This window comes from Lepus europaeus, chromosome 6, assembly GCF_033115175.1.
Source record: "Lepus europaeus isolate LE1 chromosome 6, mLepTim1.pri, whole genome shotgun sequence".
In the NCBI taxonomy this organism is placed as follows: Eukaryota; Metazoa; Chordata; class Mammalia; order Lagomorpha; family Leporidae; genus Lepus; species Lepus europaeus.
In genome coordinates, this window is record NC_084832.1 from 122,854,662 (window position 1) to 122,926,130 (window position 71,469).

A 71,469-nucleotide genomic window follows, 5' to 3' on the forward strand; every position below is an offset into this window, starting at 1 on the left:
TTGGTGTTCTTGACTTTGTTTTGGGATGAATCTCTTCTGCATCATCTGATACAAAGTTCATGTATTCACCAAAAGCAGTGGTACAGCTCTCCATCCGCATACTCACTTGCTCGCAGAGCCTCGGAACACGAGTGCCAGACCTGTTTGGCAGGTGTCTGAAGATGAGGCTGATGGGCTGCACCATCGCCTGTGCACATTTTGGCCTTGTCCATGGTACAGCATGGTGGAATCTCAGAGAGATCTCTGGGGCACACCAGTTACCTCGGAGATCAGCTTCTGCAATTTGGCTGTTGGCCTTTGTGAAGGAGGGCAAACTAACAATTTAAATTCAACAGAGCAAATATCTTCCCACATTTTGGCTAAGAAAATGTAATATTTCTGTCCTGTGTGACCAATCAAAGGAATTTCTTCAGATGATTTATCTATTTGGAAACATCTCCAGTTTCATCCCTCCTAATATTTACTTTTTTCTTTTTCTTTTTTTTCTCTTTTTTTTATTTTTTATTTCATAAATGTGAATTTACAAAGTGCAACTTTGTATTGTTGTGGCTTCCCCACCCCCAACCTCCCTCCCTCCCGTGGTCCTCCCCTCTCCCTCTCCCATCCCGCCCTTTATCGAGTTTCATTTTTAATTACCTTTATATACACCCTCCTAATATTTACTAATCATTTACTATATGTCATGGACTTTTTGAAAACTGTTATACTCTAATAGTGTGCCCTTAGGAAAATTTATTATTCTGTTTAAACTCAATTTCCTTACCTGAAAAATTGTGTTGTGGTAAAGATCAAGTTAGTTTAAGGCACACTTATGAAAATAAATAATAAATAACCAGCACATAGCAAGCAGTAAATGGTACAAATATAATTTTTTAAAAATATTCTCTAAAACTATATACATTTTTAAAAATGTTTATTTTTATTTGTTTTCATCTGCTTGAAAGGCAGAGAGAGAAAGAGAGGTCTTTGATCTCCTGGTTCACTCTGCAAATGTCTGCAATAGCCAAGCAAAAGACAGGAGGTTGCATTTCCAAACTGGTCTTCCCTATGGGTAGCAGGGGCCCAGGAACTTGAACCATAACTTGCTGCTTGTCAGGGCACACAGTAGCAGGAGACTGGAATTGGAAATGGAGCTGAGACTTGAACCCAGGCACTCTGGTAGGAAATGTGGTGTCCCAAGCAGAAACTTCACCCACTGTGCCATAACACCCACTCCTACAAATGTGGTTACATTCTTTTTTAGATAATTATTTCCTAGATATATGGACTTCTTGCATCATTCAGAGTTTAATCAGAGTAGCAGAAACACCGTAAGTAAAGGAAAAAGGTTAGTTGCAGAAACTTATTATTGGGAGTTGTTTTTTTTTTTGTTTGTTTGTTTTTGTTTTTTTTTTTTTTTTTGACAGGCAGAGTGGATAGTGAGAGAAAGAGAGACAGAGAGAAAAGTCTTCCTTTTTGCCGTTGGTTCACCCTCCAATGGCCGCTGCAGGCAGCTCATCACGCTGATCCCATGGCAGGAGCCAGGTGCTTCTCCTGGTCTCCCATGCGGGTGCAGGGCCCAAGCACTTGGGCCATCCTCCACTGCCTTCCCGGGCCATAGCAGAGAGCTGGCTTGGAAGAGGGGCAACCAGGATAGAATCCGGCGCCCCAACCGGGACTAGAACCCAGTGTGCTGGCGCCGCAAGGTGGAGGATGAGCCTGTTAAGCCACGGTGCTAGCCAGTTTTTGTTGTTTTAATAGGGATTGGAGTTTAGACAACTGTGAAAGCTAGTTAAGAAGTCTGTACAGGCCGGCGCCGCGGCTCACTAGGCTAATCCTCCGCCTTGCGGCGCCGGCATACCGGGTTCTAGTCCCGGTCGGGGCACCGATCCTGTCCCGGTTGCCCCTCTTCCAGGCCAGCTCTCTGCTGTGGCCAGGGAGTGCAGTGGAGGATGGCCCAAGTCCTTGGGCCCTGCACCCCATGGGAGACCAGGAGAAGCACCTGGCTCCTGCCATCGGATCAGCGCGGTGCGCCGGCCGCAGCGCGCTACCGCGGCGGCCATTGGAGGGTGAACCAATGGCAAAAGGAAGACCTTTCTCTCTGTCTCTCTCTCACTATCCACTCTGCCTGTCAAAAAAAAAAAAAAAAAAAAAAAAAAAAGAAGTCTGTACAAGGCTTTTGTCTTTGTGTTATGCAGTGACCTGAAGTCATTAGGGCTAGCAATCAGTAAAGATGGGTGTGAAGCAAGGAAGAGCAAGACTCAGAAGCCATATGAGTATACTGGAAAACACAAGGGTCAGCCATGGTGTCCAGCCTGCAGGGGAAACTGGTGCTCAACAAAGAACTGCCCACGCACCTGGCTCAGATCAGACAAGGTGGGAGCTAGAGGGACTCTGGACTGGTGTGACAGTTCCAATAATTTATGTCTCCCACTGAATTAAGTGGTCCTCAAAGTTTTTGCTTTTAAGATTTTTTTAAAAAAATTTATTGGAAAGAGTTAGAGAGAGGTAAAGGCAGAGAGAGAAAGCTCTTCTATCTGCTGGTTCACGCCCCAAATGGCTGCAACAACCAGGGCTGGGCCAGGCTGAAGCCGGGAACCAGGAGCACCATCCGGGTCTCCCATGTGGGTGCAGGAGCCTAAGCATTTGGGCCATTCTCTACCTCTTTCCCAGGCCATTAGCAGGGAGCTGGATCAGAAGTGGAGCAGCCAGGACACAAACCGGCACCCATATGGGGTGCTGGCACTGCAGGCAGCAGTGGCTGTCTCAGTCTTATTTTCTTGGTTTGCAGATTGACATTTATGATTGATAGATTAAGGTATAGGTTTGGTCTAATTCTAGCAAGTAGGAGGTGGGCCCAGTGGGAGACCTTAAGGTCACTGGAATGTACTTCCTGGAGGGCTCTTTGTGCTCCTCTGCTTCCTGGCTTTCCAAGTAATCCACCCTTCACATGAGTTTTGCCAACTTCAGATGCCAGACCAATGGAGCCTTCGATATAGACAGTGAGTTTGCAAAACTATAAGCTGAAATAAACTTAGTTTATTCCTAAGAAATTCATCTTAGGCATTTTAGTTGTAGTAATGACAGATGACTAATACAAGTGGGCACTTCGCCACCCCAACAGCATGAGCTAGCAAATGTGTGATGACACACCTCGATTTCCATTGCAAAAAAAAAAAAAAAAATTAACAACTGCTTCTCTTAGCTTTCTAAAACTTGCCCATTTTTTCTCCTGTGGCCAACTGTGACTCAGTTGTGTCAGCTACTTAAGATGGTAGACGTGGGAAGCTAGTTGAAGGGCATCCATAGTCTACATTGTCCTGCCGTGTCCTACAAGTCTAAGAAATCCCTCTATTATGCTTTGGTAATTGGTCAGGTAAGGTCATGGGGAGCTTCCATTCTCTGAAGGGGGAGAGATTTTCCATTTGGCACACTGATGTCATGACCAAGATAATGCAATTTGGTCTATCAAAATAGGAGTTTATCCTTTGAGAAGTTATTTCCCTTGTTGGCTATTGCTGCCAGCAAATACATGGAGTCAGTTCTTCAAGACTTTCTACCTGGAGAGCACAGCAGAGGACCCGCTCATTGTGTAGGAGTTCCGTCTCCTCTGGGCCCCACAGGGACATGAACCTTTGATGGAGATCAGGGACCATGCTATGAATTTCTAAGACAATCTTCAATTCTTCAATGAACTTTCCTCTTCAGAATAATTCACAAAGTACTTGGCTACATTACGTGAACCTGATCTTGACCAGAGATTAAAGCTGTAAGGTTATCTAGATTGGTCGTTGTCTTCACTTAGGTAGTAAGACATGAAGGGATATTGCCCACTGCCAGGGTCATGTTTACCAAGCAACAATGGAGTCAAGGGAAGAGGATGAGGAGAACACTGGAGAGGAAGAAGGCAATTGAAGATTGAAATGGGAGGAATAGAAATTTTAAGGTTGAATTTTAGATCTTCTGCATTTATTAGTCCCTCCTAAGAAGGCTGAATGGAGGCAGTTTGAATTTTTCCCTGAGCTCTTCATGGTCATTGAAAAATATTGACCACTGGGGTGGGTCTGATGGCACAGCAGGTGAAGCCAGCACTTGGGACCCCCACATACAATACTGGAGTGGCTGGGAAGGAGCCCCACCTCTTCTGATCCAGCTGCCTTCTATCCATAGTTCAGTAGACCTATAGCAGAAGATGCCCCAAATGTTTGAGCCCCTTCCACCCATATGGGACACCTGGATGGAGTTCCTGGCTCCTGGCTTTGGCCTGGCTCAGCCCTGGCTGTTGTGGGCATTTGGGAAGTGAACTAGCTGATGGGAAACACTTCTGTCTCTTCACTCTGCCTTTTTTTTTTTTTTCTTTTTCTTTTTTTTTTTTTAATTTTTGACAGACAGAGTGGACAGTGAGAGAGAGACAGAGAGAAAGGTCTTCCTTTTGCCATTGGTTCACCCTCCAATGGCCGCCGCGGTAGGCGCGCTGCAGCCGGCGCACCGCGCTGTTCCGATGGCAGGAGCCAGGTGCTTCTCCTGGTCTCCCATGGGGTGCAGGGCCCAAGCACTTGGGCCATCCTCCACTGCACTCCCTGGCCACAGCAGAGAGCTGGCCTGGAAGAGGGGCAACCGGGACAGGATCGGTGTCCCGACCGGGACTAGAACCCGGTGTGCTGGCGCCACAAGGTGGAGGATTAGCCTAGTGAGCCGCGGCGCCGGCCCCACTCTGCCTTTTAAATAAATTAAAAAATGTTTACATTCTGACCATTGACCATTTGGAATCCATTCCTATCTAAAAGTTCTCAGAATGGCCCCTGAAGTTCTAAAATGTCTGTGGTCAAATCTTACCCGAGTACCCAGAATTTGGTGCTCTTTGTCCCACAGGGGTGAAAAGTGGTAGCTTTGTTGTGTGCCATAAGAGGCCGAGCTGACGTCCCTTTTACAATGACAAGTTAGTAGGAGAACAACAAAACAGATAATTTAACTGGTTTTATGTGGCACAAGAGCCTTCAGAGTGAATACCAAAGGCCCAGGGGAGCTGATTTTATGCTTAGGGTCAGCTCTGTTTTATCAGGTATGATTGGACATACGAGATGCATCCTAATGGTAACAGACTGGTGGGAAGACCATCTCAGCCCCTCGGTTCAGATCTTTTTAGCGTCTCAGTGTCACTCTCCTTCTTCCATGGTCTGGAGCAGAACCCTTTTGGAATGAGGGTTTTATGATCCACTGTCAGGCAGTGTAGGTTAGAGAACTTCTTTATGGCCACTTCTTAGCTGTGACTGGGGAATGTCTGGCCCACGGGCCGTGTAAGGCAACAAAATCATTTGGTCTGGCACTGCCAAGGCAACTACAGGAGGACTCAAAGTCTGATAAATCTATAGCAGGCTAAGTTTTAAGTTTACATTTAAGGTGCATTTTATCTCAAAGGCAGGGGGAGAGAGAGAGAGAGAGAGAGAGGTTTTCCATCCACTGGTTCACTGCCCAAATGGACATAATGGCCAGGGCTGGGCCAGGAAGAAGCCAAGAGTCTGTGACTCCATCCTGGTCTCCCATGTGGGTGCAGGGACCAAGCGGTTGAGCCATCTTCTGCTGGTTTCCCTGGACATTAGCAGGAAGCTGGATTGGAAGTGGAGCTGTTGGGACTCAAACCTGTGCCCATATGGGATACTGGCATTGCAGGTGGAAGCTTAACCTGCTACATACACCACAATGCCTGCTCCAAGCTGATAAATGTTGGATGGCCTGCGAATGATGCTTTAAATACCCAAATGGCCCTTAGCAAAAAAAAAAAAAAAAAGAAAGAAAAAAGATAAGATTCCTACCCCTGTAACCTCCTCAGAAGGGCAGGAAAGGAATAGAATAATATTTGTAGTTTTCTATCACCTGCCTTGAGGCAAAGGAATTCTACTTTCTGTGTCCTGCCTTGGGGAAGAAAGAAAAGCAAGTGGATGAAGGGCAGGAGAAGGTCAGAAAGGACTTTGCTTCCCCGGCCTTCCCAGCGCCCTTCAGTTTCAAGGACTCGGCATGCGAAAGTGCCATGCTTCCAGGGGTCATTTTCAGAGCCCAGCACCCCACAACTTTGCACTCACGCAGAAATACCAAGAACAAAGAAGAAACAAGGACATAGACCACACTGAAGTTCTCTTGGGTCTCTGAGCCCAGGTTATCTGTGAGAACGCTGAACAGTGAAAACTAAACAAGTCACAAGTCTTGTACCAAGCAGGACAAAGATTAGGAAGTACCTCCCGTGCACAGTGCATTGGAAGCGGGGCTCGCTCAGCTGGCCAGTCCCTGTGGCTTGAGGCTGTTGAGCTGAAAACTCTGGGATCGTGTCGTGTTGACGATGAAATATGAGACCAGTGATTCTAGCAAAGTTATATTGACAGGAAAGCAAAGCAGGCACTCCTGTTGGGCAGGAGGGGAGAGAGATCCCATACACTTCAGTACCAGAGGTTTATGTGTGTAAAACAAGAAGGTTTTCACAGATCAAAGAAAGCACTTCATCTTAGGACCTGTCGGGATTTGTTTATCTTTATCATATTCTCGCAGCTGGTCACCATTGTGTGGTCACCATAAACTGGCCACCCGTCTACTTGTGTCACCCTCAGTGCCGGAGCCTGTTTTCCCAGCGAGATGGATGAAGCCCTTTGCATCAGTGGTGAAGCCGCTCACCTCCCCTGCCTGCCTGGCATTTCCACTCCGACTCTTCTCAAGGCAGCTCAGACAAGCTTTGTTTTTCTTTTTTTTTTTTTTTTAAAGATTCATTTATTTATTTATTTGAAAGGCAGACAACAGAGGCAAAGAGAGAGGTCTTCTATCTGCTGGTTCACTCCCCCAGATGGCCACAACAGCCAGCTGAGCCGGTCCAAAGTCCAGGAGTTTCTTCCGGGTCTCCCACATGGAAGACCCTGGAAGCAGCCCTGCCCTCGTGGTTGTTTTTGTTTGTTTGTTTGTTTGTTTGTTTAGATTTATTTATTTATTTGAAAGAGTTACACAGAGAAGGAGAGGCAGAGAGAGAGAGAGAGGTCTTCCATCTGCTGGTTCACTCCCTAGCTGGCTGCAACAGCCAGAGCTTCGCTGATCCGAAGCCAAGAGCCAGGAAATTCATTTGGGTCTCCCACACGGGTGCAGGGACCCAAGGACTTGGACCATCTTCTACTGCTTTCCCAGGCCATAGCAGAGAGCTGGATCAGAAGTGGAGCAGCCAGGTCTCAAACTGGCGCCCCTATGGGATGCCAGCCCTGCAGACGATGGCTTTACCCGCTACGCCACAGCGCTGGCAGCCCCACTGCTGTTTTTCACCACTCATTTCCCCTGAAACAAGTCGTGGAAACAAGAATTCCTCTTCCCTGAGGTTGGTCAAAAAAACTAGAATCCCTTTTACCCAAAGCAAGCCTTAACCCTAAAATATTACCTAACCTTCCCCTGCCTTTCTGTGTGTGAGCAGGCCATGATGAAGTTCTCTGACCTAGCTTGTCTGAAAGTAAGACCCTCGTTCCAGAAGGGTCTTAGAGGAGGAAGGAGAATCACACAGACCGAGCAGAGTCTAAGAAACAGGTCCTGCTGGGTTTCCCCTCCCAGGCTGTTACCAGTAGATCACGCTCTACCCAATCACATTTCTACACAGCTTTCTGTGTTTAATTGAACCCAAGCAGAAAGAAGTTTCCCCTGGTCTTTATTCTGAAGCCTCCCATGTCACATGACATTTTTGTTAGGTTTTTCTCCTGCTAACCTGTCTTCTTCTGTGGAAGTGTTAGCTGTGACCCTTGTGAGGGGTAGGGAAGGGAACCCCAGCACGTTCCACCCCTACAATTTTAGCAAACATTGGAGAATGCTGGGGAACAGATGGCTCTCACGGGCAGTCTGGGTTGTGAACAATGGCTCCTTAGCAGGGGCGCTCAGCTGAAGTTCGTTCAGTTTTAGGACTAGTTGGTCGGATGTGTTCCTAGGGAGTGGACATTTTGGCCGAGAGAGGTGGGAGCTGGTAAGAAGGGGTTAAGATCACGTGCAGGAAGGGGAGGAAGGAGCAGCTGGGACGGACAAGGGGCGAGAGGGCCCCTGGGGAGGCTCCGTCCTTCAGTACCCGCCACAATGGTCAGTTTCACTTGGGAGATCACGGCTGAGAGTGGACGGATCTGACACAATGGGGCTGAAACAACCTCATTTAAAAGCAGTTCTCTGTAGTGGTAGAATATGTGCCCCAGAGCAGGCTGAACAGAACTGGGACTGCAACAATCGCTGGGTTGTGTGTGAGTAGCCCCCTACAGCCAGCCTCCCAAACTCAAGCTCTTAGCGCTTGAGTTGGTATTGGGTGTCTCCTGTGCTTTCTGTTTTTTGTTTTCCAGGTTGGCCTTGAGTTTTGTTTTCCAGTTGGTAATCCAGCACACAAGACCTATTTTTCCTCTGAGATTACTTTGTTTTTCTCTTTGTTCTTCTTTTTCTTCTTTTTTAAGATTGATTTATCCACTTGAGAGGCAGAGTTACAGAGAGAGGGAGAGATAGGTCTTCCATCCGCTGGTTCACGCCCCAAGCAGCCACAACGGCTGGAACTGGGCCAATCCAATGTTAGGAGCCAGGAGCTTCTGCCAGGTCTCCCACGTGGGTACAGGAGCCCAAGCACCTGGGCCATTTTCCGCTGCTTTCCCAGGGAGCTGGATTGGAAGAGGAGCAGTCAGGACTTGAACTGGTGCCTATAGGAGATGCTGGTGCCACAATTGGAGGCTTTACCCAATAAGCCACAGTGCTGGCCCCCTTTCCCTTTGTTCTGTGACAACAGTTAAAAGCCAGCGATAATGATGGGGAAAGGATAGCTTTTTGTACGTTACTGAAAATTGCTGTGGCCTTAAAAGTAATTATCTGGGGTGGGCATTTGGCATTGCGGTAAAGATAGCTGTTGGGGTGACCACATCCTGTATCACAGTTTGCGGGTCCAGTTGAGACTCATTCCCATCCAGCTTCCTGCTCGTGCACGTTGTCAGAGGTAGTCAATGACATCTCAAGTCCTTTCGTCCCTGTCACCTTGTAGGAGTCTGAGGCAGGCTGAATTCCTGGCTCAGGGCTTCAACTTGGCCTAGGTGGAAAACACCTTTCTTTCTCTCTCTCTCTGTCTCTCTGTTTCTGTCTTTCTCACTGTTTTTCTGCCCTTCAGATAACATAAGTAAAAAATTTTAAAAATGTTAAAGGTAATCTGGACACAGCTCTTTTATTAACATTAAAATTTTTAAATTTCCACAGTCTCTACTGAAATTCTTCCAGTACTTAGGGATTGTTTACAGTGGCAAAAGTTGGAACCAAATTGAGTTACAATAGGGTAATGATGAGTGTTAAGTAATTATTAAAAATGACGTGGGCAGAGGTCTTTGGCCAACCTTTAGTGTGGCCTCTGAACCTTCTCCTGGGCCTGAAGCAGGAGGCAGGTAGGGCAGGGAAGCAGAAACAAAGAGGAAAATCCCAAGAGTTACAAAACTTCAAAATTGCCTGTTTTTTTTTTTTTTTTTTCCTGCTTGCTTGGGAAACTATGTGCCTAAAAGAGAGCTGACGCAAGATATAACTGGGGCGGGCCTTCTGGCACAGTAGGTTAAGCTGCCGCCCGCTACACCAGCAGCTGGTTCAGGTCCTGGCTGCTCTATTTGCAATCCAGCTCCCTGCTAACGTGCCTGGGAGGGCAGCAGAGGATTGTCCTAGACCTTGGGCCCATTCTACTCATGTAGGAAACCTGGATGGAGTTCCAGGCTCCTGGCTTTGGCCTGGCCCAGCCCTGGCTATTGGGGCCATTTGAGGAGTGAACCAGTGGATAAAAGACCTCTATCTCTCCCTTTGTCTGTGTAACTCTGCCCTTAAAATAAATAAATAAATCTTTTTAAAAATCATAAATACAATTTTAAAAAGGTAAAACTACTTAAAGAATTGCTTCCATAGGTTTAACCCCGGGGAACATGTGTTTGCACAGAGACAGTTCCCAACGATCAGAATTTGGCACAGAGATTGCTCACATAAGATAAAATTTCTTAAGAAATCGGTAATTTCGGTTAAATCTTGGGAAACATCTTTTGAAACAAAAAAATTTCACAAAAATCATTCTCAACAAAGATCAAAACAGGAAAGTCTACTAACTGGAAAACAAGGAAACTGTTGGCACAATTCCTCAAGTTGTCAGCTGAAGGGGACTGGGCTGAGCTCACGGATAATCTCAGGACTGCCCTGAAGACCCCTTGCCCAATAGCCATCCCTTTGAAAAAGCAGCCCCTATCGCCTTAGGGGCCTCCCGTCTGTCTCCCTGAGCTTTGATTGTCCTGCCAGCTTCCTCCTGCCTTAAAAGAGTGTCCTTTTGCTTTAATCTTGTTGCTGTTGCTGTTGTCTGTAAGCCTCTTTCAGTTCTTTGTCCGAGATCCAGTAGAACCTTCTCTACGACGGTCTCTCAGCTCCAACATCAGGCCCATGTGCACTTCCATGTGAAATCTGGTGTCGGCACATCAGTGCAGCAGGAGCCCCACCCCTAGCACACCTCCAGAACCTGCCCAGGTTGCTCAGCCTCCGTCCTCCCCCAGGTGACTGCTGGCCTGTCTACAGCGAGAATCCTGTTGTATCAGTTCAGCCAGTATCCGCCAGTCCCCTGATGTGTCCTCTGAGTGATTTTCTGTCCCCTGACTCCCACCCTGCTCCTCCTGGGCTGTAAATCCTGCCTGCCCTTGGTGTATTTGGAGAAGAGCCCAATCGCTGTCCTCTGCAAGACCCATTGCCGTGGTCTGTGTACTGAATGCAGTCTTCCCTACTGTGCTTTAACAAGTGTCGGCAAACCTTTTGTTCCCTTGGCACTTTAGAGACATCACGATGACTTGGGGAGACTGCTCTGACTTGTTGAATAAAGCAAGACTCACAAGTGGGCACCATATGCTTTTCTATAAAATGACGACTGAAATCTATGTATTTTTATCAATACATGGCTACATGAGCATAGAGAGAAGCGCTGAGGTCCGTTTGGATTCGGAGGAGCAGTGGTTTACTGTGTAGTAAGTCTTGGAGTCAAGGCCGCTTTCATCATTCTCACATCTCTGTATTTCCAGGCCCACGTCTCCAGTCGTCTCCTTCTTGTCAATAGCAGAGCTGAACAGTCTTGACCTCTGTGAACAGTTCTCTTTCCTTGCCCTTTGTGACACCACTGTCCAAGGTTGGCTCCCCTCTCCCTGGTTGTCCCTTGGTCTCCCTGAGGCTCACCTGCTTCTCCTGCCATCAAATAGAGGGAGGGTTGTTTTTCAAGACATGGTTCTGGATCTCTTCTCCCGTTTTACATTTCACCTAAGTGACCGCTTGCATACCCCGAGACATCATCAACTTTGAAAAGTGAAATTTAGAGGTGGCTGTTTGACGCCACAGTGAAGACGCCTCTTGGGCTGTCCACATCTGATATCAGAGTACCTGGACTTGACTCCTGTCTCCACTGCCAGTTACTGCCTCCTGCTAGTGCACACCTGAGGGGCTTACATGGTTCTGATGTGAGAGACCCAGATGGAGTTCCTGGCTCCTGGCTGTGGTGGGCATTTGAGGAGTGAACGGAACCAGGGGATGGAAGATCTCTCTCTGGGCCTTTCAAGTAAAGGGAGAAAAAAAAATTTTTTTTTTTTTTTTAACTTCAAAAAGATGGAGCCAGCACGGTGACACAGCCAGTTAAAGCCCAGGCCTGCAGCACCAGCATCCCATGTGGGTGCCAGACCGAGTCCCTGGCTGCTCCACTTCCTATCCAGCTCCCTGCTACCGTGCCTGGGAAAGCAGCAGAAGATGGCCCAAGTCCTTGGACCCCCGTATCCATATGGGAGACCAGGAAGAAGCTCCTGGACCCTGGCTTCGGATCAGCTCAGCCAGCTGTTGTGGCCACTGGGGGAATGAACCAGCAGATAGAAAACCTCTCTCTGTCTTTACCTCTCTCTGTAACTCTTTCAGATAAATAAAAAATAAATCTTTTTTTAAAAAAAGTTTTAAAAAGAAAGTTTACGTCTCTTGGCAGTTGCGTAGCTGCTGCAGGCTGGGCTGGACGTCTTCTCCACAGATCTCTGAGGATCTGATTTCATTTAATTTTTTCTTTGAGTATTCTTTTGAACAGGATTATAAACCATGGTCCATCATGTTAGCATTCTAAAGCTGCCCGAACAAATCAGCACGAAGGTAGCTGCTGAAACTGAGCTGCTTGCCATCCCACACGTGTGGAGGAGCCACGGCTGGGGCAGGCGGCTCTGCCAGTGTTTCTGCTGGGGGCCTCACCAGGCAGGAGTTCGCTTCCAGGCTCATCCAGACTGCCAGCAGATTTCATTTCCTCCTCAAGCTTCCCCTGGGGCCCCTTCCTGTCCAACCCAGCAACCTTGGGGCAAACCCACCTCATGCTTCCAGTTTTCCAAGAGTCTCCCTCTGCCAGATCTCTCTGACAGCCTCCCTGATTTTAAAGGCTCCTGTGGTTACACTGGGCCCACACACACAGCCCAGGGTAATGTCCCTGTTTCACATAATTTTTATGCTAATTTTAATGAATTTTTAACAGATTGAATATGAGTTGTAGATACAAGTCTTATATTGATATTCCTTAACTCCCCTCTCCCTTCTTCCCTCCTTCCACCTTTTTATTTTTAGTTTTTTTTTTATTTTAAATTTACATTGCAGTAAAACAGCTTAATACTTCACCAAATAAGAAGTTTAACAAGTAAAAAGCAAAATGACTGTAGTTTAGTGGGAATATAGATGATGGCTATAAACAACAATTGAATGGAAAAATGACCTCCAAAAGATAAGTACCATGTGTTTTCCCTGATCTGCAGTAAGTATAATAGAGTACAAAAAAGTGTAATGTATAATTATTTGTATTCTAATCTGCATAAAAATTATTCTTGTGCATAAACTGTTGAGAGGAAATGGCTTAAAGTGTAAATGAACTTATTATTATAACCACACAAGAAATATTTACATGTTACATTGTCATTGGTTCTATTTCACTGAAAGAAACTATGAATGACTAATTGACCAAAAAAAAAAACCCCTGTGTGTGGGTGTGATGTCCATATTTCAATTTCAGGTCATTGATAAACCTAGTTTTGTCTGCATGGTCACTTTTGTAAATAAGTACCACGACCATGGAGTAACACTGAGAACTGAAGGTCACAGGGACCAAAATTCTACCTCCTGCATCCATGGGTGGAATTCAGCAGTGCCATGAATTTGGATGATAAAACAGGAACCTCTGTATTTTCATAGAAATTTACTGCTCCATGGGGCTGGCACCGTGGCACAGTAGGTTAATCTTCCGCCTGCGGCGCCAGCATCCCATATGGGCACCGGTTCTAGTCCCAGCTACTCCACTTCCAATCCAGCTCTCTGCTACAGCCTGGGAAAACAGTAGAAGACGGCCCAAGTTCTTGGGCCCCTGCACCCACATGGGAGACCCAGAAGAAGTTCCTAGCTCCTAGCTTCAGATTGGCCTAGCTCTGAACGTTGCGGCCAACTGGGGAGTGAACCAACGGAAGGCAGATCTGTCTCTGTGTTTCCGTCTCACTGTCTGTAACTCTACTTCTCAAATAAAATGTTTAAAATTAAAAAAAGAAAAAGAAATTTACTGCTACGTGCCATTTCCTCCATACACGAAGGTTGACAAGTCCACAATAATAATTGCGACAGTAACTTTGTCACCATAACGTTAAGTCGCAAGTATTTTTATATTAAACTAGAGCTAATATAGATAATTTTAAGATACTATTTTTATTCATCAATTTGAAATCAGTTCTTAAGTCTGCTCCTAGATCTTACTTGCTGTGTCAATAAAGAAAAGCACATGATATCACATTTGTTATTTTGGTGACTTGTATGTTGAGTTAATTTCAGTTATAATCTTACATGCTTTATGCATTCAAAAACATTATTTTGAGGAGGAATCCATGCACTCTACCAACAGCCAGAGAAGTTTCTGGTACAGAAGCAAAGAATTCCTGTCATGTCCTGGTTGACATTAGGTTACTACCATTTCTACATCCCAGTCCATATAGATGGAAAAAGATAGAGGAGTTTCAGAATAAACCATGCCCTTAGTCAGATTTGCATACAACATCTACTGCCATGTCATGTTTCAGAAACAAACTTGACAATATCTAGCTGTAAGGGAGGCTTGATTATAATTAGTTACAGTAAGGCAACTTCATTCAGAGTAACTTGATATCAAAATAAGAATTACCAACATGAAGGGGAAACAGATTTTAGGGACTAATCAAACAAAGAAAAAACAGACTAATGATGTCATTTATAACATTAATTAATAGGCATCTTTTGTAAACCAATAGTTTTTGACTATAGGAATGCTAATGTTGCCATGTACTTTTCATTTTTCTTTTTTTTAAATATTTATTTATTTATTTGAAAGGCGGAGCTACACAGAGAGAAGGAGAGAGACAGAGAGCTCACTCATCCACTGGTTCACTCCCCAAATGGTTGCAGCAGCCAAAGCTGGGCCAGAGGCAGGAGCCAGGAGCTTATTCTTGTCTCCAACGTGTATGGCAGGGCCCAAGCACTTGGACCATATTCCGCTGCTTTCCCAGGGGTATTAGCAGGGGGCTGGATTGGAAGTGGAGCAGTGGGGACTCCAACCAACATCCATATGGGATGCCAAAACTGCACGCAGAGGCTTAACCTCCTACGCCACAGCGCCGGCCCCATGCACTTTTCTCAAACGTGTTTTATAAGGTTAGTATTGTGCTACAGGCTTGATGCAAAGACCAAACACCTGTGGAAACCAGGACCACCTCAGCCTATGCAAAGGAGGCAGGAGCACATCAGTACCAGTGTAGGTGTGGGTACGTGGGAGAGAGGTCAGCAACTCCATTCCACATGGGAGACACAGGAGAAGCTCCGGACTCCTGGTTTCAGATTGACCTAGATCCAGCGGTTGCAGCCATTTGGGTAGTGAACCAAAAGCTGGAAGACCTCTTTCTCTATAACTGCCTCTCAAGTCAATAAATAAATTTTAAAAAGAAAAAGAAATGCTTCTGTCCGTAAGTCCCTAACAGACTGATTATACTATGTAATCTTGGCTTTGGATGCTTGCTTTTGTCTCATGTCCCCGTCTGCCTTTGGTGTCCAGTTCTCCCATGTCAAGATATTCTGAAACAATAGGCATTAAACTGTTTTGCATAAAAACCTCTTTCAGCTGTATAGGAGTGGGGTGCATATCAGACTTTCTGGTCGCAGATCTCTCTTGGGCTTGGGTTTGTTTTTGTTTGACCTGGGTGGTTATTAGGCAGGCACTGGAAAACACCTTGTCCTAGCAAGTTTAAACCCTTTACTCCACAGGTTGTTCCTAGTGAAGTGTGTGTATTAATTCATGTAACTATTGCAGAAAACCCCGTGAGTTAAGTATTACTGTTACCTCCATTTAACAGATGAAGAAACTGTGCAGAGAGATTAAGAGGTTTCCCCTAAGGTTGTGTAGCTAGTAAACCCCAGAGCCAAGATCCAAACTTCAAGGTCAAAGGAAAACCTAGGTGTTACAAATCGCAAGAATCCCCTCTGCTCCTTAATCACACAGACAGCTTTCCCTTGTTTATTTCCTCCTATAAAAACCCTAGGTCAAAGGTGTTTGATGTAGTGCTTAAGACAACAGTTGTGAGACCTGAGCCTGGATCAAGGTGTAACTTTTAAATTAGGCCTCCATCTTGTAACCTGGGCCTGACCAGGCCCTGAACCCTAAGCCAGAAGCTCCTAAAAGTAAATAAATGAACTCCCCTTGTGATAAACTCTCATAGCAACAGCCAATTAACAGATAGCAGAGAAATACCTAGAGTCCCTGGTGTCTTCTCAGGGCAGATAAGGTGATTGATAACTACCTGAGACCCTGCAGTTTGGCAAGTACACCCCAGCAACTCGGATCCTATACTTGGGCCATCAATTCAAAAGGCATCAACCCCAAAGCCATCCAACCACCTTTAGTAGGTCCGTTCCCGCCACTGGATGCACTAATCAATTCTAGGAGATGTCCTTTGAATTTCCCACGGGCTGAGATGATTTGCTAAATGGTACCATGATGTATAGAATGTCTCTGAAAACTCTATAAAAACCCTGTTAACTGAAGGGTCGGGGCTCTCAATTCAGACCCGCTGCGTCGGTGTTGATTGAGAGTCCAGGCCCGGACCTGTAATAAAACTCTCCTGTGCTTTACAGTGGTATCGGCTCCTTGGTGGTCTTTGGGGACAACTGAGCTGGGCATAACATTGTAAGAGCACCTGTCCCACATCTGACTGCCTGGGTGGGAGCTTCTTACCAGTGCAAGTGTGGGAGGTCAGTGATGGTTCAAGTAGTTGTGTTCCTGACACCCATGTGGAAAACCTGGATTGAGTTCCTGGCTCCAGGCTCCAGGCCAGGCTCAGCCCCACCCAGTGCAGGCTTTTGAGGAGTAAACCAGCAGATGGGAGCTCTCTTCTGTCTCTCATATAAATAAATATATATATATAAATATCCAAAATAGAAATACAAACTGTTGATCTGTTTCCTTTTCTTCAATAATAATCTTCTGCATTAATGTATGTGTTCCATACTACAGTGATCTGAAAAAAAAAAAAATGATCCCCTATGCATGTCTTGGGTGCACTTTCTTTCACACACTTTAGTGAAAACATGCTCTGACTCCTACCCTATATTGTTGCTTCTAAGATCAGCAGTCAGTAGCTCCACGCTCCAGGCTCCTCTTAATAGAACTGCAACTTACTAGAAATGCAAATTTCCGGCCCCATCCCAGACCTACTGAATCAGCAGTTTTGCAGGTGTTGTTTTTCAGTCTCTTTTTTTAAAATTCTGAAAATTTATTTGAAAGAGAGGAAGAGAGGCAGAGAGAAAAAGACAGACAGACAGAGGTTGATTCCATCTGCTAGTTTACTACCCAGGTACCTGTATCTGTCCCACTGGGCCAGGCTGAAGCCTGGAACCTGGACCTCAACCTGAGTCTCCCACTTGGGAGCCAGGGACCCAAGCACCTGAGCCACTTAAGGTGAAGAATTCCATGCAGGCAGGACAATGAGCAAAGCAAGATTTATTGAAGTCAGAGACTCCTGCCGCAGCATCAGGGGTGGTCCGAGAGAAGACTACCCTAGAGCTTGCCCACCTAGGGTCTTTTAAGCACAATTCAGGGGAAGAACAGAATAGCAGTTAACAATGAATCAGAGGGCGGAGGAGGAAACCTAACAGCAGGCCAGAATTGTAATCCTGTCTAGCCTGCTGGTGATAAAACAAAAAAGGCCACCAGAGGGTTGGGATAAGTAACTTAGTTTTTCCATCTCCTTTTAAAAAAAGAATTCATTTTAGTTATTTGAAAGAGTTATACAGAGAGAGAAGGAGAGACAGAACCATCCATGATGGTTCATTCCCCAAGTAGCTGCAACAGCCAGAGCTGAGCTGATCTGAAGCCAGGAGCCAGGAGCTTATTCTGGGTCTCCCATGCCGGTGTAGGAGCCCAAGGACTTGGGCCACCTTGTACGCTTTCCCAGGCAATAGCAGACAGCTGGATTGAAAGTGGAGCAGCCGGGACTGGAACTAGCACCCATAAGGGATGCCGGCACTGCAGGTGGTGGCTTTACCTGCTATGCCATGGCACCGGCCCTCCATTGTCCTTCTAAAACTGGAAACTCGGGTCTGGCACTATGGTATAGTGGGTTAAGCCACCGCCTGCAGCGCTGGCATCCCTTATAGGTCCCAGCTGCTCCACTTCTCATGCAGCTCCCTCGTAATGGCTTGGGAAAGCAGCTGAGGATGGCCCAACTGCTTGAGCCCTTGCTACCCATGGGGAGACACGGAAGAAACTCCCGGCTCCTGGCTTCAGCCTGGCCCAGCTCCTACCTATGGCAGCCATCTGGGGAGTGAACCAGCAGATGGAACATCTCTCTCTGTCTTCTCTGCTTTCCTAATTCTGCCTTTAAATAAATGAATACATCCAAAAAAAAAAAAAAAAAAAAACCAGAACAGAGGAGTGAGATCAGATTTGTCTTATTAAAGGCAGCTTCTGGTGAGAAGCATGCATGTTTTTCGCTCTTACCGGAACTTCCCGTTTTCTCATACCAGTGGGGACCTGAACCAACTACCTGTCAGCCTTCTAACTCGTTATAGCATCACCTGCTGCATACCCAGGTATTACGGACCAGAGACTGAAGGCAGCACTGGAGGCTTATTACGAGTGTGGACTGGACAGGATTCACATCCCAAGTGGCAAGCCCCGATTTTAGCTATTCTTTGTTTTTATACCCACATGAGGAAGTTACAGTGGTAGGGTTGTTCCTTGAGGCATCTAAGCATACAGAGAACCATCTCAAGCATACAGTAGGGCTTTATGTAAAAGCAAAGTATTCCAGGAACTGCTGACAGGTGTGTGGCTGAACAGTGCAACAAAATGTCCCTAAAAAGTCCCTGAGCCGATAGTCCTTGAAGTTGGCTGCAGTAATGGGCATCGTACCCTGTTAATGCTATCATGTAGGAGTCGGTCAGAGATTTAAAAAAACAAAGCAAACAACAAAAAGCCACTATCGCGATTAGTATTAGCAGGAGACAGCCTATAGCAAGCCTCCAACAAGGGTATGTGCATAGAGCATAATAAAAACCAACATAAGTAACTCCATTTTATTTTTGTATTTTGTTTTTAAGTAATTTGTCTTGAACAGCATAATGATTGAATAAAAAAGGGGGAAAACATGTTGAGAGTAGAATTGAATGCCCACATCTGCAAAAACAGCTACAACCTCAGTGACAGGAGCTGATGTCTGCGAATGCTAAGAACAGAAAAATAACTTAAGACTTGAGAAAAATGAATTAAGAAGAGCATATTGGGCCGGCGCTGTGGCCTAGCAGATAAAGCTGCCACCTGCAGTGCTAGCATCCCATATGGGCACCGATTGAAGTCCTGGCTGCTCCACTTCCAATCCAGCTCTCTGCTATGGCCTGGGAAAGCAGTAGAGGATGGCCCAAGTGCTTGGGCCTCTGCACCCATGTGGGAGACCCAGAGGAAGCTCCTGGCTTTGGAGCAGCCCAGCTCTGGCCATTGCAGCCATTTGGGGAGTGAACCAGTGGATGGCAGACTTTCTCTGTCTCCGCCTCTCTGTAACTCTGCCTTTCAAATAAATAAAATAAATCTTTAAAAAAATTAAAAATGTGAATAGGACTGGTCTCAGAGCTGATGCCTTCACCGTTTGCCTCCTATAAGCTGTGACGCCCCTGGTTGGTCTGAATGCAGTCTGAGGCCAGACCAGTGCAGCCCCTGCCCGGTAGGAAGGAAGGTCTCTTTGAGGCCACCCTCCGCCCTCTCTGCACTCAACTTCTGCTCCCATGCTTGCAGCTCTTCTACAACCCAGTAGCCACCTACTGTGGGAAACAGCCGCCGAAATTGTGGGAAACACTCCCACCTGCCTAAACTCAAAGAACGGACTTGGACACAAAGTACAGGAAAACCAGGCTTTTAACAGTGGCCTTGAAAGATTGGGTGTTTGGGAGGCAGGCACAGTGGGTGTAGTCCCAGCAGGCAACTTATTTTCCTAGCATGCAGACCCCTCCCCCATTTCCGCACTGGCTGAGTACTATGGGTTACAGTCTTCCCAGAGGTTACCTAAGATTTATTATTTATAAGACAGTCGCTTCTCCCCCTCCTGTTCGTTTCCACCTCTGAGAAATGGCTCACTGGCTCTATGTAGTTGACCCTTCCCTATTTTTTGATTATACTGTTTTTTCTTGGGGGGGGGGTGGAGTTCAAGTGCATGAGCTTTGTGGCTGCTACATCAGCAAGCTGCTATTCAAGCTGGCTACAATAATTTCCAACTCAGAGCTAAGCTTTTTGAAAATAAACCATGTTTTTACTTCTCCCACTACTGTTCATGCAAACTGAATTCAGTGTGTTGCTTGACTGGATTATATGATTGATCCATTGGTTTACCATTGGATTAAGAACTTGCCACTTGCCTCAGTTACTCACGGACACCCCCAGTTTCCTTGGGTTTCTTAGGCCCTGTGACTTCCTGGAGTTGTTGATTTGACTGGGATGATCAATAAGGCATGAGATTGTGGAGAGAGACAAACTGTGACTTGGGTGACCAAGTAAAGTTTCTCTATCAGGACGGGGCACGTGAGCAGGAAGCTGGAATCGGGAGTGGAGCCGGGACTCGAACCCAGGTTCCCGGTGTAAGCACAGAAAAGCGAGGAGACAGAACAAGGACTCACAGCCAGAATAGTTTTATTCAGAGACAGACCAGAGAGGGGCTCCCTCCTAGTGAGCATGCAACAGAAAGCCAGCTGGGAACACACAGCAGGGAGGGAGTGGGCTCGCACAGACTGGTGGCTTATATAGCTTAGTGGATGGGACGGCTTGGGAGGGGCTGGGCTGGGCTGGGCTTCTGAGATAGTGAGTAGAGCCTGGGATGGAGAGAGTGGTGTGGCTGGTGAGGGTCTTAGAGTGGGGGGAGCCGGGGCTAATGGCTGGACCCTTCAGATGGGGTTTGGCCGACGGTCCTAGCACGCAGAGCTGAATCAGCTGAAGGGGACCGCAGGGAACTGGGGGACTGCTGCTGTAAGACCCCGAAAGGTGTCTCACAATTCTACCGACCCCAGAAGCACAAATTCCACTCCAATCGATGCAAAAAACATGAGGAAGTTTATTACATTTGCGCAGATGGGCCGTCTCTAAGCACAACAGCACCCTCTGGTGCAGTGCGAGAAGAGAGGCCCCGATTATTAACCGCACAGAGTATTTAAGGCTTAAAACCACAACATTAGCATATCTCCACAGCATTACAAAAGATCACAAGATAAACCACAGTATGACAAAACAAATCACAAGGTAAAGGGTTTTTCCAGGGTAAGGGAACAAAGACCTTGAGCAAGCACAAATACGGGGTCATCGGGTCATCGTGACCAAAAACTTAACATAGCTCCTAAAATAATTATCACATGCTCCATTATCTCATAAAAGCATTAACACATTCATCACATGCTACAAGTTCAGTTATCTTATAAAAGCATTTTGCAAGCCCAGCTAATTTGCACAGAAGCAGAACAGTATGCAGTTAGCTCACAAGCAACTTTATTTTTAACCTGCCCAATTTCTTTTACCCTTGTTAACATTGTTTTAGGGTCTCACACTGCCAGTCGCGCAGGTGACAGGCCGAAATAGCTCTAAGGCTTTTGTTTCTGACCGCTGTGCCAACATTCTGATGCAAATAGGAAGCGAGAGGCTCTTCTCGCGGGCGGCGCGGCAGCTTTCTCCGGAGCCCGGGGAAAGTGCTCCGCTCGGCCGGCGGCGCGGGCCCCGGGGCCTGAGCGCAGCATCTGGGCGGCACTAGGACCGGGAGCGGGGCCGCCCGGCGCCGCACGCCCGGGGCGGGGCTCAGCGGTGAGGGAAGCCGGCCCGGCTGCCCGGCCCGCCCCCGGAGGCGGACCCCACTTGACTTAAACTCCGGGGCCGGGAGGCGGCCGCCGTCCCCCCGCCCGCCGGCCGGGGCTGCCCTGCGCGTCCGCGGTAAGTGGGAGGCCGGGTGCCGCGCGGAGCCTCGCGCCTCCGGGGCCGGCCAGGCGGGGCGCCGCGGGCCGGGGCCCGGCGCGCTGGCAGCCGCGGGCTTTTGTTCTGCGGCGCGGGGCGAGCGGCGGCCGCGGGCAGCTCCAGGCCCGGCGCCCAGCCCTCCGCGCCCTCGGGCCGCCGCCCGCCGCGGTCGCTGCCTGGCGGGGACGCAGGGGCGGCGGGGCCCGAGAGGACCCCGAGCCCCGGGCGGGCGCACGCGGTGTCGCGTCGCGGCGGACCGCTCCCTGTCGCTGGAGTGGCAGAGTGGGGAAAAGAGAAAAGGACCAAGAAACCCCCCCACACCTTTGTTTTCCTGTCTGTGCGTCCCCGCCCCTGTGCAGCCGACCCCGGGGCGCGGGCGCTCGGCTCGCGGGTGCAGGCGGCCGTGGGCGCGCCCGTGCGGAGGAGCCGGGGTCCCCGTGCGCGAGTTCGCGGCTCGGGCGGCGTCCCGCGGGATGCGCGCTCCCCGGGCGAGCGGGCTTTCGGGGACTCGCTCGGTGGGCCTCGAGCGCCCGCCTGCAGGAGGGAAAGCAGGTGATGTGTGTCTGCTCGGCCGCGCGAGCCGCTCGGCAGCTGCGGTTTTCTGCAGAGCGTGTTGGCTCTCAATCAGGATGGAGTTGCACGGAGTGACGTTCCTCCCTGCCCCCTCCAGCCCCTGTCGCCGCGTTCCCTTTCATGAATGCAAAAGGAACATCGTTGAGATGAGATGTGATGGCACCTGGAGAAGTAACCTAAGGGAATGGCGTTTTGAGCCCAGATCTGGCTTCTGTCCCGTTCTTAGCACCCGTAAGAATGCAGTGTGTTTACTGTGCTTTTAGGGCAACCTTAGGGGACACGGCTGCACAGTCATGTCAGGCAAACGCGTTAGCTAGCGGGTCCTGCCGCCGATCATACAGTGTTGTTTTTTTTTTTTTTTCTTACTAGGAAGTGTAGACACTGTGTGGACTTAGACTGGCACGTTTGCAGGGCAATGGAAACACGCTTACTAGAGAAGAGTTCTAGTTGAAGGTAAGTGTGATTTAATTCCCTGACCATTCCCTCTCAGCGAGTAATTTATCTGTTGTGGAATAAAATGATTAACCCCACAGATCAACACCGGTTGAAAATTAACCACAGGACACAATGGAGGTGGTGTTACTGCTGCAGGAGGAACGGGGTAGTTGGTGTGGTGCGGAGGGTCCAGCCCTTCAGCGCAGCACCCTGAGGAAGGGGTTGTTGAGGGGGGGGCAGTGGCTGTCGTGGAGTGAGTGGTGGGGGAACCAGGCCCGTGCAGGCCGAGTGATGGTCTCTGGGCATCCACCCTGCAACCCCTTGCTGTGCCACCTTGGGAAGATGGGCCCCTCACTCTGTGTTCTCATCTGTAAGAGAACGGCAGCACCCACCTAGCTCATGGGATTGCTGAGACAAGGCACGTGGGTTTCATACACAGAACACGCTTAGAACAGGTCCCGGTATGTAGTAAATGCTCTGTCCATCTTAGCTTTCCTCATCAATGGGCAGTGTCCCCCTCCACCTGACAAGCTTACACTATCTTGCAGGAAATTCAGTGCACTCATCTTAACCAGATTCTTGAGCTGTGTGTTGGTTAAGCCATCACTGTAGATGCTGCAGGGTCTTTTTATTGGAGGGGGAGGTGGTCCTTTTGTTAGGAAACACCAATTACTTCTTGGCCACACACGGTTTTGCCTGCAGCCCTGTTGGAAGCACAAAGTGCCCGAGTTGTGGCGTTGTGTTCTGAGGAGGTTTGCTTTTCCTGGTTACCTTCTGGATTATCAGCGTTTTACTTGGGCAGCTCTTGTTTAGGGAATTGATCTAGTCCTGTCTGCAATGTTTCTTTAAAGGTAAATTTCAAGAATCTTTGTTTTGTCTAACCAGGCCAGCCTCCCACTCGTCCCCACCCCCAACTATTCCAGAAGACACAGAAAGCATTCAGTTTGAGATAAAGGAAGAGCCGCTGACCAGCCCTGGCCATAGAAATGCAAGTTAAAGTTTCAGTGGTAGAATCCTTGAAAGAAGGAGGAAGTAGTCTAAGGAACCTTGAGAAATTCCAAGAGCATTGTTGTGGGCGGCCCTGCCCTAAGTACTTGCAAATGCAGGGCGCTCAGGGAGGCTGGCCTGCAGAGGCTAGTGTGTCCATGAGACCAGAACCATGCGTCTGCTGCTCTTGTTTGAAACCTCCCAGCATCTAATGACAACTTAGATTCTCCTGGGATGGATCGGATTACAAGGCTTCATTTATAAATAAACTCTTGTGGTTAAAAATTGCAAAGTGTGTTTAAAAGAAATTGTATTGCCCAATTAAGTGTTAAGAAACAAAGTATAGTCAGATGGTGTGTGCATTTTTTGGGGGGAGGGGGTAAGCCCCAAGGGAGAAGTTATTCGGTTACGTAATTTTGAAGTTGTGAATGGAACCAGAATGTGAATCTGAAGGAAAGTCTTAAAGACTTGGAACAGTATCTGTGACCTCCGCAGAGATGATAGTAGATCCCTCAGCCCTCCCCCCACTGGGCGGTACCGCCCTCTCCAGATGTGTATCTAATTGGCTGCAGGAGGCTTGGAGCAGGGCTGGCCTGGAGCAGGGCACACAGCCGCAGGCTCCTCTCTCCACTCTTCCGCTTGGGGGTATCTGTGCTCTAACAGGGATGTGCTGGATTTTTTTTTCTCTCTTTTAAATAAGACTGAGACAGGTTTCATACAACATGAGTTCATCTAGTTTACACTCAGGGTATGGTTTGGTGATTTTTAGTATGTTAGGGTTTTGCGGCCATTAACCCTGTGACCTGAAGAATGTTTTCTTAACCCCCAGAACTAGAATCTCCTGGCTCAGCGGTGGTAGTGCCCCATCCTCCCCCACCCCAGCCATGTCTGGGCAGACCCTGATGTAGTTTCCTGTGTCAGTCAGTCTGAAATCATAGAATATTTCGTCTGCTGTGGTTGTCTCTCCCCAGCACAATGCTTTCAAGGAATATACGTCATTCCTTTTAATTGCCAAATATTGCTCCATGGGCTGTATCCCAGCACGTTTTGTTCATCTCTCCGTCAGTTGGCAGACATCTGAATGGTTCTCCTTCGGGCTGCTGTTAAGAAGGATCGAAAGGGATTTAGGTACCTGTGCATTCAGCTCTGTTGGGTCAACACCAGGAGTGGAATTCCTTGGCCATGGAGCTGTGGGAGCCTTTGAGGAGCTGCCAGACTTACCCAGAGTATGCGTGTGAGAGTTCCAGCTTGTGCACATCCACACCAGCACTTCCTTCTTTTAATGTTTGTTTTCTTCTACGTGAACAGCAGAACAACAGAGTGCCTGCAACAGTGAGGGCTGGACCAGGCCAAAGCCGGGAGCCCAGAACGCCTCCTTGGTCTCAGATGTGTGGGTGGCTGTTACTCAGTACCCGTGCCGTCACCTGCTGCCGTCACCTGTGCGTGAGTGTGACAGCATAGGAGGCAGCACTCCCCGCGTGAGGCGCTTCCAGCACAAGCTGGATCTCTTCCCAGTGCACCCCCAGCCACTTGGCTTCCACGTGTAGAAGTCCTGGTGATCCTGAGGTGGCATCCCACTAGGGTTGTGACTTACATGTTCTTGGTAGTGAAGTTCTGCCTCTTTTCATGTGGTATCTACCTGTTGTCAAATTGTGAGAGTTTCTTTTAGGAGTTCTTTTTAAAAATAGTTCCTCTCTCTCTTTTTTTTTTTTTTTAAGATTAATTTATTGACTCGAAACTAGTTACAGAGAGGGAAGGAGGGAAGGACGGAGGGGGAGAATGAGAGAGAGCTAAAGGCCACTGGGTTATTTCCCAGATGCTCCCAATGGCCCCCCAGGCTAGCCTGGCTGAAGCTGGGAGTCTGGAATTCCATCCTGGGTCTCCCACAGGGGTGTAGAATCCCAAGCACTGGGCCACCTTCTCCTTTCTCAGATACTTTAGCAGGGAGCTGGATCTGAAGCATAGTAGCTGGCACGTGGACCAGTGCCCGTGTGTGATGCTGGGGTCATAGGTGGTAGCTTAAACCGCTGTGCTACAAGGCTGGCCGCAGCCTCTTTCCTTATTAATGACCATAAATGTGAGCTTATTTCTGACTTCTGTTCCATTAATCAGTGTATGCCTTTTTTAAAGATTCATTTGAAAGGCACAGTGACAGAGAAGGAGAAAGAACGTCCATCTGTTGGTTCACACTCCAAGTAGCCCCAACCACCTGCTGTGGGCCAGGAGCTATGAACTCCATCTGGGTGTCCCACTTGGATGCCAGTGACTGAAGTAATTGGCATTGTTCAATGCCTCCCCAGGCCCAGTTAGTTGGATCAGAAGTGGCGCAGCCAGGACTTGAACCAGCTCTGCCATAGGGAATGCAGTGTCCCAGTCAGTGCCACAACACCGGCCCTAGTCAGTGTATGTGTTACGAAAGTACTACAAGACCTTGTCAACGGTACTCAGTTTTGACTTGGGAGGTGTGGGTCTTTCCATGTGCATTTTAGGACCACATTCTCAATCTGCAAAGGTATTACGAACTTCTGAGTAGGACTGCACCAGATCTGTAGTCCTGTTTGGGCAGTGTTGCCTTTTAGGTTTTAGGATGTTGTTATGTCCCAGTAAGGCGAGGAGGCGGCTGGTTAAGGAAGAACAGGCTTTTCTTGTAGACAGGACAGCAAGACTGACACTGAGACAGCGAGTGGGCCAGGGGCCAGTGGAGTCTGCAGAGCGGTCCAGCGTGCCTGGACAGAGGGTGGGGCCTTTGAAGTCAGGCTCCCTTCTGCCTGGGTGGTGGGCAGTTGTATTTCTGAACTCCCATCTGGGGAGGGTGGGTCTGATAGGACAGAAGACCCCCTTGATGTTTGTGAAGCTGGTTGTTTATGCTGCCTGTTGCTATCAGTGGCATCCGAGGCAGTAAAATCCCACCGTGTCCTTTCAGGGTTCAGATGTGAAGTTAACTATCTCTGTGTCGCAATGGCCTCGTAGTCCTAATTGCCGTCTTAACAGAATTGAGTTTTTCTACCTAAGAATACAACTGGCTCCCACTTATTTGGATCTTTAGTGTCTTTCAGCAATGTTCTGTGATATTCAGAGTTTGAATTCCACTTTTGTCAAATTTATTCCTAAGTGTTTTATTCCTCTTGATGTTACTGTTAGTGGAGTTGCTAATTTTCCAGATTAAATATTGAATAGAAATCCAGTTGGATTTTGTATATTGGTTTTATACTGTACAACAGGGTTTTTTTTTAAGATTTTATTTATTTATTTATTTATTTGAGAGGTAGAGGATACAGACAGTGAGAGAGAAACAGAGTGAAAAGCCCTCTTTCCACTGGTTCACTCCCCAAATGACAGCAACGGCCGGAGCTGCGCTGATCCAAACCCAAGACCCAGGACCCAGGCCCCTGGGTCTCCCACATGGATGCAGAGGCCCAAGGACTTGGGCCATCTTCCACTGCTTTCCCAGGCTCCAGCAGAGAGCTGCTGCTTAACGTGCTGTGCCTCAGCGCCAGCCCCAACTTTTCATCTCTTAAGGCCTCTTTGAGTTGTCTCCTTATCGTTAAGCCCGTGAGTCTGTTCCCTTTGCTATCTCCCTTGGGTCATCCTTGGATCATTCTTGGAAGTCTGGTTCTGTGTGATAAGTCCTTCGCTGATGTCATTGAGCTTAACCAGACCTCTCCATTTCATATTTCACAATGCAGTCACTCTGGGCAACGTTCTTCTCCGTACACTTGGGATGGGTAAAGGCTGATGAGAAGGTAGGGCTCCCTAAGGAAGCAGTTTGCCAGGGCTTCTGTAGCCAGCCTAGTGGAGTTGTACAGGGTGTAGAAAAGAGGAAGCTGGCGTGGGCATGGTGGCACATGGGCTTAGACCAGTGTTGGGACACCACCTGCGACCTATGTCACAGTGTCTGGGCTCCAGTCCCAGTCCAGTCCTGCCTCCAGTTCTGATCCAGCTACCTGCTAAAGTCCATCAGAAAGACATCAGATGATGGCTGAAGTACTTGGGTCCCTGCCATCTACATGGGCAACGCGAATGGGGTTTCTGACTCCTGGCTTAGGCCTGGTTCAGCTTTGACTGGGAGTGAACTAGTGGATGGAAGATCTGTCTCTCTGATCTATTTTCCAGAAAAGAAAACTTTAACAACAATTTAAAAAAGATGGAGGAGGAAAAGGAAATGGCCTATAAGATGGCCCTTGTTCAGGCAACGTGCATTTTCATTTTCATTGTGTGTTTTAAATTCTGACTCTGACTGGTTTCCCTTTTTTGTCTTTTTTCTTGTAAATACTTATTTATTTGAAACATGAAAGCTGGTTCACTCTCAGATGTCCGCAGTAGCTGAGATGGGTCCAGGCTGAAGCCACAAGCATTGAATGACATCCAGGTCTCTCATGGGGATAGGGGCCCAAACACTTGGGCTGTTTTCTCTGCTGCGTTCCCGGGTGCTTTAGCACGAATCTGGATTGGAAGTGAAGCAGCTGGGATTCAGGCCAGTGCTGCCGTATGGAATGCAGCAGATCGGCCTCCTAGGCCATGTTGCCAGGCCTTCACTGTGTTTTTGTTTTTGTTTTTGTTTTTTTTTTTTCGGACAGGCAGAGTGGATAGTGAGAGAGAGAGAGAGACAGAGAGAAAGGTCTTCCTTTTTGCCGTTGGTCCACCTTCCAATGGCCGCTGAGGCCGGTGCATCTCGCTGATCCGAAGCCAGGAGCCAGGTGCTTCTCCTGGTCTCCCATGCGGGTGCAGGGCCCAAGGACTTGGGCCATCCTCCACTGCACTCCCGGGCCATAGCAGAGAGCTGGCTTGGAAGAGGGGCAACCGGGACAGAATCCGGCGCCCCAACCGGGACTAGAACCTGGTGTGCCGGCGCCGCAAGGCAGAGGATTAGCCTGTTAAGCCACGGCGCCGGCCATCACACTGGTTTCTTACAGTTAATTTTCTTTGGCTGAATGGAGGTCTGACCCTTTCTCATTACATTGTTGAAAGATAAATTTGCCTGGAACATTCTCTGAGAAACAGGTTTAAGCAAGTAAACTGCCTCAGATTTTTCTGATTTTTCTTTGTCGTTATTACTGTGTCTCATTCCTTGCTAATTCATATACACATCTTTTTTTTTTTTTTTTTCCTTTTAAGATTTATTTATTTATTTGAAAGGCAGGGTTACAGAGAAGGAGAAGCTGAGGCAGAGAGAGAAAGGTGTCTTCCATCTGCTGGTTCACTCCCCAAGTAGCCGCAGCAGCCAGATCTGTGCCAATCTGATCGAAAGCCAGGAGTTTCTTCCAGGTCTCCTACATGGGTGCTGGGGCCCAAGCACTTGGGCCATCTTCTACTGCTTTCCCAGATGCATTAGCAGGGAGCTGGGTCTCTTAGCTGCACCCATATGGGATGCTGCCATCCGTGGCAGAAGCTAAATCTGTTTTGCCACAACTCTGGCCCCATGTATCTGTATTCTTAAAGAGTTTTGTTTAAAATATCCCGGTAGTTTCGTTGTGCTTTCTTTCCTAAGCTTGATATCATTGTAACACTGACTTCCAAAAATTCAGTTGGGTGAAGTTTGTTCATCTTCTGTTTTGGAAAAGCATGTATCGTTGGTCCGAAATTTTAAAATTTTTCGTGTGATCCCCCAATGAATCTGAGCCTGTGTGTGTTTTTTGGTGAGTAACGGTAGTGGTGTGGGATTCTCCACGAGGCAGGACACGGAGGCTCTCAGCGGGAAGCAGTGTGTATTTGTGCAGGCACTGGTCAGTGCACGTGCATCCGCAGGCTGAGCCAGCAACAAAGGAGGGCACTGCCTCCTGTGCCCCTTCACAAACAACTTACGTTCCCCCTTTCGTGTTCAGTCCCTCTGTCTGCTTGTATGGTTACGTGTGTTCTGACTGGATGCTCTGAGGGCTGCAGGACGGAGCCGGGCAGGTGTACACTCCCACTGCTTTGGCTCTGTGTTCTTCCTCTACTCTCTGAAAGCCCCCCTCAGCCCACGTTCCTAAAAGCCCCTACCACATCGCCCCTTCCGCCTGTTCCCACTTAGAGTTGACTTCCTCTTGCTTGTGTTCTGAGAGTTGACTTTCTCTTGCTTGTGTTCTGAGAGGGGCCTCTGCCACGTGAGGACAACCTGATTGACTTGTGGTAAATAAAGGAGACAGTGAGAAGCTGTGGTTCCCTCACGAAGCTGCCTGTCCAGTGGTTTGGGAGGGCTTTTGTTGCGAGTGTTAGGGGCATATCCAGGATGCAGGATGTGCAGGGGAGGGGAAGTGGAAGACCGCTTCCTGCTTCCTGCTCACGGACACAGCTTGTTTACTCACAGCAGTCTCGGTCCAGCTGCCTTCCTGTAGCTTGGGCTTTCCCTAGTCTCCGGAAGTCCGTGCCGCCCTGCCCCCCATGCAGTGCAGGAAGAGCTCTCCCGGAACACCCCTCAGGAAGACACTCCGGGGAGTGCGTGCTCAGAACTGGTTTCAGATCCTCGCCCTGATCTACTGCCCCCCTCCTGCAGGAGATGGATCTCTGGCTGCTTTCTCAGGCACGCTAGCAGGGAGCTAGATCGGAAGTGGAGCAGCCGGGACTCAAAGTGGTGCCCATTTGGGATAGCTGCAATGCAGGCAGCAGCTTTGCCCGCTACTCTATGGCTCTGGCCCCTATTGACAAATAATTCACCAATCAAGAGATTGGAGTGATTAGGCTTTTGAACTTGGAGTTTGTTCAGCTGCTGTCTCAGCTGGTAAAACAGCCTCCGAGTAAAGGTTTCTGGAATTTTTCTGGGCTTTCTAATTGGCCCTTATCTGTCTCTTGCCTCAAGATCGTCGATAAAGGGGTGGGGTTGGGGGACAAACCAAACTACAAGAGGATTTTCCCATGTGCTTTTCTCAGCTTCTGCAGTTAACCCTTAGCTATCTCTTGCCTTAGTTGTATTCCTTTGTAATTTTATGTTACAGCTAAAGATTGCTAACACCCCTATTTCATCCCTGATTTTATTGAGTGTTCGCTTTCCTTGGTTGGTCTAGCTAAGTAGGTATCAATTGTGACCTTTTCAAAGACCCAGCTTGTGATTTGGTTGTTTTTCTCTGTTATTCTCCCTGCTGAAGTTTGACAGCAAAGAAATGCAGTGTGGGACCACAGGAAAAGAAGAGCCCGAGGGAAGTCCGGGGAGAGTCCCGGATGGGCTGCGAGACCCTAGGCACGCGCGGTCTCAGGAAGCGGAAGCGTGTGTATGCCTCAACAATTGGAAAGCAGCACTAGTTTGCGTAGGTTATGTCAATAAATACTTTCATTAAAAAGTGATGGCTTTTTAAATGTTAACAAACAATTATTGGAAAACTACAGGAGCCTGATTATTGAGCTTAGTGAGCAAGATGCTGCGTGAGAGGCTGCATCCTGTGTCACAGTGTCTAGGTTGGAGTCCCAGCTGCCCTCTGGACTCGAGCTGTCTGTGTCCACCCTCGGAAGCAGCAGGTGATGGTTCAAGCCCTGGGGTCCCTGCTACCCATGCAGGAGATGCAGGTAGAGGTCTGGACTCCTGGCTTCGATCTGACCCAGCCATGGCTGTTGTGGGCATTTGGGGGCTGAACCAGTGGCTGGAAACTCTTGCCCCTCTGACTTTCAGATAAAATATAAATTAAATGAATTTTTAGCAATTCAGAGTTTAAACTTGGTGTTCAGGTATTTCAGAGAATGTGCCTCATTGAGCGAACGTGGAATTCTGCTAGAAATCTAGGTTTGTGGATTCGGTTATCCGGAGACAAGCATTGAGCCCTTAGTAGCGCTTTCAATGCAGTAAAGTAGGTGTCTCTCTTCAGTTGATAGTCACCCTCATCTGGGAGGTGTTTCTCACTCTGTTTCTTGCTGTTTCATCCTAACTGTAGAATGACTGGCTTCCGCATATGACAGCATGTTAGGTCCCCTTTCATTCAGTTTTGTATTCAAGTCTCTGTGTGCTTTTGTTGTGTGTGATACTAATACTGCTTATTCCTTACAGGCGTTATTTAATAATGCTGTCTGCTTCGGGATTATCTATGATAGTTCAAGACTGACAGTATTAAGGGAGCTGATTGGTTGACAGTTTCTTAATTAAACTATGTGCTTTGCATTGGGTGGATACAAAATCATTTAAAGTAATTTTTTAAATAAATAGTTCTTTAGTTTTCATGAGATCCTTAAGAAATTGGACTGAGTAGTTAAATTTATCGCTCCTTGCAGCCATTCCCTTTAATCTTTCCCCCACTTTTTTTTTTTTGTTGTTGTTTTAAAGATTTTATTTATTTAGAGGTAGTTACAGACAGTGAGAGGGGGAGACAGAGAAAGGTCTTCCATCTGCTGGTTCACTCCCCAAATGGCTGCAACAGCAGGAGCTGCGCCGATCCAAAGCCAGGAGCCAGGAGCTTCTACTGTGTATCCCACATGGGTGCAGGGGCCCAAGGGCTTGGGCCATCTTGTACTGCTTTTCCAGGGTGTAGCAGAGACTTGGATCAGAAGAGGAGTAGCCAGGACTCAAACCATTGCCCATATAGGAGGCCAACCTACTGTACCACAATGTTGGCCTCATTATATAAAGTTTAAATCTCAAACCTTTGAAACCTAAAGATGACTTGGTAAGGTTTTTTTTTTTTTCAAATATAGAAAGTTCTCCAGGGGCCCGGTTGGTGGCTGAGTGGGTTATGTTGCTATGTGAGACATCTGCATCCTTATGGGAGTGCCAGTTCAAGCTCTGGCTGCTCTGCTTCCCATCTGGCTCCCTGCTGGAGAATATGGAGAGTCAGAGAAAGATGGCCCAAGTTCTTGGGCCCCTGCATCCCTGCTAGGAGACTCATCTGGAGTTTCTGGCTCAGCTTGCAGTAAGTGGAAGATCTCTCTCTGTCTCTCTCTCTGTCACTCGGCCTATCAAATAAATTTTTAAAAACCTAAAAAATAAGTTCTTTAGATGATAAAACATCGCCTTTTATTTGTCTCCCTTTCTTTTGTGTCTGCCAGAACAGTTGGTCAGCACAATACTTACATCAAAAGAGTTCTCGATAATATATTTTTAAAACTTGTTAATTCAAAAGGCAAAGTGACAGGGAGGGACAGAGACAGTAAGGGATCTTCCATGTGCTGGTTCACTCTCCAAATAGCTGCAACAGTCCAGGCTTGGCTCAGAAAAAGCCAGGAGACAGGAGCTTCATCCGGGTCTAAGTGGATGACAAGAATCTAGTTGCTTGATTGTCACCTGTCGCATCCCTTGATTTGCATCAACAGAAAGCTGAGATCTGGACCCTGATTGAAGAACTGAACTCAGGCAGTCTCGTATGGGACACAAGGGCATTTGTGGTTGTCATTTTTGTCTTAGGAGAACTTAGATGTTCTTAGGGTTTATGTAACCATCCTTAACTATTTTGACAATATGATCTGTTGACTTAAGTTTCTCAGAAAACATGCATAAACATTAAAAAGTTAAATGGAAGGAAACGCTACAGAATTTATTCATCAAGCAAGTATTTACTGACGGACGAGCGGTGAGAATATCCTGGACAAAACCCAGTCCTGGTGCTCCTGGAGCTGCCGATCGGTAGAAGTGTAGTACACACCACTCTGTACATGTACATACGGGTGATTTACGATGGTGCTTCGAAAAGTGTGGGGAAAAGGGGCATTAAAAGGTAAGCTAGTTTGATGCAGAGACCATTCGAAGTTCATGCATTTTTTATAGTGTTTTCCATGAAATTTGTGAAGACTCCTCCACTCTGTCATAGTAGTTATTGTTGGGTTTAGTACTGCAACTTTATTGCAAGACTACATATTGTGGTTGGCATCATGGCGTAGTAGCTGAGCTGCGGCCTGCTGTGATGGCATCCCACATGGGTGCCAGTTTGTGTCCTGGCTGCTCTACTTCTGATCCAGTTCCCTGTTAATGTGCCTGGGAAAGCAGTTGAAGATGGGGCAGCTTCTTGGGCCCCAGTGCTCATGTGGGAGACCGGGCAGAAGCTCCTGGCTCCTAGCTTCAGCCTGGCTCAGCCCTGGGTGTTAGGGCCATTTGGGGAGTCAGTAAGTGGATCGATCTCTTTCTCTCCCTCTTTCCCCCTTTAACTCTACCTTTCAAATAAATAATAAAAAAATAAATCTTAAAAAAATAAAAAGACTACATGTTGAAATTGTTAATTGTCAGGGAAGTAAGAACAAATGAGGGTGGATATTAGAGTAAGCTTATTTTTATGTTTCTTTGGTACAGTAAAACAGGGTAAATTGGCAGTGTAGTAGCTGTCCATCCTGGCTGGTGATGATGCGAGAATCTGTGGTTCTGTTTGGTGTTGTGTTGGGACCATGCGAATGCAGAAGGGCAGGCAGAGATTCAGTTTACTGAGGCTAGAGCACCCTCCCACCTGAGGGAGGCGTTCCAGAGGAGGGTTGTCGTTAGGGAGACGTTGGATCCTTTGGGCCGTGTGGAAGCTTACACAGGGCTCTGCAAACATGTTGGTGTTACTGGCAAGTCGACACGTGGAGTTGGACAGGTGCAGCTGTAACAGCATCCTCTTTTGCTGTCGGCTTCTCCATCTCGTTTTTGAGCAGTGAGGCATTTTGTTCCAAGTGTGTCCCCCTGCACTACAGGCCTGCGTCTCTGTGTCTTCGTCCCTTTGTGTCCCTGACTATGAACCTCAGGCCTCCGCCGTCTCCCCTCTCTGTCACTAGGTGCTTAACTGCCCTGCCCCGTGCACAGACCATGGAGTAGGGTAAGGAGCGCTTTGGGCAGCAGTGCAGAGCCCCTCCGGAAAGGTTTCTGTGAAGATGGAGAGCTGAGAAAACGTGGGCGCTGGGGAGGTAGTTAACTGTGCTCTTGTGAGAGCTCTAATGTAGACACAGGGTGAAGCCAGGGATGAAGGAGAGGGGAATGGGACTTTGTTAAATCTTTAAAAATATTTATTTATTTATTTGAAAGAGAGGGAGATCCTCCATCGGCTGGGCCAGGCCAAAGCCAGGAGCCAGGAGCTTCATCTGTGTCTCCCATGTGGGTCCAGGGGCCCAAGCACTTGGGCCATCACCTGTTGCTTTTCCCAGCCCTTTAGCAGGAAGCTAGATTGGAAGAGGATCATGCGGGACACGAACCTGTGCCGATATGGGATGTTGGCGTCTAAGGTGGCGGCAGCCTTCCCCACTATGCCATTATGCCAGCCCCTGTTTGTTTATTTGGAAAACAAAAGAAGGCAGCCACAGAGAGAGTGCCCATCCCTGGTTTACTCTACAGTTGTTATCAACAGCCAGGACTGGGCCAGATGAAAACTGGGAGCTGGGAACTCAATCCATGTCTCCCATGTGCTGGCAGCAACTCCGTCATTGGAGCCTTTGCTCGCTGCCTTCCAGGGTCGGCATGAGCAGGAAGCTGGAAGCTGGGACTTGAACCCAGGTACTGCAGTGTGGGATGTGAGTATCTTAACTGGTGGGCTAATCCCTGCCACAGGTATGGGTTTATTATTATTTTTTAAAGATTTATTTCAAAGAGTTGCACAGAGAGAGAGGTCTTCCATCCACTGGTTCACTCCCCAAATGGCTGCAACAGCTGGAGGTGAGCGAATCCAAAGCCAGGAACTGGGAGCTTCTTCCTGGTCTCCCACGTAGGTGCAGGGGCCCAAGCACTTGGTCCATCTTCTGTTGCTTTGCCAGTTCATGGTAGAGAGCTGGGTTGGAAGTGGAGAAGCTGGGGCTCAAACCAGTGCCCATGTGCCCACTACGCCACAGGACCGGCCCCAGGAATGGAGTTTTTAATGTTGAAATTTGATAGGAGATGGGCCACTTTTGTCATTGTAAGTGCAGTTTTGATTTATGAGTCTGTTTCATGCTTTCTTGGGGCAGGTAGATGACAGAGGATGCTGTTTGTTGAAGGAAGTGTGCCGGAGATGGCGTGCTGGGAACCAGGAGTACAGAAAAGGAATTAAACAGTGGGAAAAATAAATCAATTTTAGTGTAAGTCAGAGTTCAGTAAAACATGGTAGACTTGTAGGCAGTGTTTTTAAAGTTAGGCTGATGAAGTAACATTAGCTTGTGGCTTTTGATTTTTTCCCTCAGAAAACTTGAGCTGTTACCTGCACATTTTTATAAAAGTTATTTGAAAGGCAAAGTGAAAGAGGGAGTGACAGAGAGGAAGAGATCTTCCATCTGCTGGTTTGCTCCCCCAGTGGCCAAAACAGCCAGGGTTGGTTCAGGCCAAAGCCCGAAGCCCAGAACTCTGTCCAGGTCTCTCCCATATAAGTGGCAAGGCCCCTGGTGCTTGAGCCATCTTAAGCTTCTTTCCCAGGTTGGAATCTGAGTAGCCAGGACCCGAACTGACACTCAAATGGGATGCCGGCATTGCTAGGGGCGGGTTAACCTGCTGTGCCATGACAGTGGCCCCCAGAGCAGACTCTTCTGTTCAGCTGCAGTTGATCTTGTCCGGTGAGCACCATCTGTGCCACAGGTGTGGGTGACAGGTGAGTGCCAGCCTTGCCACTGGTGCGGGTGATGGGAGGTGTGCGGCAGAGGCTTCAACCAGAATTGATAACCGGACCATAAAAACCGTGCTGCTTGTGATCTTTATTACGATAGTTTCAAAAGTTCCAGCAGCGCCTTCCATCCCAAAGTAGGGACTGCCGACTTGGAGACAGGTTATCCAGCCCTTGGATTTGTAGTGCATCATGCATTTGTCTCTGCTCTACTCTGGGCAGTTGGACTTGAGGTCTCGTTACCCTTGAGTAATGTCAGATTCTTTCCAGGGTGGCTGCAGCATCTTCACAAACCTCTGTTCCCCATTCATCCCCTCGCTCTGTGGAGTTCCAGGTGCTTTTATTTTATGATCAGTTTTTTTTTTTTTTTTCTTCTGTGTCAGCAGAGAAGGAGAGAGAACAGAACTCCCAAGTTACACATATGGGACGATGGCATCCCAGGTGGCAGCTTAGCCTATTGGGTCACCATGCCTGCCCGTTTTGGGAGTATTTCTGTTGTGTCAATTTAGGTTTGCAGTTTTTGTTTCTTGTACATCATGCATTTGTCTCTGGTCTGCTCCTAGGAGTTGGACTTGAGGTCTCATTACCCTTGAGTAATGTCAGATTCTTTCCAGGGTGGCTACTTTATATCACAGACCACTTGCTGCTCCTATCACCGTCAAATTAGAGTTGGGTTTTACTCTGCTTTCTTGGTATTGTCAGTTGTAAAGCCTTCTGGTGTTAATGAGCACTTTTCAAAAAAGTGTCTGGTTAAGTCTTACTCTGTCTTACTCTGTTTTATTTATTTGAAAGAGTGAAGGGGACAGAGAGCATGCGAGCGCACCTGCCTTTTCCTGGTTCACTCAGAGCGAGCGAGAGCCTGCCTTCCCTGGCTTCACACCTTAAATGGCTGCAACAGATGGGGTGGGGCTGGGCTTGCTGGAGGAAGCAGCTCATCCTGATCTTTGGTGGCTGGAACCCAAGTACTTGAGCCATCGTCTGCTCTTTGCCCCGTGCATTAGCTGGAAGCGGGATTAGAAGTGGAGTAGCCAGGATTCCACCTGGCACTCGGATAGGAGATGTGGGCATCCCTCCGGGCAGCAGCCTAATCCACTGCACCCCAGTGCTTGCTCCAAGTCTTAGCCTAAGTTTGTTTGGTCTACATTTTCCCAAGACATTGTCTAGTCCAGATATGTAAGCTTTTGTTACACCATAAAGTTTGTGGAAGTAGTTTATTTTGATACAGATGTTTTTCATGGTACAGAAGTTTAAATCGTTGCATCCTCGTGTGTTGTGTGTTTTCTCATTCAGTGACTTGTTTTTTCACTCCCTTAGTGATGTTTTGGAGTAAACAGAAGTTGTTAATTTTGATGTATTCCATGTTGTGATTTTTTTCCCCCTTACAGCCAATGTTTTTTGTGCCATTTCACCACATCTTTCTTGGATGTCCACTTGACCCAGGACCATTCATTGAAGATACCTGTTAACTACCTTTATAATAAGTCAAATGTCCAGAAAAGAGATTCTTTGTCCTTCTCGTCCCCTGTTTTTTGCATTTTCTTTTATTTTTAGAACCAGCTGAAACATTTCTACAAATCCTTTTGGAATTTTTATTGGGATGGCATTGAATCAGTATGTGAGTTTTAAGATAATTGGCATCTTTAATATTCAAATTTGTGAACATGGTATGCGTTTAACACTTAGGTCTTTGCTAATTTCGCTCCTGGACTCATAATGGGGTTGTCTCTTGGTTATCCCATCATAATTAAAAAAAAAAAAAAAATGCATGTAATACACCTAAGCTACCAAACATCATACCTTAGCTTAGCCTGCTTAAAATATGCTCAGAGCACTTGGTTCATCTTACAGCTGAGCAGTAGGTGGCACGAAGCCTGTTTTATAATAAAGCATTGATTGTCATTGTCCTGAAAATGCCGGCCGCTCAGTACCCCGTGGAGTATCCGGAGTTTACCTGCTGAGCACATGCGTGGCTGGCTGGGAGCTGCAGCTGCTCGCTGAGTGCTCTGCTGAATATTGCTGGCCTGGGGGGACATCGTGGTTCCCACTTACAGGACCCTGTGTTGATTTTGCACCATTGTAAAGTCACAAATTTTAAGTCGGAGCCATCTGTGTTTAATTTTATATGTGTTTAATTTTATTACTGCTGGTATGTTTCTATACTGACCTTGTTTCCAGAGATTTTAATAAATTGTGACAGTATAGCCAAAAGATCTGTGGATTGTTTTGGATATTCTATATAGCATTTGACGTTGGTTTGATGTTTTCCTGTCTGATTCTTACTTCATGGATTTTTTTTCCCTATTATTTGTTCTTGCTGTAAAATTTTTAGCTGCCATTTATCACTATTAGGGGAGTTTCTTTTTATCCTTAGTTTGATACTATTCTTTTGTTTAAGAAAATTGTGACTTATTTTTACTTACTTGAAAGGCAGAGTGACGGAGAGAGGGAGGGACAGACACAGAGGCAAAGGTCTTCCTTCTGTTTTTTCAGTTCCCAAATGGCTGCAGTAGCTGGGGCTCACCCAGGCTAAAGCCAGGATCCAGTATCTCCAACCAGTGCTGATGAGTTGCCAGCATCGCAGCAATTGGCTTAACCCACTGCGCCACAAAGCCAGCGCCAGAACAGTTGTTCTTGTAATGAATGGGTGTTAGGTTTATCAGAACTTACCTTGCACATGTTTGTGTCTCTTACCACTGGGCTACTGGGAATTAGTTTTAGAATGTAAAACGTGTTCCCAAAATGAACGCTTCGTCCTTAGGTGGGGTTAGAATGCTCCCCTAAGGTGCGCAGACCTGGAGATGCCTGTAATGAAGTTTCTGAGGATGCTCTTCGTTTGGGTCAGTACTGGTTTGGTGTAATGTTCAAGGAGTTTGTCCATTTCACTTAAATTTTATATATATTGATGTAAAGTTACCACAATACATACTTTACATTTTAATGACCAAAGCATGTAGTGGTAGCCTCTCTTCTCAACTGTTGTATTTTTCCATGATTTTTTTTTTTAAAGATTTATTTATTTATTTGAAAGTCAAGAGTTAAACAGAGAGACGATAGGCAGATATATATAGAGAGGGGTCTTCCATCCACTGATTGACTCCCCACGATGCCCGCAACGGCCTGAGCTGCACTGATCCAGAGCCAGGAGCCGGGAGCTTCTTCCGGGTCTCCCATGTGGGTACAGGGGCCCAAGCACTTGGGCTATCTTCTACTGCTTTCCCAGGCCATAGCAGAGAGCTGGATCGAAAATGGAGCAGCCAGGTCTCGAACCAGTACCTAAATGGGTTGCTGGCGTTTCAGGCCAGGGCATTAACCTGCTGTGCCACAGCGCCGGTCCCCTTTCTCCATAATTAATGTTGTCAGGGGTGTGTTGATTTTTTTTGTTATTCTTTGTGAAGAGCCAACTTGTAACATACCTAATCACTATTTTTTTCTATCTTAGTTCACTCTACCTTACTTCCTTTCCTTGAATTAACTTGTTCTTTTTTCCAATAAATGTGGAAAGTATTTCAACTCTTTTTTTTCAAGTTTACTTTGACAATTATCCTGTTACAAGTTCATTACTTGTTTTTTTAGCTATTTGGCAATTTTCAAGACTATAATTTAGATTAATTCCACTGTAGATTAATGGATTAGTCTGAATGATTTTTTTTAACTAATTACTTTTTGGAAGGGGAGAGAGTGAATGAAGTCTGACTCACTGGTTCCTTCCTCAAATGTCAGGCACATCCCAGCTGTTCCAAGAGCTGGGAACTCATTCTACTTCTCCCAAATTAGTGGCAAGAATCCCAATACTTGAACCTTGACCACTGCCTCCCAGGGTCTGTGTTGTTAGAAAGGTGAAGTTAGGAGCTGAGACTGAGTATCAAGCCAGGCACTGGGATGCAGGATGCAAGCATCCTGAACAGCATCTTAGCCACCAGGCTAGATGTCCACCGCCTAAATTATTTTAAATCTGAGATTATTGGTAAAAATTCTGTTGTACTTGGAAAGAATCTGTATTTTGTAGTTGTTGGGTGTAGTGTTAATGCTTAATTTTTATATTCTATTCCCCCCATCATTTAGTTAGAATCCATTTTTACATATGTCAGTGTACTGTTAATGAAAGTGGAATAAACTTCATCTTTTTTGGAAGACAATTTGTTACACTTTATCAAAGTACTTTTGATGACTTCTGACACAAGATTTCAGCCCTAGGAATTCCCCAAAGGTTTAGCCCAAATAATGTAAAAGTAAGGATGTTCAATGTCAGGTAGAGATTCTTTGGTTGGGTTGGGTTTTGTTTTGTTTAATTTAATTGTTTTAGATTTATTTGAAAGGCAGGATGAAAGAGGGAGAGAAAGTCTTCCATCTGCTGGTTCACTCCTCAGATGGCCACAACAGCATGGTTTGGGCCAGGCAGAACCCAGGAACTAGAAATTTCGTCTGGGTCTGTCAGGAGAGTGGCAGCATCCCAAGTACCAAGGCCATCACCTGCTACCTTGGCAGACAAGTTATCCTGGAGCTAGACTGGAAGCCCAGCAGCCTGGACTCCATGCAGCATTCCCATGTGGGATGAGGGCCGCCTAGGTGGTGACTTAGCCTCTGTGCCACAACGTTGGCCCCAGTGTCAGATAGTTGATAAGAGCAAAACTTAAACCAGGTGTCCATCACTTGAAGACTGGTTAAATGGTAGTGTGAACAAGCCGGCGCCGCGGCTCACTAGGCTAATCCTCCGCCTTGCGGCGCCGGCACACCGGGTTCTAGTCCCGGTCGGGGCACCGATCCTGTCCCGGTTGCCCCTCTTCCAGGCCAGCTTTCTGCTGTGGCCAGGGAGTACAGTGGAGGATGGCCCAAGTGCTTGGGCCCTGCACCCCATGGGAGACCAGGAGAAGCACCTGGCTCCTGCCATCGGATCAGCGCGGTGCGCTGGCTGCAGTGCGCCTACCGTGGCGGCCATTGGAGGGTGAACCAATGGCAAAAGGAAGACCTTTCTCTCTGTCTCTCTCTCTCACTGTCCACTCTGCCTGTCAAAAAAAAAAAAAATAGTAGTGTGAACAAACAGTATTCCTCTACATTCACACTGTATTCCTCATTGATTTGAGAGTTACAGGCAGAGGGAGGGAGAGACAGAGAGAAAGGTCTCTGCGCTGGTGCTGGTTCACTCCCCAAGCGGCCACAATGGCTGAAGCTGGGCCATTCTGAAACCAGGAGCCAGGAGCTAGGATCCAGGTCTCCCACGTGGGTGCAGGGGCCCAAGCACTTGGGTCATCTTCCAGTTTTTCCCAAGGCCATAGCAGAGAGCTGGATAGGAAGAAGAGCAGCCAGGACTCAAACTGGTGCCTGAATGGGATGCTGGCGCCACAGGCAGCTTAGCTTACTGTCTCACAGTGTCAGCGCACATGTTGTACTTGTAATACCACCAACCAGGTGGCCTGCAGTTCAATTCTAACTGAACTATCTTCCTGGAGTCGATGTCAAATCAGACTGGGACTGAGTTCTGCAGCCTGTCCTTACATGTGACTCCCTGACGATACGTTGGGGATTCTCCTGATACCCCTCCGAGGGCTTGGGAGTGTGCAACGTTGGTTCTCAAACCTCAAGGAGATGCCATGCTGGCATTTATTCTACAGGATGTAGCCCTGGAAGAGCTGGATGGAAGGTATGCTTAGGGCAGGGCACTGCAAGGTAGGGGTACTTCCTGTGTTCTCTGCGCACGCCCCCTCCTGCCACCAGTTTGTTCACCGGCCTTGAGTGAGGCTCACTGAGCGCATCTCATGTAAGAGCTTACTTAGCCTTTAGCTTTCCCCTCCCTTTATGGAGTGGAGCTGGAAGCTCCAGCCCTGAGCTCACAAGTGTTGCAGCCCCACCCTGGGGCTGTCCAGCCCCATGTAACTCCTCAACAACATAAATTCAAGTGTGAGGTGGAGGCGCCGCTCTAGAGTAACAGAACCACCGTGGTCACTTGGGAAAGGCAGGCGTTGTAGGAGCTTCGTGCTTGGGGCCAGAGACAAAGACAAAGTCGTTTTCTTGGTATGCTTGTCACAAGTGCCTACTGTCAGGTGGCTCGACAGGGCTTAAGGGTGACGTGTCGGAGCACGGGGAAGAAGGAACACACGGACACACGACTGTCTTTCCAGTGAAAGGTTGTTACTGCCCACACCAGTTCACACTAGGGCTTCACTACTCTGCATACCAGTCTATATAGTTATATTCATTAATCCAGACCATAACACACACCTAGCATCAAAGCAGTCTCAAGCCAATCCAACTATAGTAATATAAGTGCAGCAAAGCATATGGCATTATTCTTAATCATAGGGTTGAGGCACATGCCTTCATATTACACGTGGCTAATATCTATAAATGCTGCGTTCTCAATGTTCAATTCCTGGTCATGACAAGTCCAGAGTACGAAGTCTCTGTTATCACTCAGAGAGACGGATCTCGGAACAGTCGCTTCCAGGCAAAAGTTGTAGGTTCACTGTCACTCTGGGCAGTAGGCTCCGAGTTCCCAGGTGGACAGCAAGGTGAGGAGTTGGAGAGGTGCCCTGCGGTCGGGTCTGGCAGCAGGCTGAGAGGTGTCAAGGTGTGGGCTCTGATGGAGTTTGGTCCTGTAGCCACCTTGTGCTGCTACAGAGTAGCGAGCTGGCTTTTCAGCTCCAGGTACCCCAAGATCTAGCGGTTCACACATACTGGGCCACAATCCCCAAGGGGATGGAGAGCGGTGGAAAGAGCTCTCCTTTTATCCTTGCCACTCCAGGGGAAAAGGCCCCTGGTGGGGGTCCAGGGGTCAATCAGTGCCATTATGGAATTTCCGGGCACCATCAGCTGTGTCCGGTGCTGTCAATCACTGTGCTATTATTGAGGGGACTTGGAGTTATTGTCCTTAGCAGTTACCATACAGTCCAGAGGTGTCTGTTCAGTCTGATGGGGAGATGTTTTTCTTTGCAGACACTAAACAGCATAAATGATGTCATCAGCTCCTAGCTTAGCATAAGTAACTCCATTCTTTCTTTAGCTTGTTTGTGGTTAGCGGTGCTCTGTAACCCATTTGGGACTACCATGAATTTCTCCATGGTCCACCTCTTATTAGTTGTTGGATAAGCGGTGATCCATGACCTGTGTTTGGGATTCCTGTGGGATTCCCCACAATGCTGCAGGTGGTAGACCCGTAATGTGCAGTGTTGTGCAGGCAGTCAATTAGATGGTTGGTTTATGTGTAATGAAATGCAGTATCCTGGGTATAATCAGTAAATACAGGCAAATTGCAGACAGTGTATTTGATAGGATTCTATTCATTTTAAAAGATTTTGCTTATGGATTAGTTTTTTTTTTAAGGATTTAATTATTAGAAAGGCTGGGTTAAAGAGAGGCAGCGGGAGCAAGAGAGAGAGGTCTTCCATCCTCTGGTTCACTCTCCAAATGGCCGCAGCAGCCTGAGCTGGATCCAGTCAAAGCCAGAAGCCTGGGGCTTCCTCTGGTTCTCCCACGTGGGTGCTGGGTCCCATGAACTTGGGCGATTTTCTGCTGCTTTCCCAGGCACATTAGCAGGGAGCTGGATGGTGAGTGGAGCAGTCAGGACTTGAACCTGCACCCATAGGAAATGTCAGCACTGCAGGCAGCTGCTTTACCCACTGTGCCACAGTGCGGACCCCATGTTTACTGTTTGCTTATGCCTAGACATTTGTGAGAAAGATGGGTAACATCATATGTATACTCCTGCCATTTCTTAGCTATGTTTTGGAGTCCTTTTTTTTTTTTTTTTCTTCTAATAGTGAACATGGCTTATTTAGATTATAGAGCTTGTTGAAACAAGTGAAAGCAGGGACTGGCATTGTGGTTTTCAGTGAGTTGGACTGTTGACTGTAGCACTGGCATCACGTAGCGGAGTACCAGTTTCCATCCTGGCTGTTCCACTTCCAGTTCAGCTCCATGCTGATGTACCTAGGAGGGCAGTGGAAGATGGTAGTGTTTGGGCCTCTGCCCCCCATGTGGGAGACGTCACTGGAGTCCTGGTCTGTGGGCTTAGACCTGGCCTGCCCTAGCCGTGGCCACTGCAACCATGTTGGGTGACAGCCAGCACATGGAGAGGTCTCTCCCTGTCTCCCTCCCTCCCTCCCTCCCCATCACTCTGCCTTTCAAATGAATGCTTGTTTTTAAGTGAAAGCAGAAAGTGATTGCTACTTAAAGAGCTGATGACAGTTGTGTTGTGGAATGAATTCCTGTTGCACGATCCAGAAATTTGATTGACAGTTGCCTCATTTGTGGTTGTGTCCTCATCCTTACTGTTGCCGTTCCTCTCGCCAAAGTAAAGGTGAGACTTGTCTAATGTGCATTTTCAGTAATTAGGACAAAGCTACTAATTTTCTTACACATTCTCTCTAGGAAAAAGCAGCGTTTCAATAAACAATCTTTATGTCTTGCAGATTCTGATGCTGAAAACAACTGGCTTTCAGATAGCTGCTGCTGTGACAGAGCAACCATGAATTGGAATGCAAAACCAGAGAGTGCGCCGTTACCACCACCGTATTCTAAAAGCCAGCCTTTTCTGCAGCAGCCCCTGATGAGCCAGCTTCTGAACAGCTCCCAGGGTTCTGTCGGCTACCCTGGAAATCAGGAAGCATGCATGTATCCTGGTAACTCCAGCTCTGTGTCACAACCGCTGCTGAGTATCCAGAATTACAAGGCACCTCGTCAGGTTCCTATTCCTGATGTGTATAACAGGACAGTGGTGACCTCACAGACTTTGGTAGAAAGAATGACATTTGCAAATGTCAAAGGACTCAACCAGCCAAGTCATAATTTGCCAGTGTCTTCAGGAGTTACGCAGAATGTGTGGGTGACCTCACCCGTGAGGGTTTCTGTGCCCTCCCATTCCGGGGCCAGTGCATCTCATCACTCTGGCCTTGGAGCTGGTGCGTCCAGCGTGCACGGACTGCAGAGCCAGCATGTGACAACGGACACCTATTCCATGCACCTGCAAGGGGTCCCTTCAAATTCTGGAAGAGGTCCTGCTGGCTTTCAAGGAAATCAGGGACTTAGCCAGTGTTTGTCAGAGCAGCAGGTTGATTGGTCACAGCAGTATGGATCTAATAACTCAACTTACCCAAGTTATAGGCCACTTCCCAGGCACCACAGTTACTCACCGCACAACTTCTTGCAAGATCCTCCTGTTCAGAAACAAAACCTCGAGCCACTAGTCTCGTTACAGATTGTGCCATCTCCGACGTTGCAAGTTAAAAATCTCCCAAATCCTTCTCTGACTTCACAGCCAAAGCAGACGGCAGCTACACCATCCTATCACTGTGCTGCTCAGACCGAAAGAAGACTCCCCCCTCTTCTTCCCCGGCCCCCTCCCCCTCCCCCTCCCCCTCCCCCTCCCGCTCAGCCTCCCCTTCCTCCTGCTTACCTCTGCAGGTACACGAGTCAGCCTTCGCCAAGCACTCAGCCTGTGAACAGACTCTTGTCTGTGGAAGTGCCCCAGAGTCAGGAGACGTACCCACCCGGCATGCAGAAAGATGCTTGTAGAGGCTTCCAACCGCAGTGGCAAAACACCAGTGAGAACGTCACCCCAGGTGGCAAATTCTGTGGCTTGAAACTGAATACCAACGTTAAACAACCTTTCAATGAGCCAGTTAGACCTTCTGTGCCTAGTGTTCAGGCCGTTGCTGAGAACAATGAAGAGAAAAGAACTGATTCTTGCAGTTCAACGTCAGATCCAGTACTGGACACATATATCACAAAAGAAAAGCTAGTGAGAGACATTAAAACTTTGGTAGAAATCAAAAGGAAATTTTCAGAACTTGCAAGGAAAATTAAAATTAATAAAGATCTTTTGATGGCAGCAGGTTGTAGTAAGATAACTAACACTAGTTACAGTGAACCAGGTAAAAAATCCGAATTGCATCTGAAAGAAACGGCCAAGATCCAGCCCAGTCCGCAGCCTACCCTGGTAGCTCCGGAGGGCTCAGGGGGTCACCTGGCAGCCGTGGGACCTGCCGAGGACACAAGGAGAACACACTGCAGGGTGAATCCCGCCATTCAGGAGATCAACTGCAAGGAGTTGGATCAAGTCAGCTCTGTCTGTGTACGGGAGTTGGCAGTGCCAGACCAGGTTCACGATCTGAAAGTTCTGAAGACACAAGGTGCAGCACCGAGTAGCACCCAGCCTCCATCAGAAAACTTTGCTGCTGTCGAACAGGATACCCCAGCCGTTTCTGAAACCATTTCTGTCCCCCAGACTGTGCCTAACAGGGCATATGTACATCAAAATAAGCTACTTCTCGATTTACTCACACAGAATGAGGAAACTCAGAGTAAATTATTAAAAATTGCCCCACACATGATTCAGGATTCTAAAGCAAACAGTTCTGAAGTGAACCCAAATACCCAAGTCACAGATAACCAATTGACTTTAAAAACAGGAGCAGTGCCAGGTATTTCTAACGTAAATGCTGAGGCTTTGGGAAATTCTCTCTGCCCTGAACGACAGTCTTCCTCAGAAGGAATACTTGGGCCGAGTCAGTGTTCTGTGGAATTGTTGGCAACTTGTCTCTCTCTCTGGAAAAAGCAACCGCCAGAAGCTGTGGAGGATGAACAGTCAGGAACAAGCAGAAAAGCGGTTGGAATTTCAAAGCCTGTGGAAGTCTGTGTCAGGGGTTCCGTTGCAGGAAATTCTCAGAACAGAGTAAACGCACAAGAATCCGTTGTGTCAGCACTACTGCAGAACCATGAGTCTACCAGCAGTAATGTGACAAAGGGAACAGAACTGCAAGTTGCTGTAGTGACACCCTTAATTCTTTCGGATGTGAAGACCTTGTCTCAAGTCAAAGAAGTGACCCCTGACACCTCACCTGACGTGGTGTATCCAGTCATCAAAGAAGGCAGCGTTTGCAGCTTGCAAAGTCGCATGGCCGAAAACCCCAGACTGCCGGCTGCTTTGAAGGTTGATGCTGTTGGACCAGTGGCAAGTACTGCAACATCAACCAAGATCTTCCCACTGATGGAGAAGGAAAAGCACAACGAGGCAGCCCCTGGCAGTGTAGAAGGCACACCAGCTACCGATAAAGGAGGGGCCAAACCAGAACTAGGCATCCGCTGTCCTCCCACTGCCCAGGAGACCTCGTTTGAATGGAGCGAAAGTAGTGCTGTGAGTGACATGTTGCAGATTGACAGCATCTGTTCCCTTGTGGAAGGTGATACCTCTTACAATTCCCAAATAGCAAAGATATTCAACTGCTCCCCGTTGAGGAAAGTTGAGCCACAGGAACTTTGTGTACCCAGTCAGGAAGTGACCAGTAGTAACCAACAGAAAGAACAGCTAGATCATACTGCTGAAGATGATGGCTTTGATTTTCAAAAAGATAAGCTTGTACAGGGTGCAGATGTGTCCCCCAAAGAAGTCCGTCCACCAGAGCCCCTGCGACGTCCAGAACTGTCGTCTTCTGAGCTCCTGGAACCATGTGGAGGAGTTGCAAAGACCAGCAGTTTGGAGCATGCCAGTCAGACAGAAAGCACAGCGAGCGAAAGGTGGTGTCCAGCTGCTGCCACACCGCAAGATGCTTGTCCTCGGGAAACTGATGCAGTTGGCAGATTTTCTGCCCAAGATCCCCCAAGCCATGAGCTGGATGATGATAAAACACCCGTCTGGTACCTACAGGACCAGCTGTCAGAACTTTTAAGACAGTTTCCCTACGGCATTGAGGCTCTGGGCACACGTGAATGCTGTGTGCACAAACAGATGACGCCTGGGATCTCAGACTGCACTTGTGAGAAGACCACTGAGGATGGGGACTCCAAGGACTCAGCAGACCGAATACAAATCACAGTGTTGAGCTCAGAGCAGATGAAAGAATTATTTCCCGAACAGGATGAGGAGCCACCTGATGATGTTGGCAGAGTGACAGAAACTGAGCAAGAGGAGCCTGTCACAGAAACAGGGAACCCAAGTGACCTGGAAACACCTGCCAAAGGACAAAGGAGCGATTCTGTGACCCTGGACTCAGAAAAAGACAGCGTCTACTGCTGTGCCTGGGGCTGGCTCTCCATGGTCTATGAGGGAGTGCCCCAGTGTCGTTGTGATTCCATTAAGAACTCAGTTCCGGTGGAAGAGAAAGGCAGGGATGGGGGTCCTCCTCTAGAGACCACCAGCTGTAAACAGAGTGAAGGAGCCTCTGCTACGGATGCCCCTGTTACTATATTGGACGATCTTCCCAGTGATCCAAACGTGACACTGACTCCTGGAGAAGAGAAAGGCAATCTTCCTGAAACACAAGGAAACAATACAAAAGATCCGGACAGAATGAAGCAGGGTACCCCAGTGTGGACAGCAAAGGAAGACATTGATGAGTTTTCTCCTAAATGTGATAGGGACGATACAAAAGATAGGTCTCAGTCAAACCAGAATGACTCCACCAAAGGTAGATCTCAGTCAAAACAGAAAAACTCACCAAGGACGGAGCAAGAACCCAGTGGTCAGTTTTCACCTGGATGTGAGAACAGCAGTACAAAGGGCGTATCCCAGTCAAAACAGGGTAGCTCACTGAGAGCAGAGGGAGAATCATCTGGTCAGGGTTCCTCCAAGTGTGGCAGCAACAACCTGAAAGACAGATCCCAAACGAAAGAGAAGGGTTCGCTAAAGACAGAGCTTTCAGCTAGATGCGATAGCAACAACACAAAAGGTGCACCCCATTCCAAACAGAGCAGTACCTCGCTAAGGACAGAGCAGGACCTCGCTGGGCACGGTTCATTCAAATGTGACAAAAAGCCAGATCCTTTGCAAAGTCACAAAAAGAAAAGGAAACTGAAGTTCCACGAGGTAACATTTCACTCCACTAACAAGATGACGGCATTCTGCGAAAAAGCTTTTCAAGGGAACCTGCGCAAGAAAACACAGACCCCTGGGTCAATCAAAGCAGCGACAGGTTTTGTGACACACAAAGATCAGTGTAGCAGGGGTGGTTCTTGGATGCAGTCTGTGTCACCAGAGAAGACAAAATTGAAATTCAAAGCAGGGGGCTCCAGACTCAAATATTTGGAGAAAAGGAAGTTGGACGTAGGGCACGTACTGGATAATGAGGTAAAGAAGAAGAAATGTGACGGGCAGGAGCAGAACAGACATGTGGGAAGTGCACCCTCATCGTGTGACACTACATCCAACACACATGAGAGAACCAGTGTGAAAGACAAGACGGCAGCGCCCACTGCTACGTCCTCAGACTTGAAGCATGGTTCGTCCAAATTTAAGAGAGTGATAACGGCCAAGGAGTATTTACAAAGGCAGAAGCTTAAAGAAGCAGTGGGTAGTAAGGCGCCTAAGGAAATAGGTGAGAAAGGTGTGCCAAGTGAGTCTGGACACACGACACCCAACAGGCCTCAGCCGCTCGCGGGGAGCTGCGGGAAGTCAAGCGAGAGACACAGTAGTGGGGGGTTGGCCTTCAAAGAATCGTCAAATACTTCCGCAAGCCGTAGCAAAAACCTCAAAAACCCACATCCTGAGGAGTCTAAGACACACAGCATCTCAAAGAGCAGTAAAGGAAAAGCTGATGGGAAGCAGCCGGACAAAACGTGCGTGGACAAAACCAAACCGGACAAAGAACTGACCCATGTAAACAGTGATGCGAAATTCGGCCCTGTGCCTCCCCAGGCAAAGGATCAAAGGAAATCGTATCTGAACAGAGTCGCCTTTAAATGCACTGAACGGGAAAGCATTTGTCTTTCCAAGTTGGAGAACTCACCCAGGAGGCTGAGTGATAAGGAGCAAAGACAGGATGATAAACCTGCAGTGAAGGAGGCCACAGAAAAGCTGAGCATGCTGGAGTTCAAGTTATGTCCAGATGTGCTGCTGAAGAACACGAAGCCCGGGGAAGAGCGCAAGGATCGGAAGCCTCGCGTGAAGGAGCAAGCCCCTGTGCAAGGTCCAGTATGATTTTCTGGGTGTGAACGGCACTGCTGAGTGGCAGGTTGCTGCGCGGGCTGGCACCACTGCCCTCCGTGTGGCTGGGAAAGACGCAGGTGCTTCACGCCATAGCTTGGTGTTCTGGGTTCACGTCTCACGGGGCATCTTGGGCGTTGTGCTGTTCATTGGCCTTTTACTATACATTGGAGTGAATTAGTAATAATGACTAGACCTTTATAAAGTTGTAAGGCTTGTCGGATACAGATTACTCAGGACCAAGAAGGCTATAGTGTGAAAAATACCTCAAATCGTTTTAAGAGCCTTGGTTTTGTCATTTTTCTTTTGCATTTATAATGCTAAAGTAACTTGGTCAGTTTGAACCTTGGTCCTAAATATTGGGAGATTTGTAATGATACTTAGTATGGAAATCTTTCTGTTCCTGTACATGGTAATGGGTCAGTTTATTATTATTATTTATTATTCAGTGACTGTTACCACTAAAGTTACAGTGGTAACGTCACACCTGCTCACTGTGGATACTGTCCTGGGTTAAATGATATCTCTCGGGTCCATGAGTGCCAGCAGGGTAAATGGTCAGCTCAGTGCAGTGCAGGAAGGGAGCGATGTGCTGAGGGACACGATCAGAAAACTAAAGGGCTTGAGTCGAAATGCTGTGCTTTTCTGAATATGTCTGTAGAAGTGTGTGAATTTGTAGGACAAATGTACATTTTTGTGGAAAGTCATAGTGATGTGTGCTTTGTAGAAAACTGGTGATTTAAACAGGCCCTTTCATTTGGATCCTCAGGATCTGAGGCTCATGTGTATCTGGAGCATCAGAAATGGGTATGGCACTGCAAGTTGCTTCCCATCCCCTGTGCTCTTAGATAAAGTGCGATGCCTTGGTGTATTAACCTCGCAGGTGGGAGGTTGGTATGCTTTGAAGGCAGTTTGTTGTCTGTTCGATTTTGAGATGCTTAGTGCACTTGTAACTGGAGAAGTCATTTTTTCAGGTTCCAGAAGGGTTATGTGATATGTGGGTACACTGTGTCTACTACCTTCAAAGATCTGTTTTCAGCTTATGTGATTTTGTTTGGTAATAGTACTGGAGAAAATGAATACCAGTATATAGATATCTGAAAATAAATATTTAAATAGTTTCAGGAATAAAAAGCACAAAAGAAGACTGGTTAAAATGTGTAACTACGAAGAAAAGAATGCAGGAAGCCAGCCAAGAAATAGGTAAAATCACCATCTATTTAAACCTTTAATTTGCTTCTCTACCGATCTCATATACATTGTATTTTGATGATACAGTTGTGAAGTGTAATTCTTATCCATGTTCTTTATCCAGTCATTAAGTGTTAGTGTGTCTGAGTGTTAAGACCTTCTCTTGTTCTGTGCTGTGGGCTTGAAAGCTGAGATTTATTTGAATAAGAAACCTTCCTCATCACAGTCAAACAAGAGACTGGCAATTTGTCCTGTGTAGGACCAGACTGTATTTGAGGTTTTCTTAGTCATTTGGTCCCTTAGCTGGTGATTCATTTCTGACACTGTGTTGAGAAAGGGGCTATAGTTAATATGAGTGTAGGTCATTTCTAATGAATCTCTGTTGACCAAAATAGGGAACAAGCTTGAGTTGGCCTGCCAGCATTTACCAGCCCTTCGATGCGCCAGTGGGCTTGACAGTTCATTTAATCATCCAAACATGTTGATTAACACATTACCAGTTCATACATGAGCAGTTACTTCATTTAACTTAAGTTACATCAATAGTGACTCAACTAGGGATGTGAATCCAGTCCCCCCGTATTTCCAATTCCATAAGGCATGGCATCTGAGGGTTTTGTTTTTGTTGTTGTTTCTTTGTTGTTTTTAAATACTTATTTGTAAGAGTTACATAGAAGGAGAGGCAGATCTTCAACCCACTGGTTCGCTTCCCAAATGGCTGCAGTGCTGGGCCAGGCTGAAGCCAGGAGCTTCTTCCAGGTCTCACATGTGGATGGCAGGGGCCCAAACCCTTAGGCCATCTTCAGCTGCTTTGTAGTGGTGCCACTTGAGTATTCCGAGGCTTGTTGGGGGCCAATGACTGGGAAGGAGTGAGGAGTACACTAAGGATCAGGCTGAGAACAGGAGCCAGCCGCCTCTTGAAGACAGATGCCACAAGTCCCCCAGGACTGTGAATAAACACAAGATTGGCATTTGAATTTCACAACAAGTATTGAAGGGTACATGTGGCAAGGTGGAATCATCATTCAGGGTAAGATAGACATGAAGAAGCTCCAGATTCCATGGAAAGCCGTATAGAGGCCAAGTTTTCATTTTTAGTGTTGACCGAAAACATGACCCATCCAGGTAGAAAGAGGCAAAGTAAGCAGCAAGTAGATAATCCAGACTCCTCATAGAAGGATGGTGGGAGGCAAGCTGATTCAGACAGAGGGAAAAGTATGAGATAATGGCTCCAAGTAATGGGGTTCTGTTAGGGAGAGTGAACTGACTTCCCCGCTCCTAGCTTCAGACTGGCCAGGCACCACCTGTTTTGATCATGTGCGAAATGAATCACTGGACAGGAGCTCTATCTGCCTGCTTCTCTACCTTTTAAATAGAAAAGAAAAAAGAAAAAAAAAAAAAAAACTTGGGGGAAAGGCAAGATACCTTGCATGGGCAATCTGTAAAATATAAATATACAGCCAGAGTGTACACAATTTCTGCTTACACTCTTGCTCCATTTGTTTTTAAATCCCTAGATGAATTTCCCTTTTTGATTGGAGAGAGACCCACAAGAGGAGGCGCTCCATCCACTGATTGAATCCTCAAATGGTGGAATGGCTGAACTGGGGTGAAAGGCAGGAGCCCAGAACTCAACCCAGTCCAGGTCTCCCATGTGGGTGCCAAGGACCTATTTCGTTAAGTCATCACCACTGTCTCAGGGAACACCTTATTGGTAGGAAGCTGGAATCGAAAATGGAGCCAAGACTAAAACCTATGCAGTCCAGTGTGAGACACAGGCATCTAAGGAAATGCACACCCCTTCTGTCTGAATTTTGATTGATTTTATATTGGTCACACCTGAGATTAAGAGTAACAGTAAATAACAAACTTTTGTTTCCTTAGATGTTAATCCAAGACTCTGCAAAAGAAGCATCAGTGCGCTTGGCTTTGAGACTCTACAAAACCCTGCGAAAGATTCGAAAGCGATGTTTCAGACCTACAAACAGATGTACCTAGAGAAGAGGAGCAGGAGCCTGGGTAGCAGCCCTGTGACGTGAACACCGTGAGTGCCGCTGGGAAAGCGGTGGCTTCTGTTCAGAGTGTCTTGCTGGAAATACTCGGTCTCCACAGGAAAGATTACTTGGTCAGAATTTGTTTACCACCTAGGTTCTGTGCTTCGTTGAATTAGCTTAATGAAAATGGCTTATGACCTTTGGGTAAGCAAGCGTACGTGGATGGTGTCAGTCAGGGAAGCCATAAGGTATTTGAACTTCTACCTGAATCAAGTTTACCATTATTTCAAAAGGCTTGCGTGTGCAAATCTTACTTGGAAATGCTGACGTTAGGTCCATCTTGAGGGAGGACTGTCACTTACACTTTGGTTTATTAAACTGTAGTTGTACATACATTTTTTTTTCTAAGCTCCATTAACAAAACTTATTTTTCAAAAGCTCACTGTGAATGTCAAAATATATTCTTAAGTATTTTATATCTAATTGTAAACTTTTTTCCAGAAGTCTTGTTTTCTACTTGTTAAAACTGAACGCAATTTTTGGATAATGTTTTGACATTACTTTTCATACTTGAAATAAACATTTATTTTTTAAAAAAACTAGATCTGAAATCTTACTGTTTGAATTTCTTTGTGGTTTCTTACCCTCACAACAGGTCACACTGTAGAAATATTTTAAAGTCTGAAGTGAAAAGCTGTCAGTAGGTATTTTCAGATTACATTCAGATAAGAAGATAGGAGTTTCACATTCTGGAAATTGGAGATCTTCTTTGTCCACTAGGAAAGCATTGATTATTATAAAATAATGCTGCACAGGATGCTTCAAAAAGTGGGGAAATGGAATTAAAAGGATAATTTAGTGCAGGCTTTTTTTTCCATGTTAATTTTCATCTTACTTGGAAGGCAGAGTAAGTTAAAGTGAGAGAATTCAAGAGGAGAGAATGTATTAACATCTACTGGTTCATTCCCTTAAATGTCCCCAACAGCTAAGGCAGTGCCAGGCTGAAGCCAGGAGCTGGGAATTCAATCCGTGTCTTTGGGGGTGGCAGGGACCCTACTGCTTGAGCCATTATGCCCTGCCTCCCAAGAGTGGACTTCAGCAGAAGCTTGAATTGGGAGTAAAAGCAGAATTCAAACCCAGGTACTTTGATATGGGATGTAGGTGTCTAGGGCAGCAGCGTACCTGTAGTGCCACCTACTTAATGCATATGACTTGCGTTTTTAAAACTTCCAGAAGTGAGCATAGTGGCACGGTGGTTTCAGGTGCTCCATGGGATCCCTGCATCCCACATTGGGGCACCTGGGATCAAGTCTCACCTTCATCTGTGGTCCATCTGCCAGTGCACAGCTCAGGATGCAGTGGGTGATGGCCCTAGTACCTGTATCAGTGCTGCCCACCTTGCAAACCCAGACAGAGTCCTGGGCTCCTGCCAGCTTTGGGTTTTGTGGGCATTTGAGGAGAGAAGCAATGGTTAGAAGATATCTTTGCCACTCTGCCTGTCAAATAAATTTTAAAAATTTTAGAACTACAAAGTGAAAGCTCAATTGTCAGTAGAACCACGCGCAAAGTGAATTACGGCTTCAACTTGGATATTGCAACCAGTCATTAGGAAAACAGCCGCGCAGCTTCTGGGGATATCTGACAACATACATGATGAGTCCAAAGGGGCACTGGAATCGTTTGCCTTTGTGCACCCAAGGTGGCATGTAAGTTTGTGAGACTTTTTTCCCCCACATACTTCTTGATAGACAAAGTGTACAAGCAGGTGGGAGACTTCAGCAGTCCTTAAGCATTAGATTTGTAAAGCTGTGAAGCAACGCTGGTTTTTTTTTTTTTTTTTTTTTTTTTTCAAGAAAATGTTACATGTGCAACCATATATTAGTATTTTCATTGAAATGTCTTTAAAATGCATTTTAAGTTCTTGGAGACTGGATAAACAGCCTTTGGTATTCCTCAGTTTTTAATGTTCTTTTAAAAGGAACAGAGTGGGGGTGCTGCATTGTAGCATGGTGGATAAAGCTGCCACCTGACACTGCCACCCCATTTGGGCCAGCTTGAGGCCCAGCTGCTCCACTTCTAATCCAGCTCCCTGCTAATGGCCTGGGAAAAACAGCAGAAAACACCCCTGCCACCCATATGAGAGACTGAAATGGAGCCCCTGGCTTCATGCTGGCCCAGAGTTGGCCTTTGCAGCCACCTGGGGAGTGCAGTAGTGGATGGAAGGTACATCTCTATTTGTGTCTTCCTCTTTCCCTCTGTGTAAGTCTCTGAGAATAAATAAATCTTAAAAAAAAAATATCTAATGGGGCACAGTGTTGGCATGGCAGTTTAAGCTACTACCTGTGGTGGTGGCACCCTGTATGAACACTGGTTTGAATCCTGGCTGGTCCACTTCTGATGCAGCTCCCTTTTAATGTGGCTGAGAAAGCAGCAGTAGATGGCCCAAGTGCTTGGACACCTGCCACCCACGTAGAAGACCCTGATGGAATCCAGCCTCCTGGCTTCAGTCTGGCACAGTTCCGGTTATTGCTATCACTTGGAGAGTGAACCAGCAGTTAAAGACATCTCCCTCTCTGTCTCCGTCTCCCTCTACCCCTTCTCCTTCACTCTCTGTTCCTCTCTCTGTCTGTAACTCTGCCTTTCAACTCTGCCACTTAACAGTGGCAATACTGATGTTTTGTTTTTGTTTTGTTTATTTATTATTATTATTATTTTTTTTTTGACAGGCAGAGTGGACAGTGAGAGAGAGAGACAGAAAGAAAGGTCTTCCTTTTTGCCATTGGTTCACCCCCCAGTGGCCGCCGCAGCCGGCGCACCGCGCTGATCCGAAGGCAGGAGCCAGGTGCTTCTCCTGGTCTCCCATGCGGGTGCAGGGCCCAAGCACTTGGGCCATCCTCCACTGCCTTCCCGGGCCACAGCAGAGAGCTGGCCTGGAAGAGGGGCAACCGGGACAGAATCCGGTGCCCCAACCGGGACTAGAACCTGGTGTGCCAGCACTGCTAGGCAGAGGATTAGCCTGTTGAGCCATGGCGCCAGCAATACTGATGTTTTACAAACACAGTCAGGTGGAGTTGTTGAAACTTTGATCATTGCTGAAAAGTCACCCTAAATGTTTAAACACTCTTAAATTATGCAACCCATTTAAAGTTGACATAACTGCTCAGTAAAGTTAAATTGGCTACTCAGCTTACTCTTTAATTGCTACATTGTAAGAGCAACAGAGCCCTCAGGAGAAATGCATTGTAAGGAGAAGTGGCAGACACCTGAAGAAGTGGCTGTAGAAGGAAAATAGTGATAGATTTGAATTAATTTCAGAGGAAATGAAAACATCATGGATTAGCATATTTTTTGCACCTTATCTCCTGGAATCCAATTTGCAGACACTCGTTTTCATACCTAAAACATGAAGCTTTGTGGAAAGCTCGATGTGGGACAGGCTTTAAGACTGAGTGGAGTCTTAGAAGCCGCCCCTTGAGGCAGTGGGAACCAGGCACAGTGTTAGGAGGAACCATACGAAAAGAAAACGAGGTGTCATAACCTTGAGCCAGGTCGATGCCGCCTCGTGCCTGTCTGTATCCAGGTGAAACAACTCAAGACCAACTACTGGACTTAGACAATTTATGTTCTTACAGAGAAGAATTCAGGACTTGTAAATATAAATAATGTTGCATTGTTAACACCATCTCCAGGTCTAAAGGAATACATTGCAAGTTCAATTTCATCTAACTCTAGGTATTTAAAGAGAGCTAAGAAGGATTTAAAGCTCTTCCATGTTAAGTTTAGGCCAGAGAAGACAAGACAGAGTATGATTGAGCATTGCATTTCAGCTATAGTGTTTCCTATTGACTGTCTCATCAGGACCCAAAAGTCCTCGGAATAAGGAAAACCTGTGCTGGGTTGCCAGCTTGCTTTCCTCCAAAATTGGGAGATGTCGCCATCAGGGAGTAAATGCAGCTTGAAGAAAGCTTTGCTAGGGGCTGATACCAGGTCAAAGCTAACACTGTAGTGATAACATACTACAAACATGGGTAATAGTAAGCTACAGCTTAACTGGCCAGTAGGCTACCCATGAGCCACCTGTGGCAGTTGAGCACTGGAAGTGATCTGGTCCCAGTTCAGAAGGAAGTGTAAGATCAGCTGTGTAGGTTTGACATGGGGGAGGGGGAGATGGAAGAAGGGAGAAGAAAGAGGGAGGAATCTTGTTTGTCTCACCAAGGGGTGAACTGCATTGGCCTCATGACTGAGGAAGAATATAGGGCAGATAGTGAAGAGTTCTGGGACATGTTACCTTGTATGTATTCATGTGAATCTCAGAATTGGCAGGTAGAGTTCTCATTCAACAAGGAGGAAGACTCTCCACATTAGAAGACAGAACGGAAGCCATCTCTGATTGAGTCTTACAGCCTTTCCCTGTGATTCGTGTTGAAATGCAATACCCTGGGAAATTTTATGTACACATACAAATAAACATTTTAATATTTATGAAGACATCTCTGTAGATGTCTACAATTGATGTGCTGCTGCCTTCCTCTGCCCTGTCATTCCCAGGAGACGTTAAGTTGCCGAAGGCTCTTGCAGTCACAATGCCTTGTTGTCATTGAGGTGAGGGAAGGGTCTATCCATGGTGTCAACATTCTACTAAGATAAAACTAACAGTTAAATCTGAGTTACGGTACAAGGATCAAGCCATATATCAACTTATTTTTAAGAGACATGAAGGTGCAAAATTCCATGGAAAAATGAAAGTAAAAAATAAGTTGCGCAAAGAAAAATTTGCAATCCAGGCATAATACAGTTTTCATGAGCTTTTTATTTTTTAAAATATATCTTGTTTCGGTTTTTAATATTCAGTATGGCTCATAGATAAAATTCAGAAAATAAAATATTCACTCTTTTCCTCTCCTTTCTTTTTCTCATTCTTTTCCCTTTTTGTTTTTTCAGTTTTTCAGGTAACATTATAGGCAAGGGTTTTGTCTACTAAATAAAGAGTACGAGTAAAAACAGACCCTAGTTTTTAGAAATGCAGGCAAGAGCCATAAACAATAATCAAATGGAAAGATGACCACGTCACCCTTATATAGTAAACTTTGTAGTAATCAAATCATTGAAACAGTAGTATGCCATTTTTTTATTAATTGTTTGAAGGAGTTAAAGACGGAGAGATAGAGCTTCTGCCCACTGATTAACTCCAAAGATGACCGCAACAGTGGGGGCTGGACCAGGCCAGTGGCAGGAGCTAGGAGTTTTCTTGAGGTCTCCCATGTGATGCAGGAACCTAGACACTTGGTCTATCTTCCAGTGCTTTCCCAGGCATATTAGCAGGGAAAGCTTAGCCCACTGTGCCACAGCCCAAGACCTGGTATAACATTCTTAACCACTGGTTTGACAAAGGTATAAAAGTTTGGCAAAACTGTATTTGCAGCAATACTGGTAGGGACATTGGCTTCTTTTTTTTTTTTTTTTTTTGCTCCCACATAAAAGGAAGAACCTACAGTATTTGTCCTTCTATGTCCTGGTCATTTTACCCAACATGATATTTTCCAGGTGCATCTCATTTTGCTACAAATGGTTGCATTTCATTGTTCTTCTGTAGCTGAATGATATTCCATTGTGTAGGTATAGCACATTTTCCTTCCTTTATCCAATGGTGGGGGCCTTGGTTGATTCCGTATTTTGGCTGTTGTGAACGATGCTGTTATAAATGTGGTGCAGCTATTTCTTTGTTACAACATGTTCGTGTCTCAGGGATATACCCAAAACTGGATTGCTGGATTATATGGCAAGTATATTTCTAGTTTTTAAGGAAATTACTGTACTATTTTCCACAGTAGTTCCTAATTTACATTTCCAGTGACAGTGTATAAATGTTTCTCTTTCTGCACATCATCACTGGCACTTGCAATTCTCTGTCTTTTTTATTTTAGCCACTCTGACGGGGTGAGGTGATCTTATTGTGGTTGTGATTTGCATTTCCCTGATGGCTAGTGATGTTGAGAATTTTTTCATAATATTTTGGCTGTTTGTATTTTTCTTTGGAGAACTGTGTGTTGTTGAAGTCTTTTACCCATTTATTAACTATGTTGGTTGTTGAGCTTTTTAAGTTGCTGATACATTCTGGATATTAATCCTTTGTCAGGTAGCTTGAAAATACTTTTTCCCATTCTGTTGGATGTCTCTTCACTCTTGATAATTTCTTTTAAAGAAGCATCTGAGTTTGATGTAATCCCATTTGTTTAATTTTGTTTTTGTTGCCTGTATTTTAATGGATCTTGTCCAAGAAGTCATCCCCTACACCAATGTCTTTTAGTGCTTCCCCTATAGCTTCTTCTAGCAGTTTTATAATCTTAAGTCTTAAATTTAGGTCTTTGACCCATTTTGAGGTTTTTTGTTTTTTGTTTTTTTATGGTGAGATGTAATGTATCTAATTTCATTCTTCTCCTTAAATATATATATTCTGCAATATGTATATTGCCAGCAGCATTTATTAAAGAGATTATCCTTACCTCATTATATGGTCTGGGCACTTTGTCAAATATCAGTTGGCTGTATGTATGTAGATTAATTTCTTGGATCTTTATTCTGTTCCATTGATTCAAAGTATCAGTTTTGAGGCAAGTACCATGCTATTTTAATTACTATAGCTTTGTAGTATGTTCTGAAGTCAGATATTGTGATGCCTCCAGCTTGAATTTTTTCCTCAATTGCTTTGGCTACTCTGGATCTTTTGTGATTCCATATGAATCTTAGAGTTGTTTTTTCTAATTATTTAAAGAATGTAGTTGATGTTTTTATGGGGATTTCATTGAATCTTTAGGTAATATAGATAATTTAATAATATTGATTCTTCTAATCCATGTGCAAGGAATTTCTTCTAATCCATGTGCAAGAAATGTCTTTCCAGTTTTTTGGTCCTTGCTGAAGTTTTTCAACAATGTTTTAAAATTTTCGTTGTAGAAATCTTTGACTTCTGGGATTCCAAGATGGCAGAATAGGGAGGGAGCTTACTGCTCCAGTATAGGGGAAGATAGTTTTAAAAAGTGGAGAGAGTGCAATCTTAGGGAAGAGTAAACGAGAAAACTGCAGTGGAAACTGTGGGGAAGTTATAGGGGTGCTGTGGGTCTGCATGGATTGTGTGCACATGCACCATGTACATGGACGGAACACAGAACCCCAGCAGCCCAGAGCCTCAGCACCACCTTTGGCAACTGTGGTGAGACCAGACTGCAGCAGCCCAAGCCACTGGTGATATAGCTGCAGGGGCCTGGCATGAGTCTGGCTTGGAGTCCTCTGGGGTATGTAGCTGCCAAAATAGTGTTTCACTCTACAACCTCTCGACAGTAGCGCCCTGCAATTGTTGCATCAGGGCTGGTGCCATTTTGGACATGCATAACAGCTGTGCCAGCTTGTGTCTGTATGCCCTGCAACCAGCTGAGAGGAGATGTCTGAGACTAGCTAGAAGGATTGCTGGGGCTGGGCACCCATGGGGGACTGTGAGGAGCCCCCAGCCTCCAAGCATGTAATGGGCTTAGGCTGCCTGAGAGGAGTACCAATAGGTGACTGGCTCTGTGAGTGTCTCTACCTCTCTGGACAGGATGGACTGGCAGGACAGAGTGGATACTCTTTACCCCATCACTGTGCGAGCCTTGTGTACTAGGACTGTGGAAATACTGTGGCTGCATGGGAGGGTGTGGGGGGTATGGCTGAGTCTCTGGTCAGGTGCTGTGGGCAGCTCCACACGCTCAGTGCTCCCTAATTGCCTGCGGTGGGTCATTGCTGTGGCATTCACACAGTGAGGATGGCACAGATCCTTTGTGTGGTTCTCATGGCAACACAGATGAATATTGCACCCACTGGGGCTAGCACCTGGGTGTTGGTTGCTTTAGAGAAGAAGAGGTAAGGACAAGATTATGCCAATAGCTCCTCTCTGACTAAAAAAAAAAATTTACCACGCCCAACTTTGATGTCACTTTGGTTATTCCCCTCACCCTGAGCCACTGAGCAGAGCTCCCTGGCCACAGCCAGCACATGGTTCTGGGTATTCACTGAAAAAGCAGACACTCCACTAAGCCATAGAGCCATAGAGCCATAGCCCAAAGATAAAAGCATTTGGGAGGGGACTGGCGCTGTGGTGTAGCAGGCAAAGCCACCACCTGCAGTGCCGGCATCCCATATAAGCACCAGTTTGAGTCCTGGCTGCTCCATTTCTGATCCAGCTCTCTGCTATGGCCTGGGATAGCAGTAGAAGATGGCCCAAGTCCTTGGGCCCCTGCACCTGCATGGGAGACCCAGAAGAAGCTCCTGGCTCCTGGCTTTGGATTGGTGCAGCACCAACCATTGCGGCCAGTTGGGGAGTGGACCAGTGGATGAAAGACCTCTCTGCCTCTCTTCTATCTGTGTAACTGAAATAAATAAATAAATAAATAAATAAATAAATAAATCTTTTTAAAAAACCATCAGAGGGGAAAAAAAGTGTCCCCACAAATACCTAAAAATAAATGCAGAATTTCAAGAAACAATACGGAAGCCAATCTGACACCCCTCAAAGAAACACAGCAATACTTCAATACTAGAATGTGAAGAGGAAGTACTTGATGAAACGCCAGAATGGAATTTTAAAAATTACTCAGAATAACTCAAAAGTAATCAGAAGCAATTCCATGAATTAAAGAAGTCCATACATGACATGAATGAAATTTTTCCCCATGAAATTGAGATTTTAAAGAGAAAATAGGACAAAATATTAAAAATGAAGGATTCAATAGAAAAAAATAATAAATGGAGTGGAAAGCCTTAACAGAATCAATGATGCAGAAGAAAGAATATTCAGGTTGGAAGACAAATCTCCAGAAATTTTATAGTCAGGCCACAAAAAAGAAATTAGAAAAATTAAAAGCACTATTGAAGATTTATGGGATATTATCAAACACCCCAGCATATTTGGTCTTAGAAGTTTCTGAAGGTGTGGCAAGAGAGAATGGATTAGAAGGCCTTTCTAGTTAAACAATTACCAAGAATGTCCCCAGTTTGGAGAAAGAAAGGGATGTCCAAGTACAGGAAACACATAGAACTCTTAATAGAAATGACCAGAGAAGATCTTCACCATGACACATTGTAGTCAAACTTTATTCAGTAAACCATAAAGAAAAGATTCTACAATATGCATAATAGAAATGCTAGATTATTTTCAGAGGATCGCCAATTAGACTCAAAGCTGACTTCTCATCAGAAACCCTGCAGGGTAGGAGAGAATGGTACTATAACCTGCAAAGCTCTCATGAATGAAGGTGAAATAAAGACTTTCCATAACAAACAAAAATTGAAAGAATTTGTCGCCACCAATCCAGCCTTACAAAGATGCTAAAAGATGTGCTACACACAGAAACAGTCATCACTATGAAAGAAGGTGAATGCAGAAAATCCCAATAAAAGCACATAGGAAATCCAAGTAAACAAAAGTAATATTTATGGAAAAGTGGCAGGGCCAAGTTGTTACTTGCCAGTAGCCACCTTGAATCTAAATGGCCCCAACTCTCCAGTTAAAATATACAGACTGGCTGAATGGGTTAAAAAACAAGACCCATCAATTTGCTGCCTACAAGAAACACATCTCACCAGCAAAGATGCATGCAGACTGAAAGTGACTAAAGATAGTCCAAGCTAACAGAAACCAAAAAAGAGCTAGTGTAACCATCCTAATATTAGACCAAATAGAATTTAACACTAAAACTGTTAAACAAAGAAAGGCACTAGATGATGATGAAGGGATAAATTCAACAGGAAGGTCTAACTATCATAAACATGTATGCACCCAATTATAGGACACCTGGCTATTTATAAGAAATGTTAATGGATCTAAAGAGATACATAGACTCCAATACAATAGACATGGGGAATTTCAATATTGCAGTTTCAGCAACGAACAAATCACACAGAAAATCAGCAAGGAAACAATAGAGTTTATCGATACTATAGACCAAATGGACCTAACAGATATTTACAGAACTTTTCATCCTATGGATGCAGAATATACATTATTCTCACCAGTGCATAGAACTTTCTAGAGGATAGACCACATGCTAGGCCATAAAGCAAGTCTCAGCAAAGTTTTAAAAATACCATGCATCATCTCGGACCATAATGGAATGAAGCTGAAACCAACAACTCACGAATCTCTAGGGGCCGGCACTGTGGCATAGCCAGTAAGTCCGACACCTGCAGTGCTGGCATCTCATAAGGGCACCAGTTTGAGGCCCAGCAAATCCACTTCCAATCCAGCTCTCTTCTATAGCCTGGAAAAGCAGTAGAAGATGGCTCACATGCTTAGGCTCCTGCACTAATGTGGGAGACCCAGAAGAAGATCCTGGCTTCGGATCAGTGCAGCTCCAGCTATTGCAGCCATTTGGGGAGTGAACCAGTGGATGGAGAACATCTCTCTCTCTCTCTCTCTCTCTCTCTCTCTCTCTCTCCTTGCCTCTCCTCTCTGTGTGTAACTCTGACTTTCAAATACATAAATCTTTAAAAAAAAAAATCTCTAAAACATATGCAAACACAAGGAGACTGAATAATATGCTCCTTAAAGAATAGTGGATCATAGAAAGATCAGAAGAGAAACTAAAAAATTTCTGGAAACAAATGAAGATGACAATATAGTGTATCAAAACTTTTGGGATACAGCAAAAGCAGTGTTGAGAGGGAAATTTATAGCAATTGGTGCCTAAATCAAGAAATTAGAAAGGCACCTAATAAATGAGCTGTGAGTGCATCTCAAGGACCTAGATAACACACCAAACCCAAAATTAATAGGAACAAAATAATTAAAATTGAGTAGAAATAAAATTGAGATAAAAAATACAAAGGATCCATGAAATAAAGAACTGGTTTTTTGAAAACATAAAATTGATAAACATTGACCCAACTAACCAAAAACAAGGGCAAAGATGCAAATCAATGTTGAAAAAGGAAATGTAACAACAAATACCACAGAAATAAAATGAATAATCAGGAAACACTACAAAGAGCTGGATGCCAACAAATCAGGAAACCTAGAAGAAATGGATAGATTCCTGGAGAAAGACAACCTACCAAAATTGAGCCATGATGACATAGAAAACCTCAACAGACCAATAACCAAGATGGAGATTGAATCAATAGTAAAGACTGTCCCAAGAGAGAAAAGCTTAGGACTAGATGGCTTCACAGCTGAATTGAACCAGACAGTTTAAAGAAGAACTAACTCAGTTCTTTTCAGGCTTTCCAAAAACAATTGAGAGGAAGGGAATCCTCCCACACTCCTATGAAGCCAGCATCACTTTAATTACAAAACCAGAAAAAGATACAACAGACAAAGAGAACTATAGGCCAGTTTCCCTGATGAACATAGACATAAAAATCCTCAAAAAGTCCTAGCCAATTGAATCCAACAAAACATCAGCAAGATCATTCACCTATATCAACTGGAATTTATCCCTGCTATGCAGGATGGTTCAACATTCGCAAATCAATACATTTGATACACATTAACAAACATGAATAAAAACCATATGATTATCTCAATAGAGAAATCATTTAATAAAATACAACATCCTTTCATGATGAAAATTGTAGGCAAATTGGGTATAAAGGAACATTCCTCAAAATAGTTAAGGCAATTTTTGATAAACGCATGGCCAGTATCTTACTGAATGGGGAAAAGTTTGAAGCATTCTCACTGAGATCCAGAACCAATGTTGCCCAATCTCAGCATTGCTATTCAATAAATTCCTGGAGGTTTTAGCCAGAGCCATGAGGCAAGATAAAGAAATCAAAGGGAGGGTCTGCTGCTGTGGCACAGTAGGTTAATCCTCTTCCTGCATCACTGGCATCTCATATGGGCACCAGTTCTAGTCCTTGCTGCTCCTCTTCCTATCCAGCTCTCTGCTGTGTCCTGGGAGAGCAGTGGAAGATGGCTCAAGTGCTTGGGCCCCTCCACCTGCATGGGAGACCTGGAAGAAGCACCTGGCTCCTGGCTTCAGTTCAGTGCAGCTCTGACTGTTGCAGCCATTTGGGGTGTGAACCAGCAGAAGGAAGGCCTTTCTCTCTCTCTCTCCCTCTCATTGTCTGTAACTCTACCTCTCAAAGAAAGAAACCAAAGGGATACAAATTGCAGAGGTGGAATTCAAAAATTCTATTTACAGATGACATGATTCCAAATATAGAGGATCCAAAATACTCCTCTAAGTGACTATTGGAAGTCATAAAAGAATTTGGTGAAATGCCAGGATATAAATTAACACACAAAAATCAGTAACCTTTGTATGTAGATAATGCCATGGCTGAGAAAGAAGTTCTAAGATCAATCCTATTCACATTAGCTCTCAAAAAATTAAGTACTTTGGAATAAAGTTAACCAAGTACATAAAAAAATCTCTGATGAAAACTATTAAATACTAAAGAAAGAAATAGAAGACATTAAAAAATGGAGAAATCTTCCATGTTCATGAATTGGAAGAATCGACATAAAAATGTCCATACTATCAAAATCAATTTACAGATTCAGTGCAGTCCCAAACTACCATCAGCATTCTTTGCAGATCTAGAAAAAAAATTGATACTAAAATTCATATGGAAACACACGAGACCCCAAATAGCTAAAGCAATCTTATACAACAAAAAGAAAGCCAGAAGCATCACAATATCTGATTTCAAGACACACTATAGGGCAATTATCATCAAAACAGCCTGGTATTGGAGGAAAAAAAGATGGATAGACCAATGGAACAGAATAGAAACTGCAGAAATCAATCCACACATCTACAAACAACTTATCTTTGACCAGATAGCTAAAATCAATCCTTGGAACAAGGACAGTCTCTTCAACAAATGGTGCTGGGAAAACAGGATCTCCAAGTGAAGAAATATGAAGCAAGACCCCTACCTTACACCTTACACAAAAATCAACACAAAATGGATGGAAGACCTCAATCTATGACTGAAACCATCCAATTATTAGAGAACATTGGGGAAACCCTACAAGACATCGGCATATGCAAAGACTTCTTGGAAAAGACCCCAGAAGCACAGGAAATCAAAGCCAAAATTGACAAATGGAATTATATCAAATTGAGAAGCTTCTGAACTGCAGAAGCAAAGTGAAAAGGCAACTGACAGAATGGGAGAATATATTTGCATACTGTGCAACTGATAAAGGATTATAGCTAAAGGATTTATTTCCAGAATACATAAATAGTTCAAAAACTCAACAATCTAGTTAATAAATGGGCAAAGGACTTGAACAGACATTTTTCAAAAGAGTAAATCCAGATGGCCAACAGACATATGAAAAAAGTGTTTAGGATCACTAGCCATCAGGGAAATGCAAATCAGAAACTACAATGAGATTTCTTCTCACTCCCATTAGAAGGGCTTTTCTGTAGAAATGAGCAAACAACATATGCTGGTGAAGATGCAAAAATGGTGCCCTAACCCACTGTTGGTGGGAATGTAAACTGGTACAGCCATTGTTGAAGACAGTATGGAGATACCTTAGAAATATGAATATAGACCTACCATATGACCCAGTCATCCCATTTCTAGGAATTTACCCAAAGGAAATGTAATCAGCATATGAAAGTTATCTGTACTCCCATGTTTGTTGTAGCTCAATTCACAATAGCTAAGATGAAACCAACAAAGGGGTCAGTCAACTGAAGAGTGGATAAAGAAACTATGTTATATGTACTCCATGGAGTACTACACAGTAATAAAAAAAAAAAAGCCTGTTGTTTGAACAAAATGGATACAACTGGAAAGCATTATACTTAGTGGAATAAGCCAGACAAACACCATGTGTTTTCCCTGAACTGTGCTAACTAATAGAGATTCTAAAAGGTAGTCTATAGAACTGAAATTGGCACTTTGTGATGTGATATCTTTGAACAGCCATTGTCTTGACTGTTGAGGAACAGGGGTTTTTTTTTTTATACTATTTGTTGAACTCTTTACTTTAGTGTATGATTACTCTTATGAATATATAATTAATTGAAAATAGATCTTAGTAAAAAATAAGAATGGGAATAGGAAAGGGAAGAGGAAGAAAGGTGAGAGTGCAGGTGGGAGGGAGCATAGGAAGAGAAGAATCACTATGTTTCTAAAGTTGTATATATGAAATGCATGAAGTTTGTATACCTTAACTAAAACATTTCTAAGGTAAAAATAATAAAGCATTAAAAATACTTGAACAGTTAAGAAAATCTTTCACTTCTATGGTTAAATTTATTCCTAAATATTTGACATTTTTGTGGCTGTTGTGAATGAGATTTCTTTCTTGCTTTTTCTTTCAGTGTGCTCATATTAACATAAAAAGCTGCAGTTTATTATGTTTATTTTGTAATCTGCAACTTCAGTGAATTGGTGTATCAGTTCTTAAAGGCTTTTAGTGGAATGTTCAGGTTTATCCTTGTGTAAAAACATCTAGTCTGCAATATATTTTGACTTCCTCTTTTCCCAGTTTTTATTTTTTTAAGATTTATTTATTTGAAAAAGTTACAGGGGGAGGGAGAGAGAGATTGTCTATCCACTGATTGACTTCTCTGCGGGCTACAGTGGTTTCGGTTGGGCCAGGCTGAAGCCAGGATTCAGGAGCTTCTTCCATATTTCCCACGTTGGTGGCAGGGGACCAGCACTTGGACCACCTTCTGCTGGTTTTCCAGGGCCATCAACAGGGAGCTGGATCAGAAAGAGCAGCTGGCACTTGAACCACTGCATATATAGTAGGTTAGCATCATAGGCAGTGACTTTACCTGCTACACTGCAACACCCGCCTCTGACTCCCTCCTTCCCTCCCTCCTTCTCTCTTTCTCTCTCTCTCTCTCTTTCTTTCATATTTACTTATTGATTTAAAGCACAGATTTACAGTAAGGGAGAGACAGAGATCTTCCATTTGCTGGTTCACTCCACAAATGGTTGCAATGGCCAGGTCTGGGCCAGGAAGTAGCTAGGAGCTAGGAGCTTCATCCGGGTCTCCCATGTGTTGGCAGAGACCCAAGCACTTGTACCATCCTCCACTGCTTTCCCAGGTACATTAGCAGATAGCTGTGTAGGAAGCAGAGCAGGTGGAACTTGAACTGGAGCCCATGAGGGCGCAGTGGCGGCCCTCCTGCCCTTTATTTTTTGTGCTCCCTACATGCTCTTGCTAATCCTCCCAGTACTGTATTGAATAAGAATGGCGAAAGTGAACATCTTTGTCTTGGTCTGGATTTGGGGGGAAATGCCTTCAGCTTTTCCCCACTCATGCTGATACTGGCTGTTGGTTTGTCAAATACAGCTTTATAATTTTGAGGTTTGTTCCTTGTATACTTAATTTGTCGAGGGTTTTTATCATTAAGTGCCATAGAATCATCGAATGCTTTCTCCACATCTATTGAGATGACCATATGGTTTTTGTTCTTAACTCTGTTGATGTGATTTATGACGTTTTCTGATTCCCAAATGTTGAACCACCCTTGCGTCTCGGAGATAAATCCTATTTGATCGTGATGTATCATCCTTTCCATGTGATTTTGGATTTGCTTTGCTTCTGTTTTGTTGAGAATCTTTGTGTTCATCAAATCTTAGTCTGTAGTTTTCATGTTGTCTTTTTTTGATTTTGATATCATAGTAATGCTGGCCTCGAAGAGTTTGGTAGAGTTCAAGCCTATTCAGTATTTTGAAATAGTTTGAAGAGTACTGGAGTTAGTGCCTCTTTAAATGTTTTCTAGAATTTAGTAGTATCGCCTATTTTTTAAAGAATTATTTATTTGAAAGACGTAATTATAGAAAGAGGTAAAAGGGGCTGGTGCTATGGCGTAGTGGGTAAAGCTGCCACCTGCAGTGCCGGCATCCTATATGGGCGCCTGTTGGAGACCTGGCTGCTCCACGTCTGGTCCCGCTCTCTACTGTGGCCTGGGAAAGCAGTAGAAGATGGCCCAAGTCGCTTGGCTCCTGCACTCACGAGGGAGACCCAGAGGAAGCTCCTGGCTCCTGGCTCTTGGCTTTGGATCAGCGCAGCTCTGGCCATTACAGCCAATTGGGGAGTGAACCATCAGATGGAAGAACTCTCTCTGCCTCCCTTTCTCTTTCTGTGTAACTCTGTATATATTTGAAAGAGGTAGAGAGAGATAAAAGTCTTCCATTCCACTGGTTCACTCCCTAAATGACCGCAATGGCCAGAACTGAGCTGATCCAAAACCAGGAGCCAGGAGCTTCTTCTAGGTCTCCCACACAGATGCAGGGGCCCAAAGAGTTGGGCCATCTCCTACTGCTTTCCCAAGCCATAGCGTAGAGCTGGATCAAAAGAGGAACAGCTGGGACTCGAACCAGCACCCATATGGGATGCCAGCGCTGGAGGCTGGGGCTTTAATGCACTACACCAGAGCACCAGCCCCTGATGGAAGACTTTTGATTACTGCTTCAGTCTCATTGCTTTTTATAGATCTGTTTAGATGGTCTGTATCTCTTGGTTTAATATTGGTAGGTTATGTGTATCCAGGAATTTACTCATTTCTTTGAGGTTTTCCAGTTTATTAGCATGTAACTTTTTTTTTAGTAATTTCTTATGATTCTTTGTATTTCAGTTGTAATGTCTCCTTTTTCATCCCTGATTTTATTTGAGTTTTTCTGTTGTTTGTCTGTCTAAAGTGTTGTCAGTTTCATACGACTGTTTTTTTTTTTTTAAACAATTTATTTATTTGAAAGGCCGAGTTAGAGAGAGGGAGAGTCAGAGAGAGAATCTTCCATCTGCTGGTTCACTTCCCAGTTGGCCACAGTAGCCAAGGCTGAGCCAGGCCAAAGCCAAGAGCCAGGAACCAGGAGCTTCATCCAGGTCTCCCATGTGGGTGCAGGGTCCCAAGCACTTGGGCCATCTTCTACTGCTTTCCCAGGCCATAGCAGAGAGCTGGATGGGAAGTGAGCAACCAGGAGTCAAACCAGCACCTGTATGGGATACAGGTGTCACAGGCAGCAGGTTAACCCACTGAGCCACAGCGCTGCCCCCATGGTTTTTCTCTTTTATCTTCTCAAAAGAAAAAAATTTTTGTTTTGGTGGTTTTGGTTTTTTGGTTTTTTTGTTTTGTTTTGTTTTGTTTTTTATTTTTTGGTCTCAATTGCTTTTATTTCTGTATTGACCTTTTTCATATCTTGTCTCCTGCTGATTTTGAGATTTTGAGTTTCTTTGTTTTTATTTTTCTTTTTTTTAAAGATTTTAACGCCTATTTTTGTTTTTCTTTCTTTCTTTTTTTTTTTTTTTTTGACAGGCAGAGTGGACAGTGAGAGTGAGAGAGACAGAGAGAAAGGTCTTCCCTTGCCGTTGGTTCACCCTCCAATGGCCGCCACGGTTGGCGCGCTGCGGATTAGCCTAGTGAGCCGCGGCGCCAGCCTTATTTTTGTTTTTCTAAGCCTTCAAGATGCATCATTAGATCATTTATTTGAGACAATTTTCTATTTTTTAATGTAATCACTTAATGCTATAAACTTCTCTTTTAATACTGCTTTTGCTATATCCCACAGGTTTTTTAAAAAAAGATTTATTTCATTTATTTGAAAGAGTTAGAGCAAGAGGTAGAGACAGAGAGAGAGAGAGAGAGGTCTTCCATCCACTGGTTCACGCCCCAATGGCTTCAACGGCCAGAGCTGAGCTGATCCAAAGCCAGGATCCAGGGCCTTCTCTGGGTCTCCCATGTAGGTGCAAGGGCCCAAGCACTTGGTCAATTCTCCACTGCTTTCCCAGGCACATTAGCACGGAGCTGGACTGGAAGTGGAGTAGCCAGGACTTGAACTGGCGCCCATATGTGATGCCAGCACTGCAGGCTGGGGCTTTAACCCAGCATGGCACAGCAGCAGCCCTTGTCCTGTAGGTTTAAATACATTGTGTTTAAATTTTCATTTGTTTCAAGAATTGTTTTGATTCCTTTATAACTTCATCAGTGACCCATTGATCATTCAGTGTCATGTTTAATTTCCATATGTTTATGAGTGTTCTATTGTTCTTGTTGCTTTCTAGTTTTAACTGCTTTGTGGTCTGAGAAGAAACATGATATGATTAAAATCTTTTTAAATTTACTGAGACTTGGAGCCCCTGTTGTGGCATAAGAGGTAAAGCTACTGCCTACAATGCCAGCATCCCAGAAGGGCACCGGTTCATGTCCTTGCTGTTCCACTTCTCATCCAGCTTCCTGCTGATGGCCTAGGAAAAGCAGCAGAAGCCCAAGCGTTTGGGCGCCTGCCACCCACATGGGAAACGTGTGAAAATGCTGGCTCCTGGCTTCACCTGGCCCAGTGCTGGCTACTTTAGCCATCTAGGGTGAGAACCAGCAGATCGAAGATCTTCTCTCTGTCTCCCTCTGTCTCTATAACTCTGACTTTCTACATAAATAAATAAATCTTCTAAAAAATAAATTTCCTGACACTTGACTTGTGACCTGGTAAATGGTGTAACCTAGAAAACAT

General features: G+C 45.7%; 1 protein-coding gene across 1 annotated transcript; it reads left to right on the forward strand.

Moving 5' to 3' along the window:
- The first annotated feature begins 21,421 nt into the window (after positions 1-21,421).
- On the forward strand, positions 21,422-53,563 carry RESF1 (retroelement silencing factor 1). The gene is made up of 5 exons (XM_062195046.1): positions 21,422-21,478; positions 22,442-22,525; positions 44,319-49,808; positions 50,945-51,028; positions 52,901-53,563. The coding sequence occupies exons 3-5, from the start codon at positions 44,375-44,377 to the stop codon at positions 53,053-53,055; spliced, it is 5,673 nt and encodes a 1,890-aa protein (XP_062051030.1). The 5' UTR covers positions 21,422-21,478; positions 22,442-22,525; positions 44,319-44,374; the 3' UTR covers positions 53,056-53,563.
- The last annotated feature ends 17,906 nt before the right edge of the window (positions 53,564-71,469 follow it).

Excerpts from the sequence above, each read along its gene's own strand:
- RESF1 (XM_062195046.1), top strand. The coding sequence starts at position 44,375 with ATGAATTGGAATGCAAAACCAGAGAGTGCGCCGTTACCACCACCGTAT. Across the intron at positions 49,809-50,944 it reads GGAGCAAGCCCCTGTGCAAG|TTTCAGGAATAAAAAGCACA; the intron begins GTCCAGTATGAT and ends ATATTTAAATAG. Across the intron at positions 51,029-52,900 it reads GGAAGCCAGCCAAGAAATAG|ATGTTAATCCAAGACTCTGC; the intron begins GTAAAATCACCA and ends TTGTTTCCTTAG.